At 43.4% G+C, this 60,974-nt stretch overlaps 2 protein-coding genes across 3 annotated transcripts in view; one reads left to right on the top strand and one right to left on the bottom strand.

Annotated features, from left to right (window-relative positions):
* Positions 1 to 554: 554 nt before the first annotated feature.
* On the bottom strand, positions 555 to 28,672 carry Cltrn (collectrin, amino acid transport regulator). Of its 2 annotated transcripts, none has more exons than XM_050160621.1 (6): positions 28,448 to 28,672; positions 28,066 to 28,124; positions 22,076 to 22,161; positions 13,159 to 13,272; positions 9,965 to 10,159; positions 555 to 1,256 (listed from the first exon to the last, which is right to left on the bottom strand). In XM_050160621.1, exons 1-6 carry the CDS (start codon positions 28,503 to 28,505, stop codon positions 1,100 to 1,102), a joined length of 669 nt encoding a protein of 222 aa, XP_050016578.1. In that variant the 5' UTR covers positions 28,506 to 28,672; the 3' UTR covers positions 555 to 1,099. The 2 variants fall into 2 exon arrangements, with proteins under 2 accessions (XP_050016578.1, XP_050016579.1); XM_050160622.1 differs by lacking the exon at positions 28,448 to 28,672 and adding an exon at positions 28,293 to 28,350.
* Positions 28,673 to 42,256: 13,584 nt separating this feature from the next.
* Ca5b (carbonic anhydrase 5B) overlaps positions 42,257 to 60,974 on the top strand; it is a 102,084-nt gene continuing 83,366 nt past the window's right edge. Inside the window, exons 1-5 of the mRNA XM_050160656.1 lie at positions 42,257 to 42,593; positions 42,801 to 42,942; positions 43,025 to 43,634; positions 43,874 to 43,996; positions 45,886 to 45,958. The gene's annotated coding sequence lies outside the window, so the exon portion shown is untranslated. The remainder of the gene's footprint in view (positions 42,594 to 42,800; positions 42,943 to 43,024; positions 43,635 to 43,873; positions 43,997 to 45,885; positions 45,959 to 60,974) is intronic.

Raw genomic sequence — 60,974 nt, 5'->3', positions numbered from 1 at the left:
CAGAAATCTTTAATAAATAAATAATAATAATAAAAAATAAATATAAGAACTTCTGCTGAAAAGTAAAAAATGTCCACAAGTCTCACAATTGGGAATGAGAGACACTGAAGGCATCTATGATAACCTCGCCCCTGCCAAAAAGAAACAGTAATTTTCAAATCAGAAAAAAAATACTATGCTGAAAAAGATAAAAATGTGAAGAATATAAGTGTCTGCAAGCTAGGATGTACACAGAGCCAAGCATGGTGGCACACACCTTTGATCCCAGCACTCAGGAAGCAGAGGCAGTGAGTTCAAGGCCAGCCTGGTCTACAGAGTGAGCTCCAGGACAGCCAGGATTGTTATACAGAGAAATCCTGTCTCAAAACAAAAATAAACAAACAAACAAACAAAAAAACAATCAAATAAAAAGGATGTATACAAATAAAATCAACACATATTTCCAGGGCCGTAGATCAAATTAAATATAACTAATAAAGTTAGACTCACTGTGTTCCATGGTGTGAAAACAAGTCTCAAAACAGAGTCAGTCACATAATCAAAATTAGATGCTTAGTGCTTTATTAAATTAGCAAAGACGGGACTTGTACAAATTGCAAATAGTCAACAACAAATAAATCTGCTTGCCCCACTGAAAACTGATATGCAGAAAATATACAAGCAGCTGTTGACGTGAGAACAGAATAAAATTCCATTTTTATCCATCCTATATTTCCTTTTTTCTCACTTTATCATATACAGAGTAATAGAAACAATATTTTTAGAAGATCCATTTTCAATGGTCTCTATGCCATTGTTACAGCTCTTCTCCACTGTGGGAAAATGATTTTTCCCCTTAGGTCTTCAAACTGTGAAATGCAATTATAGCCCTGACTTTATTTCTAGAAATGCTCAAATCACAAGCTACAAACACACACGACCACACTTACACACTCAGTTATCAGGAAAAACGTCCTAGAATATTCTGAAAACTCAACACCTTATGATCTCAGTGGTCTTTGTGGGTATAATTTGTTGTCTACCACATTCAGGCATATTGAAAATTTCTTGCATAAAAAGAAGGGTGAAACCAAATAAATCTGCCAAGCAACTGCTACTCTCAGAGAGGAGTGAGGCGTTCATCCTCTGCCGAGAAGCCATCATTAATGTGCCCTCCCTTTGTGTCCAAGGGATCGCAGGGGATGCTATTTTCAATTGTGATTATGTTCTCACACTTGTCTTCTGCGTCTTCCACTCCAGGTGATCTTCTGCTGTTCCTAAAAGCACATTAAAAAAAAGGTGAGTGGGGTCTAGGATGAGAAAACTTTGGCTGAATATGGTCTTGCTTACAAACGTGGAGAACAGAAAAGCACACAGGAAACTGAGAATTCAGAAATAATTGAGGGTGTGCACTTTCGAGGATCACAGCAGTAGATAAGGTAAAAAGACTACCGATAAGAAAATTATTGTGATTATCATGAGGGACTCTCCACAATGGCGGGAGAAACCCAGGTGAGTCTCTGACAGATGAGGAGGTGGTGAGGTTATTTGATAACGATCAAGATGGAATTTCCTGAAAAGCCCGACAGGAGAGTCAGCGTTAATGTGATTTCAGGAATAGTAGGTACACAAAAGGGGGGAGAAGAGAAAGCTCTTCTTTACAGAAGAATTCTAGTTAATAAAGAAAGGGTAAGGGAAAGTCGCCACTGCTATAATACTTGATTCTGCTTAGGCTCCTCAATGGGGTTAAGTCCGCTGAATACTACCCATAGTTAGAAAAACTAACAACTGCCTTCAGATGAATACTGAGAAGAATCAAAATACTGAGTTTTTTGTATTCTTGTCCCCCGCCAAATTTTTCCATCTGAAACTCAGAATCAGAAAGATGCACATTTCAGGATACAACTGTCTTGGACTCACTCAAAGGTAAGCATTCAACTAGGGGGATAGCTAGATCATCCCCTGTATCCATCCACTGTAGAACAATGACTGGGTGGATAGACAGCAAATTATTGATGGCTGGATGGATGGATGGATGCACAAAGTAACATTGTAGAAAAAGTTACTCATACATTAATCCAATGTAGATGTTGGATGGAATCTATTATAAGTAGAAGGGAGGGAGGGAAGGAGGGAGGGAGAGAAATATAAAAGGGAAAAATGAGAAGAAAGGAGGGAAGACATCTATATTAAGAAATTTCATGAATCACTTGTATTTTCCTTTAGTGGATGAAGAAAATCCTCATATTCCTACCTTAGGAATTAGGAGTTAATATCAATTTTTCCAGTTTTTACTGAGGACTTGTTAAATGATTGTAAATAGCTGACATTCATAATGAAAAACAAAGTAGCATTCCAATCCTGTAGATCCCAGTGTCATCATTTGACAGTACATGCCATTGTCAAATTGCACAAGTAATCCTCTTGGCAATTGCTGAGCAAGACTCGTTGGATTGTAAATATTAACTCATAAAACTTTTGGCTTAATGCTGAGTTGGAAGTTTGGAGTTATCTTCAAAGACAGGTTATTATGCTGTCTCATCCTTAAGGTGAAGACACATCACTGGCTTTCCAAATCCCAACAGTCAGCACAGACTTGTGTACATGACACTGTCAAATGATGAGGGGATCCTCCCACCAGGTCAATTTACTCACTGAAAGACCTAAAACATTTCAACACTTCCTTCTGTAGACAGGGATGACATCATTTTCTATGTCTTCCAAAAAATCAAAAGTAACTGGCATTGGTAACGGCGAATCGCCTCACTTCCTTTCATAGTATTCAACAATTGCTGACAACTACAAGCTGCGTTGGAAGACAACCCTTCACCTTAAAGCAAGGATTCAACAACGGGGAAAACTCCAGATTCACTCATCTCCCCCCTCACTTTTAATGCTTTATAAGAGAGAGGAGTGATTTTTTTTTTCATAGGGATGAAATCCTATCAGAAAATGTGTATTTATAAATGATCCTCAAAAACTGTGTAGAGTAAGATGGCTCAGTGGGTAAAAGCACTTGCTGTGCACATCTAAAGGCCTGGGTGTGATCCCTGGAACCCACAGTAGAAGGAGAAGTTTGACTCTTGAAAGCCCTCTGAGCTTCACACATATACTGTGGCCTGGACACACACACACACACACAAACACACACACTAAATGAATAAAATTTTATTAGTCCAAATCCCCCTAAAATCGTTCCTTGGGCTTGGAGTGAATAATAACTTTCTATAACACTAGATTTGAAACAGTCAGAGCTTACTCAGAGTTATATGAGTCCATATGACAAAAAGCTTGCCAGCATAGTGGTTCACGTCATTACATATCAGTATTCAGAAGGCAGAGACAAATATTATCTATAAATTCAAGGCCAGCATGGACTATATAATGAGTTTGAGGCCAACCTGAGCCACATAGTAAAACTTTGTCTCAAAACAAAAAATTTTAGTATACTTTTGTAATATGGGATACACACACACACACGGATATACTTACATACATATACACACTATCTGCGATATATGTATATATAAACATACTAAAATATGCAACGCAATAAAGCACGATTAATATAAAAACTCAGACAGAAAAATTAGGGTTCAATTTGAAGACCCGAAAAGCAAAGCAGCCATCCACTGGCTCTTACCTTGACCTCGGTTCAAAAATGGCAATCCTGCCTCCAGGAATCTCAGCATGAGATGGAGACTGAGCGCTGACTCCTCCCGTATTATAATGCTCTCTAGTTCTGGGATTAAAGGTGTGCACCACTGGGATTAAAGGCATGCACCGTCCGGTTTCTATGGCAACTAGTGTTGCTACTGAGATTAAAAGTTTGTGTCACCACTGCCTGGCCTGTAAGACTGACCGGTAGAACTGTTTCACTCTCTGGTCTCCAGGCAAGCTTTATTTATTAAAACACAAATGAAATGCCACTACAATTAAGGGTAACCTGTGGGAAAATGCCCATTGTTTACTAGACAGTGTCTTCTGTAAAATACAGTTTTGTGGGGTTGGAAGAATGACAGAGGGCTGAACATGTACAGATCAGTGCAAGGAACCTGGCCTCCCCCATTCCAATCACAAAGGACGAATAAGCCATCAGGCATCGCAGTGAATGGGAAATAAGTCAAAGAAAGATGCAAACAAGGGAAGGTGACTTTCTCTCCTCTCAAAGAAGGATCATTTGCCACCCAGAAAGAGCCAGAGGGAAATCCTTACAGAAACCTATCAAATTGAGCTGTGTTGGACCCAAATCAGGCACATCTGGTTTAGTAGGGTGACCTTGGGACCAGTTGTTGAAAGGCTTGGTGCTGCTGGGCTTTAGAAACTGCGCTGTCAGGAACTTGCTAGTTGGCAGACAGGATAAGCAGCTCAAAGGTTATCTGACAACTTTATAGCCCTCTGATAGATTTCATAGCGTGTGCCATGAGAAACTGAGCCAGTGGCTGGGAGCTGCTCTTAGTAAGGATAATAAAACTTAACTGTCTTTCTGGATTATTCTGATTTGATGTTCTGCTAAAAAACATGAGTTCTTATTCCTGAAAAACAGAATTGAATGTTAATGACTTCCACTGTCCCTGCAACAGCAGCTGATCCTCGAAAGGTATGAGAGGAAAGAAAGCTATGATGGAACTACCTCCTAGGAGCTTTGAGAGTGGCTGCCCCCTAGAAATTCAGAGAGAAGAGAGTCAAAAAGATGACACAAGAAATCTGAGGAGGCCCTCGAGGCTCCGGTGTGTCATGGACCAGAATAGGTTCTGTTCTGAGATAGAGAAATAATAAGTAAATGCAGAAAGGGTATCCATGTCTCTCTTCAAACAAAATAGGGCCCAAGAGCCAAGTCCCAAGAATGGCCAGGAAAAGAACTAAAGATAGACGAAATACATTTTTTAAACAGGACAGAACTAATTATTGGCAATTGGAACAGTCCTGGTGATCCATCTAAATAACATCTGATGGAGATGCCATTGCTCCTGGGTGATTTAGTGGACACTGCCATATGGTGGAGTCAACAGGCTTTGGAATAAAGCTTCTCTGGCTACTTTCCAATCATGTGGCCCAGTAGGCAAGTTCTTTCGTATTAGTCAACAGCAGGAATAATGGTGATAAGAGTCTCCTTCATGGCATGAGTCACACAAGATACCTTCTCGGCTGCTTTTATTTCATTCTCACTACAATCTAGTGCAGATTTTCTTCTTACTGTTGTTTTTCAGATGAGGAAAACTGGGTTTCAAATATATGTACCAACTTTTCTCTTGGAAAGGAAATGATTCATGAAAGGAGCTGGCCCAGAACTCTATTTTAGATGCACCAGGCTCTACCCAAAACACACTAATTTCCTACTGCATGTATATTTTTTTATTTCTTTATTGATCATCCATTCTACGATAGGAGCTCACAGAAGACATGAACACAGATAATACAGATGGCCCTACCTACAGGGCAATCATTGTCTTGTTCTTTGTAATGGAGCAAGGTCAAGGACTTATGACATAGAACCCTAGCTAATGTTCAGACATGAGCAGAGTCCTTACTATATTTGCTTATATGTTTCCAGTTACTCTTCTTTTCCTATAAGCGCAGTCGTAAATCAGAACGCATCTGGATTTCTAAAATTCCTCTTTCTTGTACAAGAAAGCTGTAATCTTCTCACTAGTTTCTCATATTACAAGTTCACATTCAAGCTGGGCTTTGGTGGTTCACATCTTTAATACCAACAGAGGGAGGCAGGCGGATCTCTGTGAGTCCAAGTCCAGCCTGGTCTACAGAGTGAGTTCCAGGACAGTCAGAGCTATATAGTGAAACCCTGTCTCAAAAATAAAAAAAATAAACAAAAAACTTCACATTCTTATAAACTGTATTACAAATAAAATTATGAATCAAATGGGAAATTTCCATGCTAATTATTTGCCCTTACTGTAATTAGAAATGTACCCATCTAAAGGGCCTCAGAAGGCCCCACTCCCTCTCTGAAGATTTACACACAGTTAAGGGTTGCTAGGGAAGGGAGAGATAATTTCTTCAGTGGTGTAGCCACTGGTAAGTTGCTGGTGCTCCTATAAATAACCCATCACCCCATACTTCTGTAAGCAACCCCAATGATACTCATTGGGTTACCACTCTCAACAAGACGACATCAAAGAAATGGGGGGACCAGTTGTTAGACATTACGTCCTTATTGTAGGTGGGAAAACTGAGACACATGGAAATTAGGTGACTTGATGAAGTTTATATATGTAAGTGACACAGCATTTGAGTTTACCTAGTCTGAACTCTAGTCCATCCAATCCAGCAGCTCTGAAGTCAGCATAATGCTGTCATTAACAAAACTAACAGAATGCCTACAGCCTTGCTCCAGACAGTTCCTCCATCAGAAGTCTAGGCACGCATTCATCTCAGACAACTTTACCATGCCTCTCCAGAGAAGCAGAATAGTAGCTTAAATGACCACACAGTCCCTTCAGGTCTTCCCGGTCTATGATTTTGGAACACAGCAACTGTGCGTGCGCCATGGCATGAGTGTGGAGGTCAGAAGACAACTTGCAGGAGTCTGTTTGCTTCTGTTATGTGGGTCCCAGGGAGCAAACTCAGGACGTTACCTTAACCTGCTGAGCCTTCTCTGCTGGGCCAAGCCCAACATTTCATTAGCTTTCTTCCTCAAGCCTGCAAAAAACAATCCCTACCTTTTCTATGATTAAAGCGGGTTTTCAGATCAGACACGGCCACATATACCTCTAATCTCAGTTTATGGGAGGCAAAAACGTGACAATCAGTTCAAGGTCATCCTCCAATATAGAATTAATTCCACACCAGCCTGGGCTACATGATAGCCTGCCTCAAGAAAATGGGCAGGCTTTACCCAACTTCAAACTGGACCCTTTCCTCATCTTTGAAGCAATATTTTACCAAAGAGAAAAATCACCACAGGTCATATCAAGCTTAAGACACACACACACAATTTCCCTCCAGGAGGTCACCATAATTGTCCTGAATGTATCTGATAATCGTTGATCCTTTCCAGATTTACAGAAAAGACTTGTCCATCTGTTTTCCGAGTTTGGATGTGAAATGAATTGGTGAAAGCAGAGTTGTAACAGCAGCCTCGCTTCTCCCAGGTAACAGATTATGATGCTACGCAGCCAATTATTATATTACTGCAGAATCTGTTTGGAAGGAAATAGCTGATCCCATCACAAACTTAGCTGAAAGAGCAGCAAATGGCAAGACAATAAACTAACAGTAACGACTAACACTTGCGGAGCACTCATACGCCAGGACCCACCCTGAGCACTCGCCTGTACTAAAGTTTTTTATCCTGTCAAGTTCATTAGTTCCAGTACACTTCGCTCTTCAGATGAGGAAAGGTATCTACATGCAGCCAGCAAAAGTAAATTTAACCAGAAGGACTCTAGGACCACAAAGTCATATTCTCTTCCCAAACTCAGTTGCCATGCCTCCTTGTTTGTACTTGCATACAGCTAATGGGTTTGATGTGAGAGTGTAATCTAAGAAATCAATACTTTAAACCTAAGCAGTTTATCTCCTGAGTCCATTCTTTTAATTCCTACATTATATCCTACAAGTAAGGCAATTGGGAATCAAGCAAATGACGTCAATTGGCAAAGGTTTCAAATGGCTTGAAATCACAGAAGTATACCATCTCAGAATGAACACACACTTTAAAGTGCTGAATATCAACTTTCAAATATGGCAAGAGAATGTGTCTTGATATTCTAAAGCCCAAAACAAATCCATGCCCCATATCAAAGGAGTTGGCATTTCACCTAGAAAAGTCAAGCAAGTACCACCTGATCCTAATCTTTGGACACAGTTTAAAGCATAGACATATACACATTTTTCCCATAGTGTTTCTTCTATTATTTGTGGGGGAACTGGAAATATCTGAAACTGAAAATGCTTCTGTTAACAACTAGGAAAACAAAGGGAAAGTAGTAAATGTGGGGAGAGGCATTTAATCCAACACATATTTGGTCAAGCACACCCCGCGTGCCCCAGTTGTCTATCCTTTCACAAACCACGCCCCTGTGATTTTAGAATGTATGCATGTCCCCATGAGGGCCACTTCACAGAATTTTTGTCTCTGTATTAGAAAGGAAGTGTTCAGACAGGTTTAGTGAAGAATTAAGGTTGGGGGCTGGAGAGATGCCTCAGCTTTTAAGGCTGTGCACTGCTTGAACAGAGGACTGGAGTCGGAGTCCCAGCACCGCATCAGGTGGTTCACAACCCCTTAGCACTCCAGCTTCAGGGGGATCTAACATCTCTGGGCTCTTCAGGCTTCTGCTCTCATGAGCACATACCCCGCAACACACACACACATGCACAGGATTTACAAACATAAAAATATTTTTTAAGTTGAGGAAGTTTCATCTTCCTCTCTAAATTAGAGATACTTATAACCGGAAATACATTCTCCTTTCTTCATGCTGAGAAATTCCATCTCCTCTACTTGCTGCTACATCAGTAACTGCCACGGATCTGAAATTCTCTTTTGAAGCAGTCTCAATAACTTAGACATTATACCTTGTCTTACTGAATGCAGGAAAATGAACTCTAGAAGCGGGACACTACGTGTAAGGTGGTAAACTGAATATGTGAAAATTAAATAAATTAGAACAACCTGGGCAGTATCAAACTGCATCTCCTTCAAGTACTCTAATTTAGTGAAGCTGGGTCTGCCACAGAAACTGCACGTCAACCAAATGTTCCAGGTGATTCTGATTCAGGGCATTGGTTCAAACGCCACAAGCAATAGGGCTCATTACGAACACAGGAGGGACCAGTAGCCATTAGTAGAAGAGGAGGCTGACACAGCTGGAGCTTCAAGAACAGGAGTTTGAGCTACCGGCCCTGGCTGAACAAAGGTAGGAAGTCGTTGAAACATCTGTGCAGCTGTGGGCACTTACACTCATACTGCTACCAAGAGATAACTCCTACCCCAAAACTGTGGTTTTCTCTGTGTATCAAGCTTACAAAATTACAACACAAACTTCAAACTGCGCAGAGTCATCTGAGAGAATAAGCCTCACTTGAGGAATTGCCTTTATCAGGTTTATCTCTGGGTTTTCATGTCTGTGAGGCCTGTCTTGGTTATTAATTCATGTGGGAAGGCTCAGCCCACTCTGGCCAGCAACATTCTTCAGGCAGGTGGTTCTGGGCTGTGTAAGAAAGCTAGGTAAAAGCCAGATGCTTTACTCTGGAGGCAGAGGCAGGTTGATCTCTGTGAGTTCAAGGCCAGCCTGGTCTACAGAGCAAGTTCCCAAACAGTCAGTACTACACAGAGAAGCCCTGTCTTGTGGGGTGGGGGGGGGGGGGGAGTGGAAGCTAGCTAAGCATAAGTCTATGAAAGAGGCTGAACATGAACCAGCAAGCAACATTCCTCCACGGTTCCTGCCTGTGAGTTTCTGCCCTGACTTCTCTCCAGTGATGGACTATGATCTGAAAGAAGAAATAAACCCTTCTCCCCCTATATTGTTTTTGGTCAGTGTTTTATCATAGCAACAGAAAGGAAACTAGAACACAGATATTAGACTCAAGTCTGGATACAAGACAGTATATAGTACAGTATACAATAGAGGAAAACCAGAGTGGAAGCTCACTGGACAAAAGTGCTTGTAATGTAAACCTGATGACCTGAGTTTGATTGCTGGGGCTCACATATAGGGGTAAGGAGAAGACTGACAGAATACGTTGTCTTCTCTGACCTACACACACACACACACACACACACACACACGGGGGGGGGTCATACATGAACACATAATAATAAAGAGAACAGGATGGAATAAAGGAAGATAATAATGGAAGGAACCTCATTAAATTAGAGACACTGAAGTCTAAAAACATTGAAAGATAAGATTATGGTTGTTATTTTGTAAGTCATGACTTTTGTAAGTTTTAGACATTACTTTAAACCAATCATGAGAAAATACACAAATATTCCTTAAATCCGTCCCTCTAAACATCTTACCTCCGTCGTTGCCGGATTCCTGATAGAACCAGTAGTGCAATGGCAACTATGACAATGCAAAATATCACACCAAATACAATAATCCAGACGGGCACAGCTGGATCCGTGGGGGGTGCAAGAGTGGAAGGAATTTTTAAAAATTCCAGAGTATTGTCATCCAAAAAGAAGGCATTATTGATCCGGTTCCTATTCATTCTAAAAGGCAATGATCATTTTAAAATACCAATGAAATAAGACAGAAATAAACACATTAGATACAAAGTACAGGCCCATTTCTCTACCGATATAAAATGACCTTTGAGTTTGTCCCCTCCCCATCCCCCGTTTTACTTCTTGAGAGATATCATCTAGTTAAGATGGCTTACATAAGTACCAGACATTTCTTTAAATGAAAATATTTGTAAAGGTGCTTCTCTATGACTATACACAATGGTCATTCAGGAGTCCGAAAGTCTAAAAGCATATGAAGGCAAATGTGTTTGTTTCCCTAGGGGGGAGCGAAATCTGCACTTTGAGTGCTGACTACAGTCACATTGGTAGTGAACATTTCTTTAGCTGAAAAAAAAAGTTCATTTCTATTCAGAATTTGCAAAAATAGTTCTTGAAGACATTTTATTTGTTGGTTGGTGGGTTGGTTTAATGTGTGTGGCAGGGAGGCTGAGTGTATTTATGTGTGCCACCGGAACCCTCAGAGGTCAGACAAAGGCATCAGATCCCCTGGAACTGGAGTTGTAAATGTTTCTGAACTGCCATATGAGATCTTGAGGCCACATCCAGGTACTCTGCAAGAATAGTAAGTGCTTTTAACCACTGAGTCATCTCTCCAACCCTTTGGAGAGAATTTTATGACCTTTACTGAATGCTCTTTACACAAGCAAACTTCATCTATACTTAAGAATATCCCTGGGCTGGAGAGATGGCTCAGCGGCTAAGAGCACTGTCTGCTCTTCCAGAGGTCTTGAGTTCAATTCCCAGCAACCACATGGTGGTTCACAACTATTTGTAGTAAGATCTGGCACCCTCTTCTGGCCTGCAGGCATACATGCAGACAGAACACTGTGGAATAAATAAACTTTTTTTTTTTTTTAAAAAAAGTATCACTGATGAATAGGAAACAGAACATGAGACTGTAGAATAAAATTTCCCAATAACTACATTTTTGTTGTTATTTTTCTTTGAGACAGGGTCTCATCATATAGCTATTGCTGGCCCAGAGCTCACTATGTAGACCAGGCTGGCACTGAACTCAGAGATACACCTACCTCTGCTTCCCCAGAGCTGGGATTAAAGACATGAGCCACCACACCCAGCTCTAACAGCTGTTTTGTTTTGTTTTAAGTGTACAGAAATAGGAAAACAAATTGTAACAATTGGATATATCCCATATATTAAATAAAATATAATTTCAACATACCAATATTCAGTTGATTTCGATTTTGTCTAATACTATTTAATATTTTGTGTGCACCGCATTTTGGACTAGCTGTAATTCAAATGCTTGGTAGACATATTTAGCTAGTAGCTTCAGGACTGGGCAATCCTGGTCTAAAGCAGTGACGTGCAGACCAAACAATGGGTCATCAGGAAAGATTTCCATCAGCAAACTATGCCGAGGGTTGAGGATGTCGTTCAGTGGTACATAACAACTTAGTATGTGCAAAGCTGAGCTCCATCCCCAACCCACCAAAACTCACAAATCTATGTTCTGCCATGACCACTCATATGTATGAAAGGGAACTCCAGTAGCAAGGTGGTAATTTAAATGTCATTTTAGCAAATTATGGAATGTTTTCCTTTTCTAATAATCTAATCTTTTAAAATCTTTGTGTGTGTGTGTTTATAGTGTGTGTATGTGTGTGTGTGTGTTTAGCGTATGAGTGCCCCAGGTGGACCTGGAGATTATTGACAACAACCACAGATGCCAGCCCTCGCCGTCATCTTTGAAGCAGGTTCACTTTGTTGTTCTCCATGAATACGCCCAGCCAGCTGCCCCATGAGTTTCCCCAGATTCCCTCGCTTCTGCCTCCCATCTTGATATAGGATCCCTAAGATAACTGACATGGGCCACTGTGCTGGTTTTGTGTTGATTTGGGATCCACATTTGGGCACTCATGCTTTGTGGCAAGCGCTTTATTTGCTGAAGTGTCTCCCCAGCTCTCGTAATCCAATCTTGATTATGAGAAGGCAAACCTTTTCCCAAAATAATGAGCATCATTGCTGAGCTATAACTGGAAGGAATATGAAAAGTTTCTCCGCACCCTTGCTCCATCTTTCTGCTTGATTCACTCTTTGTTGCTATCTTGGTCCACACCAAGCAGTGACTTGCAGACCAAACAATGGGTCATCAGGAAAGATTTCCATCAGCAAACTATGCCAAGGGTTGAGGATGTTGCTCTCTCTCCTCGGGTAGACAGGAAGTTCTATCCGGGTACAGATAATATCACCTCCACCACTGGAATCCTTCCCTAGGGATCAGATACCCTAGATATTTTTTACCCAAGACCTGGGATGAATTACTCCAGTCCTCACAGAGAGCTATAACAGACACTTTTGAACTGGTTGTTCATGTCCACACCTCATTCCATACATGTGACTATGCTAACCCAGATTTTAAAATTATCATGAAAATGGCAACAAGTAGAATGAATATGATCATGGCATGTCATATTCATGTATGAAAATGTCCAGTGAAACCCAGTACTTTGTACAATTAATATATGCAAATAAAGTTTAAGTCAATTTAAAAAACCACTATAGATATGATAGCAACATATTTGGAGTTGGCTCTTCACTCTTAGTTAAGATTTAGACAAGAGTTTCTAAACCACAGCACAATTGACATTTGAGGTCAAGTAATTTTTGAGGGAGGTGCTGTCCTGCACATAGCAGAGTGGATGGCAACATCCCTCGCTTCTGTCTGCTTAGTATGGGTGGTGCCTCCTTCTCCTCCATTTGTGACAAGAAAAATGTGTCCAAACATTACCAACCATTTGTTTCCTTGGAGGCAAATTGCTACTGAATAAAAATTACTCATCTCCACTAATCTCCGATGAAAATGAACTGAGTGGAACACGTGACACTTTAATCAATGCCTCATGTATGGAGTGGAGTGAGATTTCTTCAGTGCTCATGAAAACAGTGGAGCTCGTCAGCGAGATGATGGATCAGTAGACAGCATATGTGCGTATGCTTACCTTATGGCTGACTGTACTTCAGCTGCAGGAAGAGTATGGTTTTTGGAAGGGTCTGTCACCACAAACCAGAACGATACCCTCTGGGTTACGTTGCAAAGCAGGACATGGGAAATTCTGCCGAAATGAGAGAGATGTGTTACAAGAACATCATCACAAAGGTAGGGAAACTATTCACACTCTGATGTGATTTCCAGTTCATGAGGGACCAGACATGTGTGAGAAGATGTTTTTACCATTGGAAAGAATGTCTTAAGAAGATAGAAATTTCACCAGGCGGTGGTGGTGCACGCCTTTGATCCCAGCACTCGGGAGGCAGGTGGATCTCTGAGTTCGAGACAAACCTGGTCTACAGAGTGAATTCCAGGATAGCCAGGGCTACACAGAGAAACTCTGTCTCTTGGGGGGGGGAAAAGAAGAAGATAAAATTTCACTTTCTGGTTGGATTTAAGGTCTGCTCCACAGGAGGAAGCACAGGCCTAGTACTGCAAATCTGGCCAAGAACCCACGGTTTGGGAGCTCGTAAGCCCCGGGATGAAGCTACTACTATTATCTTGCTAAGTGGACACAGCACCTACTGCTCTCTAAATTTGTATCTGTATATACCCATAGATGAGTGCAGCTCTCAGACCTCACCAAACAAGTTTCTTTGTGCAGTGGATGGCCACTGATGCAGAAGCCCACAATTGATGGAAGCACAGAGAAAAAATGTCAGTGAAATGCTTAGCCACGAGGGGGCACCTGTATTACCCTCACCCAAAGACTCAGGGACTATAGAGGAAGAGGGGGCAGAAAGAATGCAAGAGACAGAAGTAAGGGAAGACTGGAGCAAAAAGTGTCTTCTGGACGTGACAGGACTCCTGTAGGCACGAACTCACAATATGCTTGCCAGCACAAGGAGCGCACAAGATTAGGCCAATCAGCCTTCTAGCATGGAGCAGGGAGGAGCTGACAAGCCCCCCACCTCCAACTGAAGAGTTATTGACAAGTTGATGGCTTTGTTGGGGGGGGGGGGTCCAGTTTTCTTTAAGGCCCTGGAAGGTTGATCACACAGCCGTGGATGCCTCTGTGCCCATGAGCGTACAAGCAATACAGACTGGGTTAGGATTGGTTTTTAAGAGGACGCTAACTTGGGATGGGGTGGGGATGTGGGGGTAGGTCTTGGAGGAGCTAGAGGGAGAAGTAGGCCTGGGGTGGGGGTGACAGTAATCAAAATACATTGTATAAATTCGACACGAGGCCAGATGTGATGGCAGACGCCTTCAATCCTAGCACTCAGGAGGCAGAGGCAGGTGGTTCTCTGAGTCTGAGGCCAGCCTGGTCTACATAGTGAGTTCCAGGACAGCTAGGGCTACATAATAAAATGACCTTCTCTCAATGCCATCCCCAAAAAACTCAAAAACATAATAAAAATATTATATTAAGAATACAAATTGTAGTCTGGTGGTAGCAGCACATGCCTTTAATCCCAGCACTTGGGAGGCAGAGGCAGGTGGATCTCTGAGTTCAAGGCGAGCCTGGTCTACAAAGCAAGTTCTAGGACAGGCACCAAAGCTATTCAGAGAAACCCTGTCTCACAAAAAAAAGTAAAAGTTGTATAGAAGAGCTAATTATTTCAAAATCATATGCTCAGGGATCATGCCTTAAAGGATCTGCCAAAAAAAAATGGTGTGATTTGGCAATAAGATGAGCAGAGATCATTGTTCATCACCAAGTAGCTGACAGTCTCCCTGCTTCCTCAGCACAGGGCCTCTGTCTCAATCACAGAAGCCTCCGTGTTTTCTCATCAAGTCTACAGATGTTCTGTTCACCCGCCCAATGAAAGCTGTTGTCAACTCTTCACTCAATGGTTGCTCTGTCTCCACCTGTCTTTCCCTATACCATTGGGACCATTAAGCAGGGCCTTCCCAGTGGAGTTCCTTGGGTAAAGTTCACAAGGAGAACAGTTTGCTTTATGCCACCCTGAACAGGCCCCCAAACAAATCACTCTTGACCCTGTGGTCTTTCAACCGCAACTTGGAAATGTGATACCCTCTGTTCTCTACATATGGGTTACCCATAAAAGTGAAAAGAAAAGCGACGTCAGTGTTCAAAGCAATGAAAATCTTTACGAGGGTGGATGAAAGCTGAAAATTATAGGAGGAGCCATGGTAAACAAAGCTAGCATTAAAACCTAAGTCCTGCATGCTGTTCGCCATCTCCTAGAAGACAACTAGAACGGCATGACCCTGCCGGTAGCTGTGTGTGAGAAGTTGTCTCTTTTCTTCCTTTTCGTGTCAGGCACAAAAGTAGAAGCAAGTGCCCTCCACCCAGAGCTAAGTGTCTGGGACCAGCAATGGGAAGCATGGGGGATTAACTTCCTTGTCTTCCAGGCAGCATCTCTTCCAGACACCGCTACCAGCAGGCATTAAACTGGAGTGGGGGGGGGGGAGGTTGAGGGCAGAGGTTCAAAGTGGGCCCTTTGACAGTCAGAGAGCAGTAGCCTGGTATCAGCTAGCTCAGGTGTGGCCCATGCAGTTCCTAATAGTACAGGTTTATTTGTGCCCTTTAGAAGCTAAGCCAGTAGTTCTCAACCTGTGGGTCATGACCCCTTCGGGAGTCAAATGACCCTTTCACACTGGCCACGTATCAGATATCCTGCATATCAGATATTTACATTACAACTCATAGCTGTAGCAAAACCACAGTTATGAAGTAACAATGAAAATAGTTTTATGGTTGGGGTCACCACAACATAAGGAACTATATGAAAGGGTTGCAGCATTAGGAAAGTTGAGAACCACTGCTCTAAACAGTAGCAGCTCCTGATGACACTGTGTCTGTGGTCACCAACCTGGCCGGTCAGGTAGGCAGAGGGTCCCTGGCCTCCTTCGTGGTTTGCTTGTGCCCTAAGCCCAACTCCAGTCCTGTGTGTTTTGCTGGCCAAGCCCTCGGATGTGGGGAGGGAAAGCACGCTCTCAAAAGCTATTAAACCGCCTGCTCCCTCCTGAGATGGGCAACTGAGCAGGTACCAGCTCAGGTACCTGGACACAAAGTCAGGTGGGCAGAGGATCTTGCAGGGGCACTTTGCCAGAAAGCAGGGACCCCCTCTGGCCCCAACCAGGCCTTCTGATCCCAGGGTTATATGCTTCAGCTTCACCAGAGTGCTCAGAAAGCCACCTCCTCTGCTCCAAGTCCAAGCTGTGGTCCCAAGGCTGCCCCTGCGGCTTCACTAGAGGACTGGTCATGCTTGCCTTCCGAGAAGGAAGCAGAGCCTCAAGACCAGGCCATCTGCCTTCAAGCTGCTCACCAGAAACAGAGTACCCTTCCTGCCTAGGCCCAGGCCTCTGTACATAAGTCCTGCTTCAGGACAAGCATCTCTGTGAGTCCTTCCTTCAGCCTTCACTCAGCTGTCCAACCAGCTGCAGTCCAGGATACCTTCTTCTCCGAACTTCTACGGGACAGCTAAAAAGCAAATTCAGTGTTGCCAGGGATCTGGGGACATAAAGTGGGGGTCACTGTACTCTGAGCATACCCACCATACTGGCCTCCTTGGCCTAAGAGAGAATTACTTTCCTGCCTCTTCATACCCAAGGCCCCAGCCCTTGTATCCTACCCTAACTCTAGGGTTGGTGGGTGGGCCTCACAGGTAACCTTCTCTTGCTCCGAGGAACCCACAGTGGAGACCTTGCTTGTATCAAAACCTTGCCTTTCCCTTGCCAACCTACTCCTTTCATCTGCCCAAAACCAAAGACCTATTATGCCCACCTTGTGTGATTAATAGTTTGTCCTTATAGAGTAATAAAAGTCTAACTATCCTCAAGTTTAACTTCTTTTTTTTTTTGAGATTATCATTTTTTCCCTCCAGGATTACACCATGGTTTCTGTTAGTGGCACTATTGAGGCTTGGTACCAGATTATTTATTGACCCTTAAGGGAAGCAGCATCCTTGGGCTCTCAAGCAGTAGGCAACGGTAGAGACAACCAACAGCGTCTCCAGGCATTTCAAAAGCATGGGGATAAGAAGTCAAAAATAAATAAATAAGCAAGCAAGCAAGCACTGAGAACCACAAAACAATTCTGACCTCTGCTGGCAAGAAACTGTCAAGCTCAGTATTCCAAAATGTGTGGCTCTATAGAATAAGTACCAAATGTGATCAAAATGAAGTAAAGTATGCTTGCTAAAAAAATATTTCCACTTTAGGGAAGTGAAGACTAAGGAAATGTAGTTCTACCTTTTCTTTGCTTTTCTTTCTTTTTTCTTTTTTCAGATTGTATTAGGCTAAGAATAATTCTGTTATTTGCCCTCACTAACAATCAAAACATGTAAAATGATTTTTAAATGAGCTATTTTAAACTTTTCAAATTTCCAAACATTTTTAAAACATGTGTTTAAATTGTATTTAGATGTCTGTGTGAGTGTATTCACTTGTGAACGGGTTAGGGTTGGGTGCCTTTGAAGGCCACAAGATGCTGTCCAAGCACCTGGAGCTGCAGTTTCAGATGCTTGTGAGCTGCTGGGAAACCCAGTTCAGGTCCTCCAGAAGAACAGAAAATGCTCATAACTGCTGAACCACCTCTCCATCCCCATCCCCAAATTTAAATTTAAATAATACCAAGGACTGGCATAGAAATGAAATCCCAAGAAGCTACAAAAAAGACAATGGGCCGAGCCACTCTGGATCATTAATTGAAAGTCTTTTCTAGAAGACATAGTGTAGCTACCAAAAATTCTTATGTGCACACACAATGAATAGGAACACAGATGAGGACAGTCCTTGTAGCACTCTTCATTGAAGCAGAGAATCGGAACAATGTAAACGTTTATCAATAAAGAGGAATGCATAACATAAATACGACACATTCTACCAAAGGAATATTATCCCATATACTACTAGAAAGAACTCAGCACGATCAAGCCAGATAATTCTATTAGAGGGAAGGGGTGCATATTCTCTAACCACATAGTAGAAGCTGCTAAAATAAGAACTACATATTTTTAACAAAAGGATAGAGGTTAGAGAAGTGGATCAGTGGTTACTGACACCTGTAGCTCTGGCAAAGGCCTGAAGATCACTTCCTAGAATCTAAACCAGGCAGCTCATAACCACCTATGACACCAGCTCCAAGGAATCTAGCGCCCTCTTCCGGCCACTGAGGACACACACACACACACACACACACACACACACACACACACGGAAACCAAAATTTTAAAGATGCTGTGGCACTGCACGCCTTCTTTAACCCTAGCACTCAGGAGGCAGAGGCAGGGGGTTTTCTGAGTTTGAGGCCAGCCTGGTCTACAGAGTGAATTCCAGAACAGGTTGCAAAAAAGATACAGAGATAAACCCTGTCTAGAAAAGCAAACAAAAAAAATTGAATACTTTTATCACAATTAAATATAAATTCTGTAATTCCCACAATTTAAGTATGGATTGGTCTAATGGAACTATTTGAGTTTATTTTAGCAATCATTCTAAACAATGACTGATTGATGATTTTCTTTTAAGTGTTTTACCAGTGTGTATGTATATGTGTACTGAAGAACCAGCCTGCCTCCATCTTAGGCTTAAAAGCCATCTTATAGTAAAGACAAACTAGGTTCATTCCTGTTTTTTTTTAATTTATTTATTATGTATATAGGGTTCTGGGCACCAGATCTCATTATAGATGGATGTGAGCCATCATGTGATTGCTGGGAATTGAACTCAGGACTTCCGGAACAGCAGTCAGTTCTCTTAACCTCTGAGCCATCTCTCCAGCCCTTCATTCCTGTTTATGATTAAACCTCTGTTTCTCAAGGATTGGGCTTCAGTACAAATGGTTCTGTATTGCCTGTTCCAGGAATGGCAACCATGCCTTTGCTTCAAACGGTTATATGATGACCTATGTCTACCTTGTTACGACTACCTATTGTTATGACTACCTTGTTATGCCCACCTTGCAACCATCTCATTGTTTCAGGAGCTCATTAGGACTAACTTGTTATGCTTATGTTCTGCTCCTCTACCCCACCACTTTTGCCCATCAAATCCTCCACCTGGAATTCCCCTACCCCCGAGCTATAACAGCCTTGTCTTCCTCACATCCAATGCTGACCTCTGGAACCCTGCCTTAGGGGGAGGCAGCCCATGCACAAGAATTTAAAAAATAAACTTGCTTTAATTAATTTGGCCATGATGAGTTGGGTCAGTGGTCTTTTTCCTTCCACCTTTCCCCACCCATGCACGTCCTGGTGCCCATGGAGGTCAGAAGAGGGCATCAGATTCCTGGAACTGGAGTTATGGATAGTTGTGAACCATCGTGTGGGTGCTGGAAACTAAAACTGGGTCCCCTACAAGAGCAGTAAATGCTCTTGACCACTGAGTCATCTCTCCAGCCCCGGGCCAGTGACATCTACATGAATGGCTTCTTTTAGCAACTCACCAAAAAGAAGCCACCAATGTTCCTCTGTCTCCTTAAATGTATGAAACACTGACCTGAAAGTAATTCTCTGCAAATTGGCTCCATAGCTACTTTTCATCAATGAGACCAGACAAAGCCAACAGGTGGTAAGAATTAGGCTACTGTTTCTGAAAATCAGGACTAAAAGTGAGCTGGGCTGCAAGCACGAGACAGGTAATCCCCTTGCCTTTCCATGGATACAAGAACGCATTGTTCCTTTTTAGGTCACAAGACTTATCCTTGGATAGTTAAGTAGAGCACAAAATTTGTTACATGCTCTATGCTACTTATAAAGAAAACACAATGCCTGCAATAGACTTATACCTATCTTGCTAAAAGTGACAAATTATCTTAAAAGCCTTGTTTGTGTAATAAGTAGTTAAATATCTGTTTGCCTGAAAACTAGACTAAATTACAGTTTCCTTGAAAACAACTTAGAACACTTTGGAATTCCTGTTGCGTAAATCCTGCTTAAATGATATTGGAAACGGAGTCAGAACCTTTGCCCCAAGTCAAGCCCAAATACCCATCCTTGAAAAATCAATTAAAAGAGTCAAATTAAAAGAAGAAAGCAGAAAGGGGGATTTTTTTTAAACATGGTCACATTGAAAAAGAGACAAAGAAATCCAAGGAAGCCCCAAAGTCCATCTTGGGGTCCTAAAGTGAGATCAAAGTTTAATAGGAGGGCCAAGGATAGGCACATCTAACAGCCACTGCCACTGTGTGGTCCTGCCTATTATTGGCCCATCCTTATCTGGGCTTCAGTCTCATCCTCTAAGATGGTCAGACAAATAGTTAAAAAATATGTGAAATCTCTTTCCAGAAGACAAGCTCCCCACTCAGCTAGTGCCTTTTCCTTTGCCCAGCATGAGATTCCTAGGGAAATTCCCATTTCTTTTCCTTCTTTTTTTGAAGGGGGGGTCAAGACAGAATTTCTCTGTGTAGCCCTGGCTATCCTGAACTTTCTCTCTAGACCAGATTGGTCTTGAACTCACAGAGATCCACCTGCTTCTGCTGGGATTAAAGGCCTGCACTATCACCAACCAGCCCAAAATTCCCATTTCTTTGGTGGGTGGGGGCTTTGTTTCGATAGTCAGGTAGTCAAATTGAGAGGCATAGGTATCTCTTGAGAATATTGTTACTTCTGTCGGACCTATTACAAGCACACAGCAGGCTTTCAGGACAAGGCACTCCTGTGACTGCCATGACAGCAATGTGCTTCCTTAGGCTGATCCCACAGGCCAAATAAAGGAAAACATATTCCTCACACTGTCACCTTTGCCCTTCACAGAAAAACCTTCAGTGGTCTTGTTTAATATTTTGAGGAATTTATGATGAGCAATAAAAACTTCTATGTAGCCTGGGTGTTCATTGAAAACTGAATCACCTTTCAAATAAGCTACAGACCACCACAATATCCCAGGTCCTGAAGGAAAACTTTCTAAAGGCGAATTCCTCAAATTCTGAAATGTTCTGTAGCTCATCACTTTTGCCCAAGAACAGAAGCATTTGGTTGAACCAAGTCATGAACCAGATGAAATATAGGCATGTGAAGGGAGTCGCAGTGCCAGGACACAATAAAGTGCAGAACTTGCTGCAAAGAGAGCTAGCCAAGAAGAGACACTCCACTTAGCCCTGCGACACAGTAAGTGCTTTCTTTCCTTTTAATCTTTTGCAATGTTAGCACCTTCTTTTATTTAGATCGATTTATTTTTAATTGTGTGTATGTACATATGTAGGTGTGATTGTTGTTCACATGCATGCAGGTGCCCCCAAAGGGGCCAGAAGAGGGCAGCAGATCCTCTAGAGCTGGAGTTACAGGAAGTTGTGGGCTGCCCTTTGTGGGAGCTAGGAAAGGAACTGATGTATTCTGCAAGAACAATGTACACTTTTCACTGCTGAGCCCTCTACCCACCTCCATTATTTTTATTTTTAAAAATTTTAATGCTAGCAGAAATGTGAGGGAGGGAATGATGGATAGATATGATCAAAATACAGTGCATAAATGTGTGAAATTTTCAAAGAATAAATTTAAAATGCATTAAATAATTTTTTCTTTCTAATTTGATAATGCATGAAGAGAATTTAGGGGAAATTTTTGTCTTTTTATAGACTTTCTTTACAAAAAGCTTTTGAGAATGTATTGTTTTCAAGTATACACATGTGGGAATTGGGAAGCTAGCTTAGTTCTTAAAGTGCTTGCCACAAGATCATGGGAACCTGAGTTTGGCACCCATGGTAAAGCTGGGCGGTCCAGGCCAAGCAAGATTACATAGAGATTCTCAAAGCAAAGTAAGGACTGGACAGATGGCACAGTTGGTAAAGACACTTGCCGCCAAGTCTGAGGTTCTAAATTTGACCCCCTGAACCCCCACCATAGAAGGGGAGGACCAACTCCCACAAGATGTCCTTCGGGGGTTACTAAATTATTCTCAAGCTAGAAAATTAAAATAATGCATTATCTCAAACTTGAGATGTCATGTTGTTGGCTTACTCTGTTGTTTCCCTGTTGGGAACTTTTCTCATGGCGAATGCTACCATTGCTTTGAAGAGATATTCTTCATCTGTGCCCCAGACATACTGAAAGAAAAGGGAAAAGGAGAATATAAGTGGGGGGGGGGCTGTGCAGTGCGTCCCATCACCCTCTTTCTTGTTTTCTTTCTCCCCCACCTCCATCTGTTTCTCATACACTGGAGATCCAGGGAACTCACATTCTTAGACATTCTATAGTGCCAAGTTTGGTATGTTTCCTAATGCACTCTCTTTTCTTGACCCTGTAATGCCACTAATATGTCAACAAATTTGATATTTCTACAACTCATCCTGATATATCATGAGAATATTGTTAGGAACTGGGTTCATACTGAGACGGAAAATCATATTTTATCATTGCTGCTCTTGCCATCTTCTGAAGGAAGGAACTGTAAATAAAATGAGATGACCCCTAAGCAACAGCAGGAAATGTATCCCCTGATTACCATCTCTAGACGAGAAGGGTATATTCTTTTTTTCCTAAATGTAATGATCTGTCCCGTTCCTTTAAGAGACAGGTTACACCCCCTCCCCCTCCCCCAGGCAAACTGATCTTCAGGTTCTAGCCTGAGTCCCTTCCTTTCCCCTCTCTCCCTCTCCCCCTCTCTCTGCTCTTCTCCTCCCCTTTCCGTTCCATAACCCACTAAATAAATATCCAACCTCACTCTGCATGGCATGCCCATCTGTCTTCATGGCCTGCTGCAGCCATTTGGGGATTCACAGCATTTTATTTTTACCTTTATACTAAATACCTTCATAATGTCTATATACCTTGTACTCTTTTTAAATTTTTAATTTAATTTTATTTGTGTGGATCCATGGGTGGTGTATGTGAATGCATGTTCATGTTTGTGCATGCATGTATGCAGGTATACTTGCCCATACATGCAAATAAGGCCAGAGGTTGCAGATGTTGAGTGTCTTCTTTATTATTCTCCACATTTTTTGTTTGTTTATTTTCAGACACAGTCTTGATATGTAGCCCTGGGTGGCCTGGAACTAGGCATGTAGACCAGGCTACTCTCAAACTCAGCAATGTGCCTACTTTTGTCTCCCAGGTTCTGGAATTAAAGCTTTGTGCCTCCACACCTGACTCCACCTTATTTTGAGATGTGGTCTCTCTCTCTCTAAACCTGGAGCTTCCTGTTTTGACTGACTAGAAAGCCCCAAGGGCCTCCTGTCTTCGTCCTCAGTCCCAGCCCTGAAGTTAGAGACACCTACCAAAGCACTAAGCTTTGCTTGTTTGGAGATGGGGCACAGCTGGGGATCTGAACTCAGCTGTTCATGGTTGCACAGTAGGTTCCTTACTCACGGAGCCATCTCCCTCATCCCATAAGTTCCGCGGTAGTACTGAAACTTTCTTCACTCACTTCTATTTAAGCCCTTCCTCTCAGTCCTGTCTAACATTGCTGCAGAAGAATGCCATCAAGCAGAAAACTTTGTCTCCCTTTAGGTCACATGCAAACACTAAATGTTGCATTTTAATACCAACCTCAGACATTATCTGAAATAGTCTTTCAATCTGATTTCCCTTTTTCTGAAACAGGGTCTCACTCTATGGCCAGGCTGGTTCTGAACTTGTAGACTTAAGCAATCCACCCACCCAACCCCCCAAGGGCTGGAACTACAGATGCATATCATTATGCCCAGCTACTTTCCTTCAATCTTTTAAAATATTTTATTATATTTGTACTTATTTACTTTGTGTGTGCTTTTTGTGTGCACGCACACATGTGTAGAAGTCAGATAATGTGGGGTGATTTGGGATAACTTGGGGCATCAGTTCTCTTCTTCCACCGTGTGGGTGGGTCCTGAGGATTAAACTCTGATTATTTGGCTTGATGTCAAGTGCCTTTGCCTATTGAACCATCTAACTGGCCCCTCCTTCAATATTTTAAAGTGAACTTGAAAAAACATTATTTGAGAAGCTTGTACAAGAGTGTAAGGTGTTTTAATTAAATCTACCCTACCTTCCTTCCAACTCCTCAAATATCCCCACTTTTTCCTACTTCATATTAACTTTTTATTTTATATCATGAAAGTTTAAAAAGTATTAAATATTTCAGGACAAAGATCTTACTTTTTTTCTTTTTTCTTTTGTGATAAGGTTTCTCCGTGTAGTCCTGGCTTTCCTGGAACTCACTCTGTAGATCCCGCTGGCCTCAAACTCACAGAGATCCACCTACCTCTGCCTCCCCAGTGCTGGGATAAAAAGCGTTAGCCACCATCACCTGGCAATAGATCTTACTTTTTAATGATATAGTCTAATAAAATAATTGAGCACAAAATATAAATAAAAAGTGACCCAGTTAAAATAGCAAACAAACATCACTCGGGGCTCGCTAGGGAAATAGCTTGGTTGGTAGAATGCTTGCTGCATTTATGAGGTCCTGCATTTGACCTCTGGCATCACAAACACAAAATCGCGTCCACAGAAACCCTGTCCACTTGCCAAGCAGTGGCTTACAATAACCTTAGGACCCAGGAGGGAGACGGCCCTAGAAGAATCACTGTAAGCTCAAGGGCAGCCTAGTCTACATAGAGAGTTCCCGGCCAGCCCAAACTGCATATTGAGACCTTGTCTAATAAAAATTACACATATAAGGCTAGAGAGATGATGGCTTAGGAGCTAAGAGTACATACTGTTTTTCCAGAGGACCTGAGTTCAGTCCCAAGAACCACATCAGGTGCCTCATAATCACCTGTAACTCCCGCTTTGGGGGATCTGACACACTCTTCTGATCTCCATGGACACCCACATACACACAAACACACACAGAAACACACATAAATAAAACAGAATCTTAACTTTTAAAAAGTAAGTATACATATATATTGCATATGTATATAATTATATATACAATATTACAACTGTGCATACATTTATACACACACATGGGAGGCTTTCTTGTGAGGAAGTAGAAGTAGAGATGGGGAAGGAGCTTGGTCAAGTATAAAGGAGAATGTGTACCAAACAGAAATGAAGGCGCTAGTCAGAACTTGCCAGAACATGGCTTTAAACTGCGTTTTGGATCTCAGAGAGGATTCCTTAGTGTCCCTTACAAAGCTCTTGCTGAGCTCCGTCAGCAAGAGTGCAGTTTAAGTCGCAGAGTAGAGCTCACAGCTATTGGCATCAGGAGGGGACAAACTAGTGCTCCTTTGTGTCGGGTATTGAGCCCGCAGAAGCAACTCGAGTGGAGGAAAAGACTCAAAGCCTGTGTATCGCTCGTGTATCTGCTATGCCTTTCAGAGTGCGTCAGAGACGGTTTCCAGGCAAAGCAAGCAACACATAATGGTAATTAACAAAAATGTCCAACTGAAGAAAGGATAAGGAAAGAGTTACTAAGCCTTACAGTCCAGAGACCAAACTAGCACTCAGAGACGTACAAGAAGGCTTGTAGCACCTTATGTGCTTTCTGCCTACATCTAAGGATGCTGAAGCTTCATATTTCAGTTGAATGATTAAAAGTAATAAGAAAGCCACAAAACAAGGTTTGTTGTTTAATTATAAATTCACGGTGCCCTACCCCCAAATTACCTGCTCACCTCTTAGAATTCTCCTAAAGTTCTTTATCTCAAGACAATTGTCTGTCCCAAGACCGCTCCAAACCTCCTATTCCCCTCCCACTAGCAAACACTTTCCCTGCTCCCTCGACTCTCACTGGATGCTTTGGGTTTTAGAGCCCCTCCAACCCCTGAGCTGAAGACTGAACCTGGGGCCTCTCACTTGCTTGGCCAGCACTCTACCACCAGGCTAAATCCATGACCCCTGCCCTTGTAATTTAGAGATACTGTCTCCGCTTGTCAATTTAAACTCCCTCCTCCTCCTAAAACAAAGAAACCAAACTTCCACCACCAACACACGTGCCAGCCACTTCCTCTCCTCAAGTGCCAGACATTTCTCTCCTGATAATGGCTAATCTCCACGGGCAGGCGCGCTAGGAATGCCTCTCTCCTCCTCCCTTCTCTGGCTTCTCAGGCTTGAAGCAGTTTCCTTGTACTCAAGTCCAGCTGGAGCCTGTCCACTGACTATTCCTGCTCAACTTGTTCCCACTGAACCAACAGCAAAACCTATGGCTCTGCTTGATCTTCTCTCCAACCTTCCCTGGCCAGAATTCTTTTGTACTCTTTCTTTTGACATGGGGTTTCACACATCTCAAGCTGACTGTGTAATGAAGAATGACTGTGAACTTCTGAGCCTTCTGCCTCCACCTCCCGAGTGCTAGCACGCCTGGGTTACGGGATGACAGAGATGGAACCCAGAGCCTCACACACGCTAGGCAAGCACTTTAGCAACTGAAGTACAACCCCAGCTTCCTGCCCCACCAAAGTTCTATATTTTCCTGCATGTTCACCCCCAAATTACCCTACTTATTTTAACCCCTCCAATATCTGCCTTTCAGTGCCACCACTTTAAAGAGACAGCTCTCTCGAAATTCCTCACCAACCTTCATATTGTTTCACACCGTGAGCTTGGCCTCTCAACAGCATTTTCTAAGTTCCTCTGTCTTGAAGCCCCCCCCCCCGCAGCCGACCCCCACATGCACCGCCATAACACATATTTCGCTTCAAGGTCCTCAAATGCCATGTTCTTCCTCCCAGCTTCAGTTCCAGACATCGTTCTCCCACCCTTCGCGCTCACTAAGCTCCTCCTTGTGATAATTGCTGTGTTCAGATGTGGTGGCCCTCTGCCATTCCTTCTTCTCTCCCCGCGAGTCTGTTCATGGTCACTTTAGACATTGCAGAAGTATCTGATACTGAGGTTCCTGCTAAGGACAGAGCCCCTGTATATCTCTCCTTCCTGTAATACTTGTCAAGATGGCACATTAGCATTGGGCTTACTGCGTATTTAATGGACAAGTGATTCTCTCACTATTGTAAGCTCCGCAGGGCACAGACAAGCCCAGTGTTCGCTCCCATTGCATCCCCAGCATCCAGCCAACTCCAACGATCCTAGGCTAAGAAATCTTATACACTGGTAGGGAGCAGGGTCTGGATTTGAATCTCACTTCTGTCATTTACTGGCTTGAAATCTTCAAAGAGACACATTATGTCTTTGAACCTGTGTTTCTCACTCATCGCCTGAGAATGGGCATACCTGAACTCAAGAGGGTAAGGGCTCATAAAAGTCAAGCACTTATAATAGTCTGCACTAGAAATGTTTAATAAATGTCTTAAATGTTTGCTATTATAACAACTCTTACCTATCAGATGAATAACGAAAAATAAGGCAATTTGTTGGTCAGCAAATAGAATATCTCCGAATTCCTTTGGCAATCTGGGTTTTGTTTGTTTGTTGAGAGTATGAGGCATCAACATCACCCACTAGTTTAAAATAAAATGCAGAGCACACTGGGAAACTGACACTAGAATAGACAATGCCATCTTCTTAATTCAATGATCTTTACTATTCTTCAACCCCTTACAGGCTCTGTGAGGATTTTTAACTTCTAGGATTTCATAAGCACAATTTCCATATTGTCACTTTCAGAGCTGGGAAGAATTGAATGCTTTGCCTAGAACTGGAAAATTTTGTACTGGAAAATATTTTTATGTTGGTAGCAGCAGTCTTTCTTTTTGATGACTAGAACACAGGCTGACGAGATTTAAACACCCACAACAGTGAAGAGCAGATTCAACCTGGACACAGACACCTACATCAGACCAGACAGACCCCTTTGCTCCATGTTACTGGACTGAGAGGTTTAAGTGTTCAAAACTGTTTTATGCAACACAGTTTTTCCCTCCTGTTTTCAATCACTCACTACCGATCAAGTACTAGAAGTAAGCCCCTTCTATCGGGGAGTCCCATTTTACTGTGATCGAGCTTTGAGAAAAGATTAGACTTGAAGATGCAAGAGAAGGTCACTATGCGGACACGTCATCTATTAGAGAAAGCCTGGGGCTCTAGGAACACAGAACCTGAAATGAGCAGTCAGGTGTGTCACTTACTGCTTTATCTCCAAGAGCGCTTCTGATGCTAAGTCTCACTTTAAAGGCATTTTCCGCATCTGCCAGAGAGAAACAACAACAAAGTGCAGTAAGTTAGGATGAACGGAGAGAAGAAAGCCCAGTAAATCTTACCGTTTAACATAGCCCAGATGACCATAACAAAGAACTACAGTTGATCTGCCCCGGTACCTCTACAACTTTAATGGAAATCATATTAAATCATTTACACTTTTCTTTCCAATTCCTAAGAGCCATAGGTTCAACTTTCAATCCACATGTCTGCAGACTTAGAAAAACAGTCGCTTTGGTTGTTTTTCACTCAGTGAGCTCGCAAGCACGTAGGAAGCCGTTAATTTACGTTTTAAATTCCAAGGCTACATACCTGGACGACAGAGTTCAGCATGAATAGCAGTCACCAGGAACAAGAGCGACCACAGCATTCTTTCAGAGTCAAAAACAGAGGACAAACTGGGGGAAAAAATCCCCTATCCACTTAAAGCTGCTTTAACTATTCTGTGAACCGGATTAGGGTATCAGAGAAACCAGCGAGCCACCATCTAAAAGGTTTAATAATTAACACTCATCCGTTGAGTTAATACTTCCATAGAAGCGGACCATCTCCTGTCAGTCATTTACGAAAATCTATCTGGGAAACAGGTTAGTTGTTCCCCCCCCCCCCCCAAGCTCTACCTCAGAAGAATGTTTCCTCTGCTGACATCATCAGAATCCTCCCCGATGCCTCCTGCAGTTAAGCTTGTGGTGGAGAACACCGAGTCCTCTCTGGAGGTTTTCTGTGGCATAAACTGTGTCCTTTCACTGATAGGCTATCATAGTTGGGAAACAAATATAACTCCTTTTCATCTCTGGTGAGAAAGGGGAACACTTCCTAGAATGTTGGTTGGTAAACAGTCTAACACCCCCCCTCCCCAACAAGGAGCCGGTTCTGGCTGTTGTCTTAAGCTCAGCGTTAATGATATGAAGCCTTGCTGCCCTATACGATGATTACTAGATGGTGATGATGCCACCATGGACAATGCTTTGTCCTGGTGCCACTAGGTAACCTCTTAAAGGGGGCGCGAACTGCTACAAAAAACTGTAATTATTTTAGTTTAAGTTACCACGCGGTGCTAGCTACTGCATTGTTTGGTGCAACTATTTAACAGTTGACTAAGAACTGCTTAGTGTGAACTAGGCTCCCTGCACTATTTCTCAAATCCTCACAGTGGTTACAATTATCTCACATATGAGGTACCAATGAAACTGGGTGTTAAAGTCACTGGCAGCAAGTGGAATGAGAGCAATGGCTGCCCCTTTCCCAGCTACCCTGACCTACCTTGAATCCTGTCACCATCATACTGAACCAGTGTCCTAATAGGTCAAATCCTATTGGAAGATCTAGACCTAATAGGCCAAAACTGAAATTACAACCAGGCCCTGAGATACTCTGAGGATTGATATACTAGGGATGAAAAGCTCTCCCCAGGTAGGCATCCCACCAACAGTGCCAGTAAAAATCTGCAGGGTTCTATGCCTGGGCTTTCCCCTCTCCCCTTATGGTACTTCCTTCACGGAAGGTCAGGAATGGGAAGATTAGCTTGCATGGCTCTGATGTCAAGTGGGGCATTTGGGTTTTAAAGCATCAGAGTGGAAGCTATGAAAAGGAACACTTCTGTAGCACTTGGAGAGACATAGTAAGGGGGGATTTGGTTGGAGAAGGCCCCTTTCTGTTAGCTCAACCCACCGAGGAAGGCTGTAACCATCTTCTCCACCTTGGCACCGAGGGCACTGAGAGAGGAAAAGCTGTCCCAGAGGAAGAGGCAGCCAGCCCAGCTATTCTAGCAATGGCCCTGTTAGATGCCATGGAAATTTCCCTAAGCAAAGAGCTGACCTAACTACTCCCACCCTGAAAAAAGTCGATAAAGTTATCTTGAGAAGGAAAAGTCAATCCACACATGGACAGAGACTTAACAAAGATTTCAATCAGGGCACAAAGGCCTGTTAGACACAGATATCTGATTCGATTTGCTTTTGGTCTTGCATTTCATAAAGTAGTAAGTTCCCATATGCTCTTACTTACATGGATGTGACTAGGACTGCAGTCAAAGTAACACTAAAATACTGAACCTTAGCCAGTGTGCGACATTCATTTCCAAAGAGGAAAAAAGTCTTCTCTGAACAATTACTGTTTCTCAGTGATCTTTTTGTCTTATGTGCATATATACCTACGGGCACTGTGCACACATGGTGTACAGACATACACACAGGCAAAACACTCATACACATAAAATAATTGAAAGAAAAAATATGGAGAAACAAAAAGTTTTTAAGTACACCTAATACCACCAGCATGAACGACTAATGATGACGTATTTTAATAAGTGACACATGTTTTACTTAGTTTTAAAGTTTGTTTTTTCTTTTTTTTTTTTGAGACAGGATGTCATATAGCCCAGGTTGTCCTCAAACTCACTGAATAACCAAGTATGACCTTGAACTCTTGATTCTCTGGCTTCCAACTCTCAAGCACTGCAATTATAAGCATGCATGACCATACCTGACGGTTGTGGGTCTTCTTGTATGTTCTGGGGAAATGTTGTTTTCACTCATTATAGTGGCGCAATCAGAACAAGGTGGTATGATGTTGGAACTTGAACACGGACCTTGTCTTCTTCTATCCGTAGAGGAATGGTGCTATTCCACAGAATCTGACAAGTTGCATTAAAAATGATGCTTCCTAGAATAATGGTAACTTTTAAACTCTAGACACCAATGAATATTTTTCCTTTCTCTTTATATTTTGTATGGCTGTGGTATATGTACATGTATGAGTGGGTTCACATGTGTAAGTGGGTACATGTGTGTGGTTTCATGAATTCCAGGGAAGAAAGAATGTAGGTATCCTTCTCTATCACTCTGTCTTTACTATAGGAGGCAGGGGCTCTCTCTGGCCCACGAGACAGGCTGCTAGTCAGGAAAGCCCATGAGCCTCCTGTCTTTGCTCCACCACAGTGCTGGGCACACAGATTTGAGTGTACAACCATGCCAGGCTTTTTAGATAGATTCTGGGGATTTGAACCTAAGTCTGCATACTCAGATAATAAGTCCTCTAACCTACCAAGCAATCTACTCAGCCTCCAAAATTATTGTAATTATATGATGATGATGATGATGATGATGATGGGAAATTGTGTGGTGACACACATGTACAGTGCCATGGTATACATGTCAAGGTGGGAGAATAACTTTGCGGAGTTAATTCTCTCTTTCAACCTTTACATGGATTCTGGGGATCAAACCCAGGAAGTGCCTTTACCTGCTGAGAGCCATCTTACTGGTCGCCAAGGATTTGTTTGTTGTTGTTTTCTTTTCTTTTTACTGTTTTATTATTTGTGTGTGTGTAGGCAGGGGGAGGGGACAGGATTGGGAGCCCATGGCCTTAGCTCTTATGTGGAGATGAGAGAAAAACTTTCAGTATCCAATTACTTCCACCCAAGGACCAAATTCAGGTCTTCAGCCTTGCCCAACAGCCACCTTTTCCTACGGTGCCATCTTACATTACATTACATAGTAATCAGCTGCCTTTTCATTATCTATCAGCCCATTATGATCATAGGGTTGAATCAGCTGCTGCATTAATAAGCTTGTTTGCATTGTTTAAACTCTCTTTTGTTTGGTTGGGTTTTTTTTTTTGAGACAGGGTCTCAATATGAAGCTCTGGCTGTCTTGGAACTTGCTCTGTAGACCAGGCTAGCCTCAAACTCACAGAGATCCACCCGACTCTGCCTCCTGAGTGCTGGGATTAAAGACAGAAAGGTGTGTGTTGTCACACTCAGCTAAATGAGAGTCTTTTTTTGAGACAGGGTTTCTCTATATAGCCCTAGCTGCCTTGGAACTCACTATGTAGACCAGATGATCTTGAACTCACAGACATCCACCTACCTCTGCCTCCCAAATACTGGAATTAAAGAAGCCACCACACCACCACACCCAGCAAATTATTTAAACTCTTAAGCAAACTTTGCTTTCAACTTTAATTCTACCACTGATAGTTTGTCCTACAGTGCTTTTAAAAATATCTATTTTAGGCCAGGCAGTGGTGTCACACGCCTTTAATCCCAGCACTCGGGAGGCAGAGGCAGGCGGATCTCTGTGAGTTCGAGGCCAGCCTGGTCTACAAGAGCTAGTTCCAGGACAGGCTTTTTTTTATTTGTAATGATGTTTCCTGCATGGTCCAGGCCTGAAGAGGACAAATTAGAGCTTCCTTGGAACTGGAATGACAGACAGTGTTAAGCAACCCGATCTGGGTGCTGGAACCTGACTCTGATCCTCGCAAGAAGAGCAAGCACTCTTAACCACTAAGCGCCCTCTCTAGTCCCTCTCCCCGGTAGGGTTTGTTTTGTTTTGTTTTTAATTTATCTTCTTTGTAGAATATCATGTTCTCAAGTACCAAGGCTTGAAATACTTTCCCCCTTGCCCTTACAGCATCATCTTGAACATGATAAGAAACACTTCCAACACTTTCTGTGTTTCAGCCACGGAGCTCTATTCTATCTCTTCTGTTCTTTTTTTTCCAATATTATTTTTATTATCTACATATCTATCTATTTATCTATTTATTTATTCATAGGAACAGGGTCTCCCTATGTAGCTCTGGTTGTCCTGGAACTCACTATGTGAACCAAGAGGGTCCTGAACTCACAGAAATCCATCTGCCTTTACCTCTTGGGTGCTAGTATTAAAAGTGAATGGCCTCTCTTTCCCTTTTTTATAAATTTATTTTTAATTTGACACAGAGTCTCTCTAACTTGTTCAGGCTGGCCTTGTACTCATTATGTAAACCAGTCAGCCCTTGAACTTTGATTCCTCCTGCCTCAGCCACCTACAGATCAGCACCACCAGGGCTAGGTAATTTTCAGTGTGTGCATCAATTTCTCTCATTTTCCATTACACTCCACAGAGATTTACCTATTCATGTTGTAATTGAGAAAGAGAAAGATCATGGATCTAGTTTTCAATTCCATTTTGATTTCTGATTTATTTGTAGTTTATAATTTGATAAGTCTTTATTTCTATGATCATTATATGTTTATTTTTCTTTCTAATTCTTGAATTGGTTAATAGGGTCATTTATTTTTATCTTTCTCATAATGATTGCAAAAATATAAGATTATCAAATTATATATATATATGTATGTATATGTGTGTGTGTGTTGTATGAATGCATGTTTGTGTGCCGTGTGCAGGCAGTGCTGCAGAGGCCAAAAGAAGGTAGCTATCTCCTGGAACTGGAGCTACAGGCTTTTGTGGCACAGGGGTCCTCTGGAAGAGCAGACTGTGCTCTTAACTGCTGAGGTATTTCTCCAGTCTCTACTGATCAATTTTTATTTTCGAAAAGTTTAAAGTTGGGGCTGGAGAGATGCCTCATCAATTAAGAACTCTGGCTGCAGCTGCACACGCTGGAGAACACCTTTAATTCCAGCACTGGGAGGCAGAGGTAGGCAGATCTCTTGAGCACCCAGGTTCAGCTACCAGCACCCACATAGTAGATCACACCAGTCTTTAAATCAAGTTTCAGGAGTTCCAGTGCCCTCTCCTGGCCTTCTCAGATACTGCATACACATGGTACACTTACAGACAGATACGTATTGAGGCACATTAAATGAAAATGAATATTTTTAAGTTTACAAGTACAGTTTTACGTTTTCTCTCTATCCCAATAATTATCTAAAAAGTATCTTCTACAGCAAGTCAGAAACAACACTCTGCTGTAGGATATTTGATCACAGTCTGGGAAGCTGTGTCTCTGTTCTACCTCACCTGCCTAAGGCACCATAGCTGAACAGCCAATAACTAGGCAGTATAGAATAGGCTAGACTTCCAGGCAGGAATAGGCACTCTAGAAAGAATCCGAGGCACCACAGATTAGCCGTTGAGATGAGGAGGAAGTCAGATGTACTGTACTGAGGAGAGGGAATACACCATGTGCCAGGATGTAAATTAACATAATTGGGTTAAGTTTTAAGAGCTACTTGGGAACAAGCCTAAGCTAAGGCCAAGCTTTCATAATTAATAAGAAGTGTCCCTATCATGATTTGGGAGCTGGCAGTTCAAAGAAATACCCATCTGCAGCAACCCAAAATGGAATCGTTTATAATATCAACTTTTATAGGTTCTTTCTCAGTTTGCTGCCAATAATCTGAGGTGCCACAAGTTAGTTGTCACAACGAAAGTGTTAAAAGCAAACTGGTTGTTAAGTAGACTGATAAAGATCCCAGTAAAATACAGGGGAAGCAGAGTTAGATAGCTGGGCTCTTCTTTCTCAATATACCTTTTGCAGCTTTCAAAACTTTGCACAGATTTGCTCTTCATTTCGATTACAATTATTCTATTTGTTACATTTGTTTACATAATTTGTGCATTTGTGTACACGTGCGCACATGCCAGTGCATATGGAGGTCAGAAAACAACTTTTAGAAGTCGGTTGTCCTCTTCTACTAAGCACAGGCTCCAGGGATCAAACTTAAATCATTAGGCTAGGCAGCAGTTACTTTACCTGCTTGTCATCTCACCTCCTCTTGATAATCTGTCTTTCCGTCTGTCTGTCTGTCTGTCTGTCTGTCTATTTTGCAATGTTGGGATCGAACCCAGGAACTCATACGTGCTAGGCAAATGCTCTGCTACTTATATACCCAATTTTGAAACAGAGCTTATTAAGTTGCCCAGGCTGACTTTGAACTTGCTCTATAGCCAAGCAGTCCTTAAACTTTGATCTAAGCTCCTGACTAGCTAAGATACCACGCCTGCACCACCCGATCCAGATCAATGTACAAAATCTAATTAACCAATTTCCAGAGGCTGTCTTGCTTAACGAACTGCTCATGTAGGCAGCTTCAATAACTTTTTAGTCGCTGTGCTAATGATGACAAAAATTTCAATCATGGCATATCAAATTTATTTCTAAACACTGAGAGTATAGAGAACATCAAGAAAATTTTTAGATTATTGTTGCTGGAAGCTTTCAAAGGGCAGTCATTATCCTGAGACAGGAAAGATACATTAATCTCACCATGTTTTTAATACCCTAGCAGTTTCTGGGCACATGATTATTGATCTCATGAGCAGAAGAAAATAAAATATGAGGTGACACAACATAGAAATGTGTCCTTTGTTTTTCTGACTCATGTAGAATGCTGGTTTATTCTTTGTTTGGAGACAGGGTCTCTCTACATAGCACTGGCTGTCCTGGAACTTGCTATATAGACTAGACTGGCCCCAGACTCACAGAGATTCAACTGCCTCTACTTCCTGAGTGCTGGGATTAAAGGTGTCTACCACCACTCCTGGCATAAAATGTTTTTAGAGCTCAGTAAAGTTATAAAAACCATGTGGATATGGAGGGCGCCATTTATCCACAATAAAGCAAGAGATCGCCCTTTAAAATTGGAATCTGTTTCGTTTCATTGCCACAACTGCAATGATTTTATTCGCTTTAAATTAAGACACACAGGGAACCAAAATACTTCTGTCCATTCTGCAAAATAGTCTATTTTGACTTAGTCATTTTCTCTTTCTTTTCTTTTTGAGCAGGGTCTCACTATGGAGCCCTGGCTGGCCTGGAACTTACTATGCAGACCAGGCTGGCCTCCAACCCAGAGATCAGCCTGCCTCTGCCTCCAGAGTGCTGGGATTAAAGGGGTGTGCTACTAGGCAAGTCACTCATTTTCAAACAGTGCTATTTTCTCCTCTGTATCCTCTGTAGGATATTGGCAGCTCGTGAAGACATTTTTTTTTTTTTGTCAAAATGAGACTGAGCCTGGGAGCTGTCTCCTCCCATTTTATAATTCCTCTCTAATGCTGGGATTAAAGGCGTGCACCATAACCGCCCGGTTTCTACGCCAAACTAGTATGGCTACTGGAATTAAAGGTATATGTCACCACTGCCTGGTCTGTAAGGCTGACCAGGGCGACTGTTTTGCTCTGATATTCAGGCAAGCTTTATTTATTAAAATACAAATGAAATATCATTATAGAAAGAGGCAAACAAAACAAACAAACCAGATGTCTTCGTTAGGGTTTTTAGTGCTGTGAAGAGACACCAACCACAGCAACTCTTATGAGGAAAATGTTTATTTGGGGTGGCTTGCTTACAGTTTCAGAGGTTAGCCCATTATCATCATGGTGAGGAGCATGGCACTGTGAAGGTAGATGTGGTGCTGGGTCTGAGAGTCCTACATCTTGTAGGCAAAAGGAAGTCAACTGAGACACTGGTCAGTATCTTGAGCATAGGAAACCTCAAAATCTACCCCCACAGTGACCCACTTCCTCCAAAAAGGCCATACCCACTCCAACAGTGCCATGCCTCCTAATAGTGCCACTCCCTGTGAGACTCTGGGGACCGATTACATTCTAACTACCACACCAGAATAGAACAAAACAAACAAGCAAACGGGGGCGGGGGGAACATGAGAAGCATACAGACACAGAGACACATGTGTGGGAAAACCCACAAAAAACAGATCCGAAACCATAATATATAAGCAAAAGACTAGTAAGATATAGATAGATACATAGATAGATGTATATATACCTCAACACAGATAGATAGATACATAGATAGATAGATAGATAGATAGATAGATAGATAGATAGATAAATACATACATACATGCATGCATATATACTCATACACACAGATAGATAGCTGTGTGTATATATATACACATCTATATAAATGTATGTTTACACACAGATAGATAGATAGATAGATAGATAGATAGATAGATAGATAGATAGATAGATAGATAGATAGGCAGGCAGGCCCAGGCAAAGCATTATGAGACAAAATGACCTCCCCAAATACCCATTAGCTAGTTCTGTGTTGACCACCTATTACTAGGCATGGGACCTCACTTGAGTGTGGTTTGTATATCTACTGAGACTCCTTTGTGAGTGTTTGTCACTTGGAGATAACGTCTTGGTTAGAGATGGGGTCCACTTTCCCCTCTCTGCACTGAGACCCTTCTGGCTTCAACCTGTGCAGGCCCTGCGCATGCTGCCACCATTTCTGTGAGTCCACACGTGTGTTAGTCCTGCCTACTACTAAAATAAGCTCATTTGACTTTTTACTAACATGAGGGAGAAGAAAGAGTGGCTTCCTGGTTATTGGAGCCCTGAGCATACATGGATTCCAAAGCCCATGACTAGTACGTGCACACTGGAACCCAACATCCTGAAAAGCCCTTCCTGCCTTCCTTTGCCCTTGTCGTTTATACTCAGACCATTTCGACATCCAAATACTCCTAAGCATTCCCGTATGCGTGGGGGAGAATCTCAACTCTCTGAGCCCTAAAGTCTGAACAAACCTGGCTTTCTCAGAAGCATCTACACCAATCCACACCCCCGTTCTCTTCTGAGAGTTCTCCCGGCTGTTCCTGCTACTTGCTAATGCTCTCGCAGACCTCTATCCTCGTGTGTTTCTCCACACAAGATCTCCTGAAATGGAACCTGAGAGCTTTTATTTGCCTTTACACATCCCAGCCATTGTTCCAAGTCTGTCTCATTACCATCTCTTTTGAGGAGTCTTTCCTTTACCTTTTTGGTACAGATTTGTAAGTGGCTCATGTAACCACTGTTCTCAAAGCACTTCTCTCCCACAAGTACATCCATTTCTTTTCCACATAATTTAATGCCCAGTTCTACAAAGTCAACCTCCCCTAGCACAGGCTCAGTTTTGCATGTCATACCCCAAGAGTGTTTCAAAGTTGCACAAAACTAAACTGACTAATTTAAGCCAAAAAGTGAAATTCTAGTAGTTTGACACCTTGGAGGTGAAGGACAGTCCCGTGAAGACATTGCCAGTTCATTCTTCACATCACTGCTCAGAGTAAAACAGTTTCCAATATCCTTCATCAACAAGGAATGCTACAATTTTGATGTCTCCACCTCACCCATGCTCACTTTTTTTATTCAAAATTTTTATACAGTTTTGAGGGGTGTTGGTTTTTGAGACAAGATTTCTATATGTACCTTTAGCTGTCCTGGAACTAGCTGTGGAGACCAGGCTGGCCTCAAACTCACAGATCTACCTGCCTCTGCCTCTCAAGGGCTGGAATTAAAGGTGTGCGCCACCATTGCCTAGTTATCTAATATTTTTTATCATATTCTTTCTCGTCCCCTGCAACTCCTCCTAGATTCTCCCCACTTCCCTAACCATCCAACTTTGTTTTCTCTCTCTCCTTGTCTTTCTTTCTCTGTCTCCCTGTCTCTCTCTTTATTGATCTATCTATCTATCTACAAAAATTAAACTCAAAACAAAGCCAGATGATAGTGTTACACACCATAAGTCCCAGCACTTACTTGGGAGGCAGAGGCAGGTGGATCTCTGTGAGTTTGAGGCCAGCCTGGTCTACAGGAGCTAGTTGCAGGACAGGCTCCAAAGCTACAGAAAAACCCTGTCTCAAAAAACCAAAAAGAAAAAAAATCAAAACAAACAAACACACACATTCAATCCATTTTGGTTTGGCCAATTATTCCTGGGTATGGGGCCTGCCTGGGGTTTGGTTCCATGCTCATTTTAGGTGAGGAAATCGCATACAGGGATATTAAAAAAGCTCATCAAATTTTGTAAGTTAATCAATAGCTATAATCGTGATGAACTTTGTCTTATTTTTCACAGGTTAACATTTTTGTTAGTCAGAGAAAGTTAATCACTACTGCTTGGAAATAAAAATTAATTCAGAGAAACCAGGTAAATGAAACTCGGCCAACTTTTCTAAGGTAGGATTTTTTTTTAAAGCAAGTTCTGACTGGGCAGTGATGGCGCACGCCTTTAATCCCAGCATTTGGGAGGCAGAGGCAGTCAGATCTCTGTGAGTTTGAAGCCAGGCAGATGTACTGAGCTAGTTCCACAATAGCTAGGGCTACAAAAGAAACCCTGTCTTGGAAAACAACTAAATAAATCAATAACTGCAAGGTCTCTCTATGTAGCCTTGGCTGTCCTGGAACTGACTATGTAGGTGAGGCTGGCCTCCCAAGTGCTGGGAGTAAAGGTGTGTGCCACCATGCCCAGCTTTCAGACAAGAATTGAATGGTCAGTTTCTTCAATGAGCTGTGTCTCATCTTGGGAATAAAAATGCTATAATGAATTTCATCTACTAGAAGCCTAAAAGCAAGACTTAGCTGACATTTTGTTCGATATGTGCATGTTTCCACTGTTGCCCGGGTTTGTTAAGTAAGGATTATGGAGGGCCACTGTTTTGGATTTAAAACCTGCATGAGGTCTCAGGAGACATGCCATAGCAAAATGCAATCACTCTTTCAAAATGTCTCAACTGAGTGGAAACTTTAAGGAAGCAGATAGATCTCAACAGCCCAGCTTTTCCAGAAAATCCAGGGTTCCCATTGACTTGAGTCATTCAAGATAAGGAAATCTCTTCTACTTATTAACTCTTACTAAGACTACTCTAAAGGCACTTGATGTTAGCCAACTCTGTGTGTGTGAATGCACATGTGCATTTATATGTGTATGTGTATATTAATCTGGTCTCAGTTTCCATCTTACAAAACCCAATGTTCTGCTATTGCACAGTGCAAACTTTTATGCTATTTTGTAGCAGAGAAGATGCCCCAATTCATGAATCACAAATAAAAGTCAATTATATCGCTTACTGCATCTGTTGCTTTTGCCTCTGGGCAGTTTTAAGAATTTTGTCATGACATTTTTTCTAGCCTGAATTTATTGCAACCATGCTCTATGGAGTAGTATTATTCAGCCTTAATTCTCAATTTTGCTGCTAGTTGGGCAGTCAGGTTTAGGCCTCTTTGTACAGATTTCTTATGCAAACCTCTACAAATGTGGGTGGGAGGCATCAGGTGATATAACCTTTAAATTATATAGTCTCGGCTTCCTAACAGCATCTTAACCATACCCTCATTCTCACTGATGCAAAAGGCAAATGAATTACCCAACGCCTCAGAGTTTCCAATGCAGAGACTTGGCCAACAATAATGAACTTGACCCCCCTACTATCTGAATTTCATCTCAACAGCTTTACAATGAGAAATAATTGTGTGGACTGCACATGCACGTGCACGCATGCGCACACACACACACATTTGACCCCCATCACTATAAATCAGAGATGTAAAATGTTGTTTTGAGACACTTACCTTTCTTTTGCCCATGTCAGACATGATCAATTGATCACGGAATTTTTTTTTCTTTTGGGTGTAAAGGAAACATTACTTCTCATATTAAGTTATTTAGCCAACCAACACGGATGAAATTCTTTTGTAGTGACAGACAGGGAAAGATAATTGAAATGCAACTTTGAATTAAGCCAGGCTATTGAGGGTCTAGGCACTAGCTGAAGTGGAAAGTTTGGACAGTTCCTGAATTTCATTTATTGCAATTGTGGCAACAATTTACATTAAGGGGGTCCGGGAATCACTATCTGTGGCCCCTTCTTTCCACTTACCTCGCATCGCCATCATAAGTTATGGTCTAGAGGTCTTGAATGGCTTTGTTTTCTCTGCCAGTTAAGGAGTTAAAAGGCAGTGTAAATCTCCAGGGCATTGGGAGAAGACAGCAGCAGACAGAAGCAGCTGGTGAAGAAAAGGTTTTTTATTGGAGGTGAAGAAGTACACACACACACAGCACAGCACACACACAATGCACAACTGCAAAGCAATGGGGAGACTTGGGAAGCTGAAGCCCAGTTTCTATTGGGGGGGTGGATTTTTAAGGGTCTTTTTTTTTAAAAAAAAATTAAACTTTATTACATACACAGCTTTCTGCCTGCATGTATGCATGTTGGCCAGAAGAGGGCACCTGTAGCAAGCTGCGTGGTATCACACCTGATGGAGATGTATAATCAACTCCTGAGATGGCTAAGGCCTGACCTATGCTATGATCACGCAATGATCATCAGCTGCCTGCATATGCGTGGGCCTATGGGCAGTGCCCACCTGGCAATCTGGGATTGGCAGCCCATGCCTACTTAAGGGCTGGGAGAGGTTTGCCCAGAGAGAGAGCGGGAAAGAGAGAAGGAGAAAGATTACTGTGAATAAAGTCCTGAAAACTGCTGCAAGAAGAGCTCCGGTGGTCGCGTCATCCTTGCTGGTCGAAGGTGGCCGTGACAGGCACCAGATCTCATTACAGATGGTTGTGAGCCACCAAGTGATTCCTGGGAATTGAACTCATGACCTCTAGAAGGACAGTCAGTGTTCCTAACCTCTGAGCCATCTCTCCAACACCTTCCAAGGGGCTTTTGAGTGGGTCTTTCTTTCCCAGTTTAGGAATGGTCAGTTTGAACAAAAGCAGGGAGGCTGAATGGTCCACAAGGCTGGGGGAAACAAGTTCTGGTTTGTCCTTAATCTTGTTGGACTGGAAGGGGGGCCTTACCAGACCTTTTTGTTCTCCAAACAGGGTCTCTCTATGTAGTCTGGGCTGGCCTGGGGCTCGCTATGTAGACCAGGTTGGCCCCAAACTCACAGAAATCCACCTCGGGCCTTTGTTTTAAGCTGCCAGTCTTTTGTCTCTGGTGAGGAAGAAGTCAGACAGGGAATGGGTCTAGCTCCTGAGCCCCAGCAAGGAATCGGAAGTTTCCCTCAGGGTATGAGTTAAGAAGTGTTTTCAAAACCCAAATCTCGATTGGTTTTTATGAATATTATAAAACTGTAAAATAATTTTCATTTCCTCCGTTCTGTGGCCCTTTAGAAGCTTAGATCCTCACCTACTTTCCACCTTCCGATACTGTTCTGTATCTGATGGTTTGCGGTTAGATGTCTTATTCACCCTCAATAAATTTTTCCTCCAATTCTTAATATTTCTCTTGCAGAATGTTGTGTATATTTTAGTAAGTTGCTTCAAATCATTTCTGGAAGATGAAGGATCACTAATGTTATCAAAACTAAAGCAGTCACTTATACAGGGTGAGGAACTTAGGAGGTGCCCCAAGAGGTAACACAGGCCAGAACGCATGCGTGGTAAGAAGGTTCTAAAAGAGAATCCTTCAGCTTGAGAGGACCGCTGTGATAGGCCAGCAGGAGTGTCTAAAGCGGAGGTGGGGGCGGGGCGATGTAAACCAGCCAAGTTTGGGTACCATGGAAACGGCCCCACCAGTAAGGGGAGGCAGATGGTGCAGCCCAGAGGAAGAGGCGTGGCCTAGGCTTCAATTGAACCGTGAGGACGTGGTTACGGATGGAGGCGGGCTGGTGGAGTGGGCGGGGCGAAGAATTAGCTCGAGTGTGAGAGAGTGGCCGCTGCCGGAGGACGAAGGCGTGAACAGTTCAGTTCCTGGCTGTGGTCAGAGTCCCGTCATAGGTATACCTGTGGAACAACGGCGGAAAGAAGGCGCCCAGCCGGCTGGATCGCTAGGGCGAGCGCTGCCGCAGGGCGGGTCTTCCGGTTATCAAGCGTGCTGGTCAGAAGTCATGAACTCACGTAGTGTTGTGACGTGAGGGGGTGTATCCAAGATGGCTGCGCGCATGAAACAGTGTGCCGGGAGTCCTCGCGGAGATCGAGCCCGGTAAGTGCGGGCAACTCTGTGTAGCATTAGCAACAGTGTAACATGGCCTTCTGAGAGGACAAGCCCTTGGTCCTTACACTATCGTGCTCTATCGTGGATCGGGGAGACCCGTAAGATGTAGGACCCCGAGTCTAGCGGAGGTCCTGCCGAGCAAGGAAGGTGTGGGGTGTCGATTGGCCGGTTATCAGTGCTCTCTCTTCTATAAAGGGTCACCAGATGACCTCTGAAGATGGTTTCCACTTGGGAGGTGACGAGACTGCACTTCTCGAAACAGAGGCTGAAGAAGCTGGAACTTCTCCGGATCCGCGTTATTGATATCCCGACTGTGATACTCACCACCATCTCCAGGGTAGGCATCGGCAGCACAGCTATGTCTGAGCCTTTCCACGCCTCGGTTTCTTACGTCCTTTTCCTTTTGTGCCCTGCCCCAGATCGAGAGAAGAGGAACTTCCAAAATAATGGGTCACTGGGATCTGTGTGACAGCCGGAGTTAAAAGTTACTGGGCCGAAGCTCCTGGAAACTCGTGACTGTACTCTCCCTCGTTTGTTTATAACTGAGATAGAGTGAGAGAGCTTGAGAAATACTTGGCTGTGGACACGTTAATTGGGATAATCTCCTCCGCGTCACTCCCGAAGGCCACTGTTGCTTTTTCTCCTGCTTTCTTTGCTGTCACTCTGCCGGTCTCCCTTCTAGTCAAAGGTTTTGCTGATGTGTGTGTGTAGAACAATCCGAAATCCCTAGTGAGCAAAGCAGTCCTGTGTATCTCTCGGGGCAGATGCACACAGGCTGCTTGGGAACCCCCCTGTGAACCCAGGTTCACCCCCCTCCCTATAGCTGTTCTTCAGTATTTTGAAAATGAAAACTTCCCCCGTTATTTTTCCCCTTTCCTTCAGGTATTTTAAAGTCCGAATTTCGGGAATCACCCAAAGCAACAAGGTCCCGGGTCTCTGCCTTTCCACACACCTGCGTTGCTTTCTGGAGCCGGACCACCATTGCTTAGAACTGGACCGCAAGTGCGGTCAAGTGCATTGCAAGTGGAAGTAAGTGTGAGGAAAATGACGGCTGAGGAAAGTGCCTTGCGCTCCGTCCTCTGCCACGGGGGTCAGACATCTGCCAGCGTGAATGCGGATTGGGGCTCTGAATTGTTAGTGGGCAAGGTGAAGAGAGCGCTTGCTCTTACAGCTCCAGATGAACTTAAGTTTGTCCTCCCTGGACAGGTCCACTTAAGTTTCAACTTCTGTTGTTGACAGTTATTATTTTTCTGCCCTTGGTGTTTTAGGTCCCTGCATGTTATTTGGTATCCCTCTGCAAATTATTGTGAAGATGGAGTCTGGTCCAGAGGTCCTTGCCAGCAGGGCTCTCAAAGCCTCTGTCCCTATACTTCTGACTTGGAACTGAGCCTGTGAGTACTGTAGTTCCCTTAGCAGAGCCAAAAAGCTTGTTGGGTTTAGAAAAGTCTCATGCAAAGCATGTATACTTAGGGTGCTGTTGACACTCCACCGGGTGATTATATGCCTGAAGAGCTGTGAGCATGACTAGGATGCACACAGAAGCACCCCCCTTTTATAAAGTTGTAGCATACCATAATTATGCCATGAAGAAAGCGGACAAGAACTGCGAGCAGTTTCAAGTATCTCAGAGTCTAGTCTATCCTGTTGGAAGTTATCATTTTTGGTAAGGTCGCTCCATATACTGCAACTTTTTTTTCTATGGATCTCAACTTGTCCAGAGTTTGGATTTTAACGTTGGCAAGCAGTTCAGGGTTAATTCTAGCTGGCCAGTTTGTAATTGTATGCCCTACTTTAAACATGGAAAGTCGGGGGAATTAGATGTTTCTTCACATCCCTCCATGTTCTTTTCTTGGAACTTAAATCCAGGTCATGCTAATGCCACACAATAGACAGTAATTCCATGTAGGAAGTAATCGTTTTCTTACATATCTATTTTGAATTAAGTGTATATGCCTGCCTGTCTGCCTGTGTGCTTCTGCTTGTGGACACTAAGGTCAGAAGAGGGCATTACATCACCGGGAGCTGGAGTCATGCACAGTTGTGAGCAGCCTGGTGTATACTGAGACTCGAACTTAGCTCTTTCTTGACCTTGGAGCCATCTCAGCCCCAGGAGGTGATTATTCTCAGTTGGATGCTGTCCTGAGCACTGAGATGTTGAAGGGCATTTCTGACCTATGGGTAGCACCTTCCCCAAAATGATCACATTCAGAATTGTCTCAAGACATTTCCGAATCTCCCCTGAGCAGGAGAACAAAATCATGTTAAAGACAAAACAAGACGCTGAGACAAGGATAAGCAGATACACACTTAAACTTGTATGTGTGTGACTGCTGATGAGTTTAATGAAATGGCTAACAGCTTTCAAGCAGTTAATATAGTTCTAGTATCAACAATGAATTTGTATTTTCAAACATTGCTTCATGAGTTCATGTTTTTCCTCTTTACAGCTTATTAATGTAGGAAAATTAGTTCGTTACCAATTCTAGTTACAGTTGATCCTTGAGAATTGTATCATGAACATACTGCTACTGTCAGTTTATTTTCTTCAGCATTGATTGTGGTCTCATTAAATGAATTAGCCTTTACCAAAGCAATTTCTGGCTGCTGTTTATGCTTTCATTCTACCTAGATTATTTAGAACACTGGTACTTCATGTTCTTAGGCTTAAAGTAGAAAAAGCCACGCTTATCTAGTTACTAATGTTTTATATGACTGAGGAATTCTCTTGCTCTGATTTTTTTTTGTTATTATTTTTTTTTAAACCAACTCTGTGATCTTTATTGACGGGTGACAACTTTATACGCCTAGGAACCACTACACTGTGTACAATTAGGGACACGGCATCAGAGAGGCGCGGACAGGAGGTTACAGAGTAGACATTGGGAAATGTCAATCTTCATTATTTTGCCCACTTTTCTTCATGTGTACACAGATCATGAATGTGATTTAAAATTATTATTTGTTTTTATTTATGGAAGTTGAAAGCTGAAGGCCAAAGTCAGTGTGCTCATATTAGGATTGCTTGCTGGGTTCAGTCCCAACCAAGAAAACAAAAAGTAGTGGTCCATGGAATTACTTGATTAACTCTCCATATTGTATGTCATGTTCACGTTTCTAAGTTGTTTTTAAAATTAGGGCACAATTTCCTTGATTTGGCTTTTAGAATGTTACACTGTCTAACCTGTTACGGTTTTTGCTACTCTACTGAGCATATGTCCTCTTGTGATTACCCACCCCTCACCTGCTTAGTTACAAAAACAATATTCATTGTTTCTGGCAGTTTCATGGGCAGGGGAAGACCTGGTGGACTCTCAAGACCAAGAATGCTCAAGAATGCTGAGCCTTAAAGAAAGGTAAAATGCAAACTCCTTTGCTAGTTCCTACAACACAGAACTTAGCATGGACTGCTATTTCTAGTAAGAGGGTTGCCACTCTGTCTTTAACATTCTCCTTCAGGTGTTTAAATCTGATCTGTTGGAGACTGCATCACTGAGAGGTGTAGCTTTTTCAGAAACCAGCATTTCAGGACTCCCTTGAGCTCTGTGTTTGTATCTTTGCTGGCTGGAAGTCATCTTTGGCTGTGAACTAAGATTGCTGTCTGCTGATTTCTTAGACAGTAGGCTGTAACTGTTGACCATTCTGACTTGTAGTTTAACAGCTTGTACATGTTAGTTACTTAAGATGAAAGCAGCCAAAGCCATTTAGTGTATTATCTAATGAAATTGCCTAGTCACCTAGAAAAGAAAGGAGACATGCGGTCCTAAACTATACAGGTGGAATTTTGTTTTGCTAATTCTTTTTTTTTGTTGTTGTTTTTTTTTTTTTTTTTTTTTTTTTTTTTTTTTTTTTTTTTTTTTTTTTTTTTTTGTTTTTTTTTTTTTTTTTTTTTTTTTTTTTTTTTTTTTTTGGTTTTTCGAGACAGGGTTTCTCTGTGGCTTTGGAGCCTGTCCTGGCACTAGCTCTGTAGACCAGGCTGGTCTAGAACTCACAGAGATCCGCCTGCCTCTGCCTCCCGAGTGCTGGGATTAAAGGTGTGCGCCACCATCGCCTGGCATTGTTTTGCTAATTCTTAATGAGATGTAACAGATGTGAGCTAGAATGGAAATAGCACAAATATAATGTTATTGCAGTAATTCTTAATGCCCATTGTTGTTTGGAGCGACGGGCTGCTTCCCTCTGCCCGGCTCCCACACGGCTAGCTTTACATGGAAACTGTATTCTTTTAAATACTGCTTGGCCCATTAGTTCTAGCCTCTTATTGGCTAATTCTCCCATCTTGATTAACCCATTTCTGATAATCTGTGTAGCACCACAAGCTGGTGGCTTACCAGGGAGATTCTTAACCTGCGTCTGTGTCGGGTGGGAGAATCATGGTGACTCCTTGACTTGGCTTCTTTCTCCCAGCATTCTGTTCTGTTTACTCCGCCTACCTAATTTTCTGTCTTATTAAAGGGCCAAGGCAGTTTGTTTATTTAACCAATGAAATCAACACAAAACAGAAGACTCTCCCATATCAGCCCATGACCTCTGTACCTTTAGAAAGATGTAAATCATGGCTTACACTTGGTGCCTGCAGTACCAAGGCAGGAGTTCCAAGACATTCTGGGCTGCGTAGCTATGAGACCCTGCCTCACACAAAGGAAAATAGATAGATGTGAGTGGGACTCTCTGAAATACAGCAGCCACAAGTCACTTGTTTGCAAATAAACTTTAATTTCATTAAACTTTTATAACTGACTGTGCCTGCTCCTTGCCATATTTCTATTGCACATTTTTACTCTTCAGAGAAGGTTGTATCAGACAACACTGCCCAGTGTCATGACTATATTGCTGAGTCTCCAAGTTTTCCAGTTAATTTGGAAGGCCATCAGACATGGAGAACTATAGTATTAACAGACTTGTTTTGCTAAGTCTTCACAAAGAATTTTCATGGAGTACAGAATGCCCAGAGTCTTCTTCATTAACTTTCCAATAACCTTAAACGGTGGCTAGATAGGAACCCCCTGGATTTGTTGAGTATAAGGCTATCTTAGCTCCCTGAGACTAACAAGAAGCCCTGGAGCTAAACACGGGAAATGCAGGCTTCGTCCTCTATACTAATCATGGCTTGTGATTCCACCGGTTAGTCAGTTCAGCCTCAGCATTTCCCCCCACAACCCTGATAGTCCAGCAGGTCAAACTGTGCTCCTATGACTGTCATTAACACCTTAAGGAGAGCCTGTCTGTGCATCCCTGCATAAGGCCAAAGCCTTAGAAGATGGTCTTTGGTTCTGTAGGAAAAGCACAGCCCTCATGACAAAGACAGGCTAGAAAGCCAGTGAGGGTGGAGAGCATTGCTGCCCGGCAGGTCCGGGAGAAGCCACAAGGATCATTCTCCGTTTTCTAATGGGTTAGGAAAGGGAAAAGGAAACTAATTTTACTGATTTTTTTTAATAATTCATTTATTATTATTTTATGTGCATTGGTGTTTTGCCTACAGGTATATCCTTGTGAGGGAGCTAGATTCCCTAGAACTGGAGTTACAGACAGTTGTGAGCTGTCATGTGGGTGCTGGGAATTGAACCCAGGTCCCCTGGAATGGCAACCAATGGTCTTAACCACAAAGCCATCTCTCCAGCACCCTAATTTTAGTGATTTTCTTGTTGTTGTTATTTGTCTATTTTGATTTTTTGCTTTTTTGAGACAGAGTCTCTCTGTGTAGCTCTGGCTGTTCTGTAACTTGCTCTGCAGACCAGGCTAGCCTCAAACTCACAGAAATCTGCTTGTCTCTACCACCCAAGTGCTGGAATTAAAGGCATACACCACTACCACCCAACTCAGCTCTCTTTGCCAGTTTTAACAGAGACCTTATTCATTGGCTTTGAATTCTGCAGCTATCAGTTACAGTATGCCAGAGGGGAAGATGTATCATCTCTGTGGCAGGTGTCTTTGAAACAAAATCAGGAACTGGGTGTAGTGGCATTGGAGAGGCTGAGGGAGGGGTTTAGGGTTCAAGGCCAGCCTGGGATATGGAACAAGACCCTCCTCAAAAAAGAATCAGAGTCATTTGAGGAATTTCTGCAAAGATGTTCATTCTGATCAGATTATACTATTAAAGACAGAATGCCATTTAAAATCTGTGTTCCAGTTGGTTTCTGAAATACAAAGCTCTCTGAAGAGCAAGTTATTGTACACTGAAAAAAAATGAAAGCAATGGCTTCAGGTCTGTCGAGAGATAAAAAGAACACTGTGTCAGACGGTGGTAATAAGTCTGTTTTCAGAAGCTGCCTCCAGAGCATCCCTGTGCCTGCTTTGCCAAGTTCTAACTCAAAAAGTAGCTTTTCCTTTTTTTTTTTTTTTTTGGATGCTGCCCAGAAGCCTGGGCACGCTTTCCCTACTCCTTTGGGCTTTCTTACTCTTTCTCGGAAGGCCCCGCCCCACTTTCTAATAGGAACATACTGCTCCTAGTCTAACAGTTCAGTGATGCCCCATTTTCAGCGATAGGCTTCTGCTATTTAGTCATTCTGCCTTCTTTCTTTTATCCTCCCATATATAATCCTATAATAAAACTTTCTAAATTAAAAAAAAAAAGACCTCACTTTTCATAGATCAAGATTTCTCAAGTGTGGGACTTAAAATTTTGGCCTGGAAAATTATGGGATTGCTCTGGTCTGTGTTAAGGTATTGAACAGCATCTCTCGCATCTGTCCACTAGATGGCACTGCTGCACCTCGTAATAATCCAAATGTTCTATGAAGGCAAGCTAGCCTTTTCTGTTGAGAACCACTTTTCTAAGAGGGTTCGGTGTCAGTGTTGCCCGGATACTTGTATCCACCTCCACCTCCCAACACACACACACACACACACACACACACACACACACACACACACAAAGAAAAATAAGGGTTTGATTTTGAATTTATACTTGTAGCAACTAAAGCAAGAGAATCATTTCTTCTTTGAAGATGAATGAAAATAAGCAATTTTCTGTTTTTATGGAAATAGGAACTTTCCAGGCTCTTCATCTTAGTTTACCTGTATTTCAAAAGATATCAGGGAACAAATTGATGGGGAAAAAGAATCTATCTGTAGTTTGGGCAAGTGTTGACTTGTAGGCTTATTTTAAGTGCTTTTACAACCCAGAAGACAGATTCTTGGGAGTGGCAATTTTATTCAACTCTAGGCTTGGGAAAATGGGGTAGAGACCACATGCTTCACAGAAAAGCAGTCCCCGTTTTCCTAGGGAGCCACAGATGCTGGGTTTTTCTAGGGCAGTGGGTGGAAAACTTTAGCTCTTAATGCCTTTTGTTCTCCCATAGAGAGATTTGTTCCTCCTCTTCTGCAGTCTGGCAGGCCCCAGGGACGTCCTGCAGTGCTATTAACATACTAATAGGTGCAGGAAAACTGCTGGAAGTTAGGGCCCAAGTGGGCAGGATTAGTTTGCTAGTGAACCTCGGTGATAATCAAGGCTTGCAGGCTTTGTATACTTTGCATATTAGTGCATACTTTTTAGTCTATTCTGTTACCTACTAGTTTAATTTCCTTCCTGCAGCCATCTTAACAGTTTTACCATTTTCTCTATTCTGTGTGTTTTATATCATCTGTCTTGATCCCATGCACTTATCTGTCCCTTTGAATCCATTCTCCGCCCCTGCACATCCCCCAAATAAAACAAAATGTAAGGGGAAAAGGAAAGAGAAATAAAAGGTGGAGAACTTAAAAATCCTGGCTGTGCTGTTGTTGTCCTGCGCTGTGGGGAGCCTGCACCTTTGCGATTTATAGCAAGCCAGGAGACATAGGCTAGGACATAGACACGCGCTAGCTCTCAGGTGGCTTATCCGATGCCTGGGTGGGTGAAAAAAGAAATAAAAGGAAAGGACATGACTGCAGCTAGGTTTGGTGGAGGAGAAAGTTTACTGTAGATCTACGTAGGGGAGAGCATAGTCAGAGGCAGGGGTATCTGGGAGAGTTCAAAGTGAATATTACCAGACTGAGCTGGGCCATGTGGGACAGGGGAGAGGGTTGAAGGATGGGGGGACCAGGTGCAGTAGCCAGGAGGCCAAAGGTTCAAAAAGGGTGGGTAGCCAAATGTCTGGATTATATGGGGAAGAGCCTCTGGGGGCAAGAGCAGCCCAGAGTTCAGAGTAGAGGGTCGGGTATGCCTGCCATACCCTATAACAGGTAGGGACCAAGGGATGCTGGGAGAACCTGGCAGCCAGGTCCGCTTTGATATGTTTGAAACAACCCTGGGTGGAAGGGAACTGGACCTCAGGTTGCTTCTGTTCTGTTATAAAGATAATTTTTTCTTTAAATCTGAACTGAGGAAAACGGAGTCTGAATGATATTGCCCTCCCCGCCTCCATTTTTAAAGGAGAAAAGTCTAGCTTTTTTGTGAAGGGTGGTGTATAAGATCCCCATCCATTAGAAGCCTTGCCGAGTTCTCAGGGCCGAGGTGTTTTGTCTTTGGAGGCCAGCTTCCTTGTGAACTCCTGTTTGCCTGTAAAGGTTCCGCTTCTCCAAGTGAGAAAAGAGTAATCTAATAGCAGGGCCCACTGTCTCTCTTTTAGACCCTTGATACTCAACCTGTGAGTTGTGACCCCTCTTGGGAGTCACCTGAGACCACTGGAAAACAAATATTTACATTACGATTCATAACAGTAGCAAAATATAGTTATGAAGTAGCAACAGAAATAATTGTATGGTTGGAGATCACCAAACACAAGGAGCTGTATTAAGACTAGCTCTTCTACACACACACACACACACACACACACACAGCAGAGAAACACTGTTGTAGGGATTTGACTTTGTCACAGCTGCATTTTACTGGGTAAAATCCGTAGACTCGGTGGTGGGACATAATACAGAGCTCTGGTCATGGTCAATAACTTCTGGCCATTTATGTCTCCTACTTTTACTCTTAGCCCTCACTCTACCCTCTGTAATATTTCTAAAAGGTAAAGTACTGGACCTTTGTGGTAAGGAAATTGAGGCAGAGAGGAGAGTCAAGGAAAAGACAGGCTCTTTTGGAACAGTGAGGGACCACAGCCTTCCTGTGGGCTGGAGGTTGTTCACTCAGGAGCTGAAGATAGCAAAGTTGCAGGTCTTGACTCTGGGCTGACTGCAGGTTTTCTGAGAGCATAAAAAGAGGGTGGGGCTCTCCAGGAGGCTCTGAGCAAACCGAATGGCCCTGACCAGGATTGGGGATGACCCGTGTCTGTCTGTCTCTCTCTCACTCTCTCACTCACTCTGTGTGTGTGTGTGTGTGTGTGTATGTTTCAATCTTCAGCCCCTTGCCCAACTCACAAACCGTTGCATGGTAGATGGGCGGTACTGTAAACTAAAAAATATCTACGAATACCAGTACGTACTGTGTCTTCTTGCTGGAGCAAATCTGCCAGTCTAGGGTAGTAACTGGCCTCTTGTTTGCTGAGATGGAAGTTGTGGAATGGGGAGTGGGCAAAGGTTGAAGTTAGGCTTGTCTTTCTTTTGGCAAGTCTCACAAGAGTCAAGGTTTTTGTTTGTTTGTTTGTTTGTTTGGGTTTTTCAAGACAAGGTTTCTGGGCTGACTGTCCTGGAACTCACTCTGTAGACCAGGTTGACCACGAATTCAAAGAGATCCCTGCCTCTGCCTCCTGAGTAGGAGTCAGCTTTTTAAGGAATCGCTTATTAGTGGATGTGAAGGGTGAATAAAAAGAAGAGGGAGTAGAGTCTGGCTGGAAGGGTGAAGTGGGGGCTGTAGGTAGGTCAGGGTGTCAGCTGCTGGGGAGGGGGTAGTTTATGGATCCAAGATTGGCTCTGGGGATGATATTTTTGTTGTTAGGGCTTGATCTGGATATAACAAGGTGGTCTGTTGAGGCAGTTGGTCAGTCTGGTTGTCAAGAAGAGATATTACTTGTGTTTTCATGTAGCCTGTATTGAAGGATGGCCCCTTGGTGGGGAGGAGACTGCTTCAAGGAGATCCTGTATCGCAAGAGAGTTAATAATTGGTCTTCCCTTTGCATCAAGAAGGCCCTTTCTCTCCAGGTTAAGTTTTTAGGGTATATTATATTGTAGCCATAGCCAGAGTCCGTGTATGTGTTGACCGTGAGGTTAGAAGCAAGTGTGAGAAGCTTGGGTGGAAACTGTCGGGAAGATATAAGGGAGTAGGGGTTTGACTTTTACTATGTGTGCGCTTGTGGGAGTCGCCAGGTTTCCTTAAAGAATGTAAGTGACTTGTTTTGGGGTGCCCTCTAGTAGCCATTGGCCTCTTCCCTAAATTCCTGAAAGATGAGTTCCTAGCGATCTGTGCCCTCCTCAAAGTGGTGCAACTGGCTTGATGTAATGGTGTAAATGAACCACTTGCTCTGACTTATGGGGGAGGGCGAACGTTCCTTTATTGCTGTATGCAGGGGGAGGAGACAGCGGCTCACATAGCTGAGGGGGGTAAAGAGCTGCAAGTTCCACAGAAACAAGATAATTATGCTCTCCACATAAAAAAAAAAAACCACCCTTTAGCCCCTTCTGGGTGGCACACTTTTGATTTGGCTTTAAGGCTGTCCCCGCAGCTAGCAGTTTTTAATAAATTCGACTAATTACAATTTGAATTGAGTCTGCTTTTTTTTCTTGGTGTCTTGAACTCCATAACATTTCTGGAAGCTCCAGGATGGGTCCCAAGTGAGAGCAAGTCTGAGGTGGAGTTGGAAGCTTGGGGAGCCCGACTAGAGCTGCCACGAATTTGCTGGTCAGGAATATGCCCCAGACTGGAGCAAGTTCATAACTCAGAGACCCAGGGCATGTAGCCCTAGACGGATGAGCACACTCGCAAACTTGAGAGGCCTGGGGAGCCCAGACTGACTACCACAAATTTGCAAGTTGAAAACAAACCACAAGTAAGAATTGCCGACCAACATGCTCTGAAACTTGGGCAGATTGATGAGTTGTTCTGTTTTGGAGTTTGGACCTTGGAGAGACATAGAGGAGATTGGATGCAATGGTAGTCACTCTCTGGGACAGAAAACACATGCTTCTGCCCTGGTTCTGGTGTTTGAGTGACAGCAACCACTACCTCTGAATTTGTCTGATCTTCTCTGTGTTGAGGGTCTGTCTTTTTGTTTCTTTTTCCTGGTGGGCTCGTGTTTCCAGTTTTGTTGTAGGGGTGGGAGTTGGACTGGGCACAGGCAAACCCCTGCACTGCCTGCTGCAGCATTGCAGGGGTTCTGGGAGGCAGACTATGGGACTAAACTCACCGTAGGAGCCCTACACTCTCTAAAGCAGAACGGCCCACTTTTGATACAGAATGGCCAGATGCAGGGTCATTTGACCCTCAGACTGCCAAAAGAGTCTGGCAAGTGGTCACTGAATCAATCCTGGCCACCCTGATCAGTTTCCTTACATTGACCACTGACTCCCCCTCCTCCAGCCCCCTCTGTGACTGAAATGTGCCCTTGAACAGAGCTCCTCTTGTTTTAGACTCAAGTCAGTGAGCCAGAGGCTGAGTAAGAAGAACCTTAGTAAAACGTTGGCACTCTGTCTTAGCGCCTGCAGAGGAGGACGCTAGTTCCCCACCTTGAAATCCACACTCAGCGAGCCCAGGACCTGACTGTCTGAAGGGGACTCCACCGCAGTCCTAAGAATTTAGCCTGATTTGCTCTCACCTTCGCCTGGTTTTGCCCTCAGCTCCTTTTGACTGGCAGACAGGATGATGCTGCGCTCCAGCTGAGGCAGAACCCAACTGTTCTCCTTCACAGGCCTCTCCCAACCCAGCCCGGGGAAGGGGCCAACGGGAGACAGGCTTACTTCGGACTTTCCCTAGTCTATGTACCTGTTTCAACCAATGATCTGTGTAAGTGGACGCCACACAAACCTCTCAGAAACCTCAGGCCCTCATCAGTCTGTTAGAAACCATTTGTTTTCCTTACCCATCACCCCACCTGGCCTGATGGTTTGTTTGCAAGCCGCTTTTAGGTTACGCCTTTTACTTTAAGGAAAGGGACCGGCTCATAATTGAAACTAGGAAGGCCACAATGGACCCAGGGGCCACAGAGTTTGATACAAAACAAAAACCTGAGCAAATGCCCTCAACCTTACTAAACACTGACCAAGGTAAGGTGGCAAACCTCTGGTCAGGCTTTAGTGTCCAGAATGAGAGCAGCTGCTAGGAAGGCAGCTTAATCCCTCAGAGGTATCTGAAGAAATTCAGAGAAACCGGGGATCTCCTGCTGGGTTCCTGGAGTGTTGCTGAGATGCTTGCCAGGAGTTCACTCCCCTTGCTCCTGGCGTCCCAGAAAGACAGCGGGCTATTAATACTGCTTTTGTCACCCAGCCAGCCCCAAACAGTCACAGAAAGTTACAGAAACTAGAAGGGATTGAAGGAATGAATAGGTCCCAACTGTTAGAGGAAACTCAGAAGACTCAATAGAAGAGGTCAGACGAGAAGGCTGACCGGCACAGGGGTAGCTGCCTCCAGAGAAGGGTCCGAGGGAGGCCAAAAGTACCTCAGGCGACCAAATCGGCTCTGAGCAAGCATGGAGAAGGGCTGATATAGAGAGAAAGGGCACTGGAAAAAAAGAATGCCTAAAGATTCATAAAGGAATAGAAAACTGGTCCTCAGTCTGACAGGATCAGATTGACGGGGCTGGGCATCATACCAACGAGCCCCCAGGAATGAGCACAGGAAAATTAGGGGGCAGAACTCCCCAGTTCCTGGTGGATGTGGGTGCAGTCCATTCAGTGCTGACCCGACCTCTAGGCCCTATCACTGAGAACCACTATCTAAGGGGTCACAGGAGTTGACACCTATGCTTGGACCACCACATGAGTAGTGAACCGTGGACGAGGCACTGTGACTCTTTTTGTTTGCCAGATTGTCCATACCCGACTGGTAGACATTTGTAAGAAAACTTGGTGCTACCGTCATATTACCTGGGAATAAAGGTTCTCTGGACCTGGGGAGTCCACACTCAGAAATCCTGGTAACTTACCCCCTAGAAGAATATAAAATGACAGAAACAAATGCAAAACAAACAACAAACCTGATGGATGAGCCTCTCCTAGCTAAAGTTCCCTGGAGTGTGGACAGAGTCCAATTCCCCAGGTCTGGCCTTACTTATATTGCCTACCGATTATTGTTCAACTCTTGAGATCAGCCTTGCCTGTAGGAGTAAAACAATACCCCATCTCGAGAGCGGCCAAGACAGGCATTGGAAAGAATCAGCCGCCTTAGAGATGCAGGAAGTTTGGTTCTCGCAACACTCCACTACTCCCGTTGTTAAGCCAGGCACCAAAGACTGTTATCCTGTTCAAGATTTAAGGGACGTAAATAAGAGTGAAATTATCCACTCTTTGTACCAAAATCTTATACTTTTATCAGCCTACTGGGGCCAGGAAAAACTGTCTTAGACCTAAAAGATGCCTTTTTCTCTTTGCCTCTGGCACCTGTGAGCCAAAATCTATGTTTGCATTTGAATGGACAGACCCTGAGTCAGGGTTCAAATTGACCTGGATTTGACTAGTATCCCCACTCTAAAGAAACTCAGCGTGGACCTGCTTGAATACTGCCACCAGCACTCAGAGGGCACCCTCTAGCAGTGTGTGGACGATCTCCTCACTGCACATACTCTGAAAGAGTGGCTACCAAGGAACTGCTTGGACCCCTCCAAGTATCTGCCCAAAAGGCAAGCTGTCATCCAGGACACAAAAAGGGTACTTGGTTGAAACCCGAGGCAACAGATTTGCTGATGCCGGGGCAAAAAGAGCAGCCACGGAGCCAGTGGGGCCACTGCAAACGTTAGGCACTTCCTTGCTTCTCACCCTTCTGCCCCAACCAGACCTGCTGGGATAGCCCACATATACCAGTGAGGAAGAAAATTGGGCCAGACAGCAGGGCTTCACTAAGACAGAGGACTGGTGGGTTCTTCCAGGGGGCACCCTATCCTACCAGAGGCCCTGGGGCCACCCACTCTCTTGCAGATTGATCATAGCACACACCTGGGTTCAACCAAATTAAAGGAACTAAAGAGGGACAAGTGCTTCCCACTCCACCTAGGTGAAAGGCTTAGACAGATTAGCTGGGGGTGCTGTCTGCACCAGCTGAACCAGAGAAAAGCCAGCACCCATGGGTGTTTGAGAAAGGGAACACTGTCCGTGAACACTGGGAACTAGACTTTACTGAAGTTACTCAGACAAGGTTTGACTCCCAGTATTTGCTAGTTTTTGTAGATTTTTCTTTAGAATGGGTAAAGTCAGAAACCGCTAATGTAGTTGCCAAGAAGTGTAGTGATATTTCGTTTGTATTTTAGTAAATAAAGCTTGTCTGAAGTCAGGGAGTAAAACAGCCCCACTGGTCATTCTTACAGACCAGGCAGTGGTGACACACGCCTTTCATCCCAGTAGCCACACTAGTTTGCCATAGAAACCAGGCTGTAATGGTGCATGCCTTTAATCCCAGCCCTAGGGAGGAATATAAAACGGGAGGAGATATCTCTTACAGTCTCATTCTGAGATTCTTGCAGGCAGGATCGCCATTTCGAACTGAGGTAGAGGTAAGAGCCAGTGGCTGGCTGTTTCGCTTTTCTGACCTTCAGATTGAATCTGAATTTCTGTCTCTGGATTTTTATTAATCATGCTACAAAGAAGCTACCAGTGAATATCATTCCCAAATTCAGCCTTCCCTCCTCTTTGTTTTGTTTGTTTGTTTGTTTGGTTGGTTTTTTGTTTGTTTGTTTGTTTGTTTTGGTTTTTCGAAACTGGGTTTCCGGTGCCTGTCCTGGAACTAGCTCTTGTAGACCAGGCTGGCCTGGAACTCCCAGAGATCCACCTGCCTCTGCCTCCCGAGTGCTGGGATTAAAGGCGTGCACCACCACCGCCCGGCCTTCCCTCCTCTTAGGCATCTGATAATGGTACAGCCTTTATGGCCAAAGTGTCTCAGCAAGTGACTAAAATTCTAGGAATATGATTGGAAATTATACTGCGCCTACAGGCTCCAAAGCTCAGGACAGGTAACTCTAATAGGACTATTAAATATTAATTATGTTCTGGACAGAAGCTGGCGCGTGCTGAACCAAATTGCTCCCTACTGTTCTTTTTAGGATCAGGTGCTCCCTGTACCGAGACAAGCTGAAATAATTTAAAATAATATTTGGCTGACTGCCTCCGCTTCTTTCCGCCGAGGGAAGGCCAGAGATTAGTGAAATGTCTCATCGTGCCTTCAAGACCTTAGAATCCCTGCAGTAGACAACTAGTAGACACCCCGAGTCATCTATCACCCCACCACCTGTTCCATCCTTGATTGAACCAGCACACAAATTCAATCCCAGGGTGATGTCCTTCTGGATACGTGTTGCTTTTATTGGTTGATAAATAAAGCTGTTTCGGCCAGTGGACAGGCAAAATATAGCTAGGTAGGAAGTCCAAACAAAGATCCAGGAAGAGAGAAGATGGAATCAAGGAGAAGCAAAATGTGAGGTAACAAGCCACAAGCCTCTTGGTAAAATATAAACTAATAGAAATGGGTTAATTTATAGTTAGAGCTGGCCAGTAAGAAGCCTAAGCCATTGGCCAAACAATCACAACTGACAATAAGCCTCCGAGTGGTTATTTCATGGCTGTAGGGACCCAGGAGGTGGAGAGAAACCGTTCCAGTGGGACTGTAGGACAGAGAAAGTCCTCCAGTTACACCAGGGACTTGGTGTGGGTCTGGCGCTTACTCAGCAAGACTCTGGAACCTTCCTGGAAGGAACTGTATGCTGTGATTCTGATGACAGCAACAGCCATCACAGTAACAGGGACCACAGCTTGAGGCAGACATAGCCAGCCCCGAGAAAGGTGGCCAATAAAGGGTAATCCAAGATCCCTAGTGCACTTTAAAGGCCTGACTCTTCTGCACCTTGAACTCAGACTGGTGCTAATACTGGGACTCATGGGAGGTGACTCCCATTATGTGGCCAACTAAAAATGTTGACCTCTGGAATTGGGAAATCTCTCAAACCACAGATGGTAAAGTAACAGGCATTTTCCAGATCACCATCTCCTGACTTATGTTTAGATTCAACCTGTGCAGTTTCTCTGACAACAGCAAATTTAAGGCCCAATGATGAACTTACAGTCCAGTTCATCTGGCGTTTGGAACCAAAACATGGGAAATATTCTCCTGGTCCTCGCCATTTTATGCATGACTGGCTGATGGGCCTAGACATTGTCATAAATGGAACAGAGATAATCACTGCTCCACCCAGGGCTGTGAGACTGAGTCTGACCACAGTGGGCATGAAATCCACAGATCTCCTTCCAGAGATTACAAACCTAGGAACTGCACTCCCTCCACGTTAAAGATTGAGGCCCAGAATGAATTGACCACCAGACACTGGCTTCCAGGCCAGACCTGGAGATTTGTGATTAAATTTATAAATTATGGAACTAGTCCCAGGTAAAATTCACTATTTAAAAAGGTATCGCCCCACCCAGCCAATTCTACAGGCCCCAGAAAGAGCTGGCTACTTCAACCAAAGACTAGGATGTCTCCTTGCTCTATTCTCCCTCCCTAGACCACTTCACCCAGGGTTATAGGTCAGTCCATACATAGTCACAGTCAAAGGGCCTATAGTAGCAGACTTAACCTCAGCCCCACTCCAGAACACAGTTACAGTTTCATTCCCCACTGATGTCCCTGAGCTTGAGATCTTAAGGTTACTATATAATTGAACACACCAAACACTCCTCTGCCTGGGGAGAGATTACTAGCTTTGTCTAGACCCAAGCTCTGCTTTTTATGTGCGCATAAGGATCAATCCCTCCCATCACCCCAACTACTATCCCACCACAAAAAATTAAATTGCAACCCAGAGGAAGCTAAGCTCACTTGCTTAACCTCTTCAACTTATCATCTCTCAGCTTCCCTTTACCCACGCTTGTAATGTTCACCTGTATGCCAGCAGGTCTGAACATACTAGGATCTACTTCCTGGCTCCCATAGTGGCATGTAGGCCTGCGCAGTCAGCCTTGCTAGGTGTGTGACACCTGATCATCTCGAATTAGGGCCACAGGAAGGAGATTTCTCCTCTAACCACTATTCTCCCCCAAGCAGACAAGTGCACTGGAGAGGAAAGAACACATTTCCCTGCCTGCATGTATAGGACACTCTGACTAGGAGATCCGTCACGGCCTTTTTACGAAAAGAGAATAGCAGACCCTCCTCTGACAGCAGGAGTCACGGGTGCAGGGGCCTTGGGAATGCCAGTCTTCATTCTGCAAGACCAGAATGTTAAGGCATCGAGTAGTAAAGTAGAGCAATCTATACAGCACCTAAAGGACTTCATGAGCCAGCTAGAAGAGCAAGTAGATTTCCTCGCGGAGCTGGTGTTACAATACTGTTGACGACTGCATTTGTTACTCTTGAAGAAAGGAGGACTTTGCACCGCCTTAGGTGAAAAATGCCGGGTTTTTATGTCAGTAACTGGGGGTTATCTGGGAAACACTAGCTATGGTTCAGGAAAACTTAGATACAAGGGCAAAGGAGAGAAGTGAGGCTTCTAACTGGTACCTTTCTCTGGGTTCCCTTGGCTCACAACCCTCCTGCCCTTTAACCGCCATAGCTGAGTTTAGCCTTACAATTGGCCCTTGCATTTTATTTTATTTTGGTTTGTCAAGACGGGGTTTCTTTGTGTAGTTTTGACTGTCCTGGAACTCGCTCTGTAGACCAGGCAAGCTGACCTTGAACTCACAGAGCTCCACCTGCCCCCCCTCCCTCTGGAATTAGAGGGGAGCCAATGCCCAGCTGGCCCTTGCATTTTAAATTGGTTGCTAACATACATTAAAAGAAGAATCAGCTCTGCTAAAACATTAGCCCTCCAAGTGTAGCATCAACCTGTACCTCAACAGGAACCGTTGATTTGACTCATACGGTACAGAGCAAGTGGGGGAATGTAATGGCTAAGGAAACACTTAGGACCTCCTAGGAGGGACCTGGTACGGAGTGGTTAAAATCCCTGTCCTTATCCCCTTCTGCACTGCGTGCCTTCGATTAGGCTTGAAAGCTGTGGCCCTGCTACAGTTTTTCATAAGTTCAGCTAATTACAATTTGAATTGAGTCTTGAATTACATAACAAAATGAGTGGGGAAGGTGAGGGCGGGCTCCTGTAGGGGATAATCAAAGCTATGGGCACTGGGGTTGGAGAAACGATTGAGTGCCTCTGAGCAAGAATGCTGGGGACCTGATGCTGCAGAGGGGTTATTAGGGAGCAATGTCGTGGGGTTGCGGAGTGGGCATGGCTCCGATAGGAGGGTGAGACCTAACAAGCAGGGAGAAGCTGGGCCCTGGGGGGCAGGGGATGTTACGTAAGGTGCTGTGGCTGAGGTCCTTGAGTTAGTGTGGAATGAGGATGTTTCGGGCACTATGAAGTGACATTTGTTCGC

The sequence above is a fragment of the Alexandromys fortis genome, unplaced genomic scaffold (assembly GCF_014885135.2).
Source record: "Alexandromys fortis isolate MF-2015 unplaced genomic scaffold, M_Fortis_MF-2015_v1.1 scaffold_120, whole genome shotgun sequence".
Lineage (NCBI taxonomy): Eukaryota > Metazoa > Chordata > Mammalia > Rodentia > Cricetidae > Alexandromys > Alexandromys fortis.
This window is presented reverse-complemented; position numbering and strand designations above follow the sequence as displayed.

What these genes read in the sequence shown, in the direction of transcription:
- Cltrn (XM_050160621.1), bottom strand. Translation starts at nt 28,505, where the DNA reads ATGCTGTGGTCGCTCTTGTTCCTGGTGACTGCTATTCATGCTGAACTC. An exon ending in TGCTGAACTCTGTCGTCCAG is followed by an intron (nt 28,125 to 28,447) that starts GTATGTAGCCTT and finishes TCTCTCTGGCAG; the next exon opens with ATGCGGAAAATGCCTTTAAA. An exon ending in GAAGTACAGTCAGCCATAAG is followed by an intron (nt 10,160 to 13,158) that starts GTAAGCATACGC and finishes ATTGCCTTTTAG; the next exon opens with AATGAATAGGAACCGGATCA.